At 33.2% G+C, this 60,948-nt stretch overlaps 7 protein-coding genes across 13 annotated transcripts in view; 3 read left to right on the plus strand and 4 right to left on the minus strand.

The window, feature by feature from the left end:
- LOC100785781 (acid phosphatase 1) overlaps positions 1-1,606 on the minus strand; it is a 2,900-nt gene extending 1,294 nt beyond the window's left edge. Inside the window, exon 1 of the mRNA XM_003521259.5 lies at positions 1,106-1,606. Coding sequence (XP_003521307.1) covers positions 1,106-1,548 — 443 coding nt within the window. The 5' untranslated portion in view covers positions 1,549-1,606. The remainder of the gene's footprint in view (positions 1-1,105) is intronic.
- An 8,535-nt stretch (positions 1,607-10,141) lies between these two features.
- LOC100786299 (60S ribosomal protein L23) lies at positions 10,142-11,431 on the minus strand. Its single transcript, XM_003521260.5, has 4 exons — positions 11,291-11,431; positions 10,911-11,195; positions 10,774-10,815; positions 10,142-10,400 (listed from the first exon to the last, which is right to left on the minus strand). The coding sequence occupies exons 1-4, from the start codon at positions 11,301-11,303 to the stop codon at positions 10,318-10,320; spliced, it is 423 nt and encodes a 140-aa protein (XP_003521308.1). The 5' UTR covers positions 11,304-11,431; the 3' UTR covers positions 10,142-10,317.
- Positions 11,432-13,586: 2,155 nt separating this feature from the next.
- LOC100788602 (probable inactive histone-lysine N-methyltransferase SUVR2) lies at positions 13,587-21,173 on the minus strand. 2 transcript variants are annotated; one of them, XM_006576894.3, is made up of 12 exons: positions 21,030-21,173; positions 20,703-20,804; positions 20,187-20,396; positions 20,055-20,087; positions 19,475-19,943; positions 18,690-18,859; positions 17,671-18,486; positions 17,242-17,504; positions 16,003-16,069; positions 15,832-15,882; positions 15,411-15,510; positions 13,587-13,918 (listed from the first exon to the last, which is right to left on the minus strand). In XM_006576894.3, exons 3-12 carry the CDS (start codon positions 20,367-20,369, stop codon positions 13,893-13,895), a joined length of 2,178 nt encoding a protein of 725 aa, XP_006576957.1. In that variant the 5' UTR covers positions 20,370-20,396; positions 20,703-20,804; positions 21,030-21,173; the 3' UTR covers positions 13,587-13,892. The 2 variants fall into 2 exon arrangements, with proteins under 2 accessions (XP_006576957.1, XP_006576958.1); XM_006576895.3 differs by lacking the exon at positions 21,030-21,173 and adding an exon at positions 20,884-21,006.
- Positions 21,174-23,338: 2,165 nt separating this feature from the next.
- LOC100786830 (plasmodesmata-located protein 1) lies at positions 23,339-25,576 on the plus strand. Its single transcript, XM_003521261.5, has 2 exons — positions 23,339-24,418; positions 25,263-25,576. The coding sequence occupies exons 1-2, from the start codon at positions 23,674-23,676 to the stop codon at positions 25,394-25,396; spliced, it is 879 nt and encodes a 292-aa protein (XP_003521309.1). The 5' UTR covers positions 23,339-23,673; the 3' UTR covers positions 25,397-25,576.
- A 6,782-nt stretch (positions 25,577-32,358) lies between these two features.
- LOC100787373 (pre-mRNA-processing factor 39) lies at positions 32,359-42,663 on the plus strand. Of its 2 annotated transcripts, none has more exons than XM_006576896.4 (14): positions 32,359-32,590; positions 32,867-33,345; positions 34,199-34,308; positions 35,134-35,363; positions 35,998-36,165; positions 36,293-36,656; positions 37,134-37,277; positions 38,432-38,584; positions 38,670-38,786; positions 39,102-39,182; positions 39,312-39,467; positions 40,678-40,974; positions 41,750-41,863; positions 42,409-42,663. In XM_006576896.4, exons 2-14 carry the CDS (start codon positions 32,889-32,891, stop codon positions 42,505-42,507), a joined length of 2,490 nt encoding a protein of 829 aa, XP_006576959.1. In that variant the 5' UTR covers positions 32,359-32,590; positions 32,867-32,888; the 3' UTR covers positions 42,508-42,663. The 2 variants fall into 2 exon arrangements, with proteins under 2 accessions (XP_006576959.1, XP_003521310.1); XM_003521262.5 differs by having other exon boundaries at positions 32,391-32,590; positions 34,202-34,308.
- A 6,117-nt stretch (positions 42,664-48,780) lies between these two features.
- On the plus strand, positions 48,781-55,168 carry LOC100787900 (nuclear transport factor 2). 2 transcript variants are annotated; one of them, XM_006576898.4, is made up of 9 exons: positions 48,781-49,555; positions 49,668-49,802; positions 50,445-50,751; positions 51,083-51,345; positions 51,767-51,965; positions 52,423-52,544; positions 52,639-52,704; positions 53,487-53,568; positions 54,571-55,168. In XM_006576898.4, exons 1-9 carry the CDS (start codon positions 49,517-49,519, stop codon positions 54,714-54,716), a joined length of 1,359 nt encoding a protein of 452 aa, XP_006576961.1. In that variant the 5' UTR covers positions 48,781-49,516; the 3' UTR covers positions 54,717-55,168. The 2 variants fall into 2 exon arrangements, with proteins under 2 accessions (XP_006576961.1, XP_003521311.1); XM_003521263.5 differs by having other exon boundaries at positions 48,883-49,555; positions 51,080-51,345.
- Positions 55,169-56,461: 1,293 nt separating this feature from the next.
- On the minus strand, positions 56,462-60,031 carry LOC100788436 (TPR transcription factor). 4 transcript variants are annotated; one of them, NM_001354914.1, is made up of 4 exons: positions 59,221-59,352; positions 58,140-58,977; positions 57,401-57,573; positions 56,462-57,142 (listed from the first exon to the last, which is right to left on the minus strand). In NM_001354914.1, the coding sequence occupies exons 2-4, from the start codon at positions 58,914-58,916 to the stop codon at positions 57,019-57,021; spliced, it is 1,074 nt and encodes a 357-aa protein (NP_001341843.1). In that variant the 5' UTR covers positions 58,917-58,977; positions 59,221-59,352; the 3' UTR covers positions 56,462-57,018. The 4 variants fall into 4 exon arrangements, with proteins under 4 accessions (NP_001341843.1, NP_001341842.1, XP_040869727.1 ...); NM_001354913.1 differs by having other exon boundaries at positions 58,140-58,996; XM_041013793.1 differs by lacking the exon at positions 59,221-59,352 and adding an exon at positions 59,965-60,031 and having other exon boundaries at positions 56,829-57,142.
- Positions 60,032-60,948: the final 917 nt, after the last annotated feature.

Genomic DNA, 60,948 nt, shown 5'->3' on the forward strand with positions numbered 1-60,948 from the left:
TAAACACAATCTCAACAATTAGTTGAATTTATTAAACGTTACAAAATATTTTTAGAACTCATTTCTTATTTAATGAATATTTTTTTTAATTAATAATAAAATGGAATCAAAAGTAGTATATTATTCATACTCTTGGTCTTCTTTTGTTTGTGGGTGGCAGCAGACACAATCATAAGTGATGCGTACAATTACAAATTTACAATGCTGTGATTAAGATAATGTTCTTCACGAGTCAAATGTAAGTTGATTGGTTATCCTATTGATCTAAAAAAGTTGATTGGCTGTCCCAGTTACATCATATTAGCTAGTCACCTAATTCACACCTTTTTCATTCTGTGAATAATAATCTTCACAAAGACGGGATTTTGGCTAAAATTCCTAAAACAACCATGAGAACTTTGGTCAGTGGAAATAAAAGAAGGTAGAGTGACTTACACATGTCACTAAATGACGCATCACAGATTGCACTTCCTAGCTAAAAGACAGAGCACAAAATAAACAAATTGAATCCACAAAATTGAATTCATTCCCTTAGATCTTAAGCATTAATGACATGAACCAGTTTTGCACCACTTGGACAAAAATAGCACCAACTAAATCTACTCAACAATCAACATGGCACAATCCTAAGTAACGGATTTGATAAAAATAGCCTAAACATTTTTTTCTTAAATAAAATTTAGGCAAGTATCCTACTAAACTCATTAGTATCAGAACATATCTCAAGTTTTATTAAGTGTTTACAAAGATCTTACATATTACTTATCAGATCTTCACATTAATAATAGGATTCAAACTCACATTCTTGTAGAATATAAATCTGATCTTTATTAACAATTGAATCAATATTTATTAACTTAAACATTATTATTTCAATTAGTAAACAACAATATAAGCTTTATCGTGAGATTACTCCAATATCTCCTTAGTGCATTGTGGACACCTAGTCATAGTCATCATGGTTACTAAAACCTATTTAATGTCTGAACGGTTCCTATGATTCTAGATTATAGAGTAACAAAAAAACCAAAAACTAATTGAATGTGTGTGCACTATATATATATATATATAATAAAAACAAAAAGGATTAGCATAAGGCACTTACCCAAAACCATGCTTCTTATAATAAGGAATTGTGGACAAAAGGGTCTCATCAATATCAAAAATCCAGGAATCTTTGCCATCATCTTTCAAAGTGCAGAATCCACTCATGTAGAGCCTAATCTCCTCCACTGCTCTAACAGAATCAGCCTTGTATTGAGATGAGGTCATGTACTTCTTCACATGGTCCACACATTCTTGAGGCACAACACTGAACCCTCTAATGTTGTTTAGTTCAACATTTATCCTCCAACTCTCGCAGTAGTTCTTCAAGTTGTCTCCAACAACAACCCCTTTTCCCAATCTTTGGTTCAATATGTTCCATTCCGGACGATTCACTACTTCATCACTTCTTCCCCATTTTGGATTCAATATGTTCCATTGTGGACTCACCAAGCCAATGAAGAGGCCTGCTATGATTAGTGAGAGTGCCAAACATTTGGCCATTTGCACAAAAACAGAGATAAAGAGGGAGAGGTATGGAAGAGTTCAGTGAAAAGGGAAAATGGGTGAAGAAATTACATATAGGCGTGAAATGGAGTGTGGGACATACCATGATGACCTTTCTCCTTCCTATACCGAAAATCATACTATTATTCCTATGTTTCCCAATTTAGCTAGGTGATATTCTTGTCCAACACATTAATACACAAAATTTTGTATGAAATATTCAAAATTTTAGTATAATACATTGCAATGTTAGAATTAAAAGGTTAATTTAGTGGTAGAGAGAAAAAAAAATCACGAGTTTAAATTTTTTTCCTTAATAAAGTATTAAGGTATTGTTTAAATAAAATGAAAAGAAATAAAATTGAGATAAAAGTTTTGAATCAAAGTAGAGTATAAAAATGAAATTCATATTAAATTTTAAAAAAATTTATCTCATTTTTCTCATCTTTAATGCACAATGAAATGTTCTCTAACAAACCAACAATTAAATTTGTTGATAAAAAAAATTATAAATCTTCTGTATCTATTTTTTATTCTTATAGGGAAATAAATGTCTTGTCAAATGAGTTTTTAAAGATGTGACTAATATTGTATCCATCAAATTGTAGGGAAAATAATACAAAAGGTGCTAATTAAATTGTGCTATGCATGTAATTTTAATTAGAGGAAAATGTAATATACAAAATGCATGTAAACCCGAAAAACAAATATGGAGAACATTACACTCTAGTAAATTACTAGTATATCTTCAACGTTTGGGGGGTCAAAATACTACTAGTAGTTACAGTTGGAAAATTGACAACTTAGGTTGTCCCCAACTTGTGGGTACGTTTTATTAGTTGGTTTTAATGAGCTAAAATTACAAAGCATTAACTTCAATAGCACTACATTAAATAACATGCATGTGAGCCTTATTATTTCGTTCCACTTTATTGGTTGTGTGAGTATATTATCTAATATATTGGCTAGTATGTCAATCCGTAGTTTGAGATAGGGAATTCTTTAAGAGCCGTATCCTCTTCAGTCTTCGGTATACTATTCTTAGACCGTTTGTGCGTTTGAGTCGTATCACACTATGACCTATATCAATGACATGTTACACCCCATGTTACAAAATACAAAAAATTAATATAACAATTATAATTTTAATGTTTTTATATGTAAATACAAGAGATGGGTATATTTTACTAATTAATTATATTTTTATACTCATTCTTTATATATAAGACTCAAAAATTAAGAAAAGTGATTAATTTAATTGATAACAATAAATATATCTTAAATTTATAACTTTTTTTTAAAATTACCACAGTAACTAATATTTCTCTCTCTTATAATGATTTATCAATATATTATCTTTTTACGAATGATATTTTTAGTTTAAAAATAAAAAAAAATATTATAGATTAAGTCTTATAAAAAAAATAAACATAATTATAAATTTAAATCTTATAAATTGAAACGATGGGAGTAATAAACTACTGTTATATTCGTTTTATATAAAATCCATTTTTCTTTATGCCCGCAACAGAGGATTCAATTTAAAAGCTATAGAACAAGTTCGAAGACGAATATCAATATTTCTTGAATGTTAGATATGCTTTACTTTTATATGGATTTTATTTTCTATATCCAAGGACAAATAGTAAATTTTCGTTGACAGAATATCTATACATTTTTTTAAAAGAATATCTATACATTATATATTAAAAAAATCAGGCATGTAACATACTTTATTGCACTTTAATAACTTTAATCATACCTTATTGCACCTCACTTGTTAGTAAAGATTTGAATTCTTGATCTGTCTGTTCATCAATAATCCAGGTTGGAAGAAAAACTTCTTTCGGCTAATGTTTACTCACTCCTAATAAGAATTTAGGTCCTTGATCATTGCCACACATCACGGTCTCCTTGTTTTAGACGTGAAATTTATCTCAAAAAAGAAAACGTGAAATTTTATCATTGATATACACATATCAAGGGCTACTTCATTAAGCTGTTTTCAAAATGTTTCACTTTTTCCTCCTCGGCATCATAAACAGTTATACACTTAATGTATTAGTATTAGTATTACGGTCAATTCTAAAGTGAAGTATCTAATTTAGTAGTACACCCATGAAACAATAAAAATAACCGTAGGATATATTAATAAAATGTTCAATGGCTGAGATTTAAGAAAGGGAACTGGATGAGCAGGTTTTTTAATACATTTGTTTTTCATTTTTCTGTTAATTTTTTTTCTTCTTTTTCTATTCCACTCCTCTTACCATTCCCATTCTTTTTCTTTTGTTGCTAATTTGCACCAGACCCAAATCTGAATTTTCAAATTTCATCACCATCATCCAAAATTTCAGACCAAATTCTAAAACTTAATCCATTCCAAATCTCAAATTTTGAACAAATTATACACTATCAATCTCAGAACAACAATAACATTACGATTCCAAGACTCCTTTGGGTACCATGAATTAGTCCAAGTCATATTCCAACAAACTGAATACCATAACCAAATCTTCTCAAACAGAAAAGAGAATCAATCTTTTCAGTTCACAACAGCAAGAAGTTTTCCTGTTACTTCTTTGAAAACAAACTAAATTCTTGGTTGTTATTCCAGATCTGTTTTTTTTTTCAGATCTGCACCGGCAAACCCTCCCTCCGCACTATTCTCTTGACGGAATAGATTGCAGATCATAAAAAATAGAAAGACGGAGATCACAGATCTAAAAAATAGGAGATTGCAGATCTAGAAAATAAAAGACTCCAATCGTAGATCTTGATCTTGGTTTGGGGTTGAGCCGGAGATGTCGAGTGTTGTCATCGTCGGTGAAGAAATCGTCGCCGTAGTCGGAGAAGAAGAAGCTTCTGTCTGGGGTTCCAGACCGGGAAAGGATGGGGAAGGAGCGACGACGACGGCGGCGAAGAACGTAGTTAGCGGTGGAGGAGGAAAGTTCAGGGAATGGATCTAGAAAACAATTCACGGAAAAAATAAAAGAGAAAGAGGAAAAAAAAGTAAAAACTTTTAATAATTATTATTTTTTAATCATTTTAATATAATTTTCATTTTGTTCATCCGGTTTGAAACCTCTCACTGCCGGTCATTTTACTTCCTCACCCGTGGGGTAGTAACTTCACGACTTCATATTAGACGCGACCTAGTATTACACATTCCGGTCTTGTTTCACAGGAATGCTCGGAAAGTTTGCATTGATTCTTTCAATGTAAGACTCTTTTAAATTATTTACTACATCATTTTTTTTTTTTTACAAAAGCAATATAAATTTATATTGTTGTTGAATCATATAATTTAGTGTTAGTATATTTTTAAGATAATTATTATAAAAATTAATAAATTTATTAACCATCATAATTTATAATTTTATAATATATAAAATTGTTTTACATTGTTATTATATATGTTTTTTTATATTTTTAGGTTATAAATAATATATTTAAAAACTTAAGTAGACACATAAATTAAATATAAAGAGGTTGTGAGAATATAGAGTTTTTAAAAATAAAATGGGATAGTTCGCTGTTAAAACTACAAGTAATCTATTTTTTTTAAAAAAAAAAATTACATGAGATAAGTCCTACTTTTTTAATAGGAGTTCCCATTTATGGAACTATTTTTTATATGGTTTACTAGGGGAAGAGATGCACTTTCCCTCTAAATTTTTAAAATAATTATAAAAGAAAAAAAGAAAAAAAAAAGAAGTTAAACATAATTAATAAAAAAATGGCAGAATAAAAATTTAATAATATTGAAGTAGTGGGAAGTTCATGTAAATTAGAAGAAAAATTAAAAAAAAAAACTTAAGAAGTGGTTTAAAAGTAAAACTGTCCAATGAAATATGAACATCAAATATAGAATATTTCATTTATTATTATTATAGGTATCGGTTGAAATTTTACAGTTATTTTTAACTGCTACAAAATAAATAAGAAAAACAAATTCATTCGTACTTACAACTTTATAAAAAAAATCATATTTATGAAAATGTGCAACTTATCTCATGGATAATTTTTTAAAAAAAAAACTATTACTACTATCAAGTAAACTATTATCTATACTCAAAAAAGAAAGTTAATGAAAATTATTAAATAGTCTTAAACCATCACTTATTTATGATATTAATCGATTTTTATGTGATACGTTTTAAAATTAACAAAGAAAAGAATTAATATTAGTTGACTATGTATTATATAAAGATTGATTGAGACCATAAATTTTAATACAGTAACACAAATCATTAATAAATTTTATATTACTAATTAAATTTCTTAATTCATTTTAATGTTACTTGCATAATATTATTATTGTCATTGACGATATTCCCCATCCGAATCCTGCCTGATTCTGTCTCATAAGATGTGTATAGGTCCTTTAATCTTTGGATTCCAATATATGTGCCCAGAGACATAGGGACATGCACAGATTTTAGCAATTGATTAAATCGCTAATTACGTTATTTGACAGAAGGATCAATAGTGGGGGCCCATAAAGGAAACAAATTAAGTTAAATAATGTACTCCATTTTACCAACTACGGGGAGCCTATTTACCTTTATTTTGTTGAAAAACGAATGAGGTATTGATCTTGGGTAGTCAATCTTTACTCTATTTTCTTAGCATTAAGTTTCTACATCATGCCTAAAAAGTAGATATGAAAACGAAAAATGAACTGCATAAAATAAAATAAATAAGCTACGAAACTATGAAAGTGGATAATCAAGAGGACAACTAAAACAAGTGGTCACTTGGAGTGAGAGACAAAACCAAAAAAAAGAAAAGAATGTAAAAATGATGACTAACACACTGAAAACAGTTCTATAATCACAATGGCATAAACTGAACAAGATTGTTTTAAAAAAACTGTACAAGATTAAAAATCATGTAACATATGCCTTATTCCAAATTCTGACTGCTGAACCAACGTTCATGATAAGAAAAGATCAAGTGACAAATGAGTGAAGCAAGTTTACAATTATGCAGTTTGCAAAGTAGTTTATCGTATGACTATAGAATGACAATGAACTGTAGGGAAACTTATTCATAATTCAGAACAGTTAAAATACAATTTACGTCTCTCAAGATTTAATTAAAAATGATTTTAATCCCTGTATTTTCAAAATAGTTAATTTGATTATTATATTTTTAAAATATGATGGATTTCGTCCATGAGTGTGTATTTGAAATGCAGTTGAATTCAACACTAATGGATTTTCAAATGAAAGTTACGACATAATTGCTTTGAAATTCTTACACTGAAACGTGTAATTTCTCCGTTCAATAATGTGATTTTAACGTTGATCCAAACAAAATATTACTTCATTTCAATTTGATAGGAGCGAAACTCACCATATATTTAAAAATATAATGATTAAAACCATCATTTTTAAAATATAAAGACTAAAACTAAATTTGAACAGGAACTTAAAATACATTTTACCCTTCTATGAGGCCAAAGGAGAAGGTTACAGAGAAAAGATATATCATCGCCATCATGCAAGATAATTAAGGAGGGATATGGAAATGGTCGTTTGAAGGACCATCACTGAAGTTAAGACAATAACTGTGAAAATCATAGCTGTATTGTGGACCTCTCTTGCGCCATCCCATGGTTTGCTTCCAGCCACGCTTCAACTTGCAAACTAGCTGTCTCAGAACGCTTGATGAAGGGCCATAGCCAAGTAAGCTCCTTCTTGGAACATTACCAAGTGTCACTAAAGGGCTAACTCTCATTTTTCCTACGAATATAAGCGTCAAGAACTGAGTGATTTGAGATATATATATATATATATATCAAACTATATGATATTTTCATTCTGCTGTGCTAGCTAGCTGGCTAGCTTGACACTTAAGGTCAAGTGAGATATGAGAACATGTGTTGCTATAAGAGAATAATGCATCATGAGGAATTGGACTGGATGAAAGCTTGTTATCAATTGTATACCGCACAAGGAGGGAACCAAGTATAGGATGTCAATTTTTTATTTGTAGGGCATGAAGAGAATTATTAATCATCATGAACAAATGCATCAAGTGATCATACTTTAGTTTGTTGCCTTTTCAAAGATTAATAATGGTCCCAGCTTGGAGTAGATTGAAAAAATGCCCTTTAGTGGTGTAACATCAATTGGGGTGCTCAAGCACTTTTTTGAGGAGTATTCTATACGAGTAAGCTACCTACTAGTGTGCATCATTTGTGATTTGCCGTGTTTTGCTCGAAGGATTGGCAAGGGCAAATACCCCTGGATGCTTTGTGATCCTTAGACACGACATATCTAAAAGTATGGAAACAATCAGATCATAAATCACTAGCTTTTTCTTCGTTTTATATAATGACGTAAATGAAAAAAAGATCACCAATAAGGGTAGGATTGAACTACCTCAAAACAAAGGTCTTGTCCATTGCCATTTGGGTTCAATTTCTGCTACTTATCCTTCGTGTTATATATATATATATATATATATATATATATATATATATATATATATATATATATCACTTAAAAGTTGGAGTTTGTGGCATAGAAGTCATGTCGGCAACCTTCCCTCTCAGAACCTTTTGATTACCAAAAGATAAATTAAGTCCCAGTGAATTGAAGGTTTCATTTGATGGACAGATCATGTCATGCTTACATGCCTTTAAAAAATTTGCATATTTTCACCAACAAAAAAGGTAGAATCCTACATGCAAATTTGTACACAAATTAAACCTACTTTGTCTAGTATCGTAACAAAGTGAAAGTATAAATAAGATGAAGTGTGTTGATGAATTTCTCTAGTATGTTTCCTTTCTCAAATTCACTGTTAACAATTACTCCTCCAAAGTTATCATCTTCCTATACATATGTCGTGATAATAAGTTTTATTTATGATAAATTCAACTTCTCTAAAATTGATAACAGCAATGACAATAATAGAAATAACAATAAATTTATCTTAAAACACTTTTAAGAAAAGAAAATTTAAATGAATTTATTCATAAGTTAAAATTAACTTCCTTTAAACTCATTACAAACTTATCATTCAATGTTCAACTTATCAATGTTTAACTTACTCTAAGTATGAGTCTTAACGATAACTTCACACATTTAGAATGACTTTAATGAATTTTACCATTGATTTTATTATTTCTAATAAACTTTAATCAATAAGAAAGTGCCTCCTTCTAAAAATAGACTAAAATATATTTTTTTCTCTATAAAATACTCAAAATTTATTTTTAGTCCCTATAAAATATAATTTATTATTTGTTGTTCATCCCGTGAAATAAAAATGTGTCTTTTCGTCCTGAACTTAGACTCGAATGAGTTCAAACCTACGTCCCATCTTTTATCTAAATTTTAAAATATAATTTATGGAAACCGTCATAAATTATATAAAAAAACTAAAAAAATCAAAAGATTATTTCAAGAAGTTAAAAATCATCACAAAGTGAAGAAAAAAAAATGCAATAGAACCCCTCTTCTCAGCAATGGATTAACCATGTAATCATCTATTGATAACATTGATATATCTCGGCAAAAAAATGAAGAATGAAGAATGTGTACTATGAAAAATACATTTCTTTCCTATGCAGAGTACCAATCTACAATTAAATTGTACTAAAAAGCAGTAAATAAAAAAAAGGGGGAGAGAAACAACAAAGAGAATGAGTTGGGAGACCAAAGCAAAATTGAGCATGAAGAATATGTAGAGTAATCCCCTATACACCATTGAATCCATAGTCAACAATGAGAAACCTAGAACATTGAACATTATGATTCCTTTTCCTCATTGTTTTCCAAAATAACCGCATGGAGCCGAAGAGCGAAAATAAGGGTGTTTTTGAATTATAGAAACTAAAAATAAACTTGTATTTTAGGAAAGTTTGTTAAAAAGGAATGTATCATTAGTATGTTATTTTGAGCATTTGATTTGAAAGGATTAAATAGCTTATGACGAAATTTGGGGATCGTACATTAGAGTGCATGAGTTTAGGTGCGAAAATGAAGATTATGATTGGTATAGACGGTCTTATACGAAACAAACGGATATTTCCTCTATAGATGGATTAAGATTCTAACTGAATATTCGCTTTGGAGAGGGTTAATATACAAAATGGGGACACAATTAAAGACCTACAACGATGCAGAATGGCTACTTTTAGTACTACAAGATAATTTATCACCTAGAACAAGATATTCAATAGAACAAGCCCAAGCGAGAAGTTATATTTCAATAGAGGAAAATATCAATTAGCCAAAAAAAACTATTGAATATCTTGATGAATATAATTAGCATTTGCAATCCTGAGCAATTTTGTCAGCAAAACACCAACCATAGTAGCAAGCATATAATACAAAGCCAAACCATGGCAGATGACATTTTCTGGTTGCTAAATAACACCAACCCAAGGATTCAGTAGGTTAAAATTATATGTTAAACTTTCACCAAGAACAATAAACCACATAAGCCAACCCAGTCAACCCCTGAACAACATTTTGCAAAACAAGGTGCCCTCAACCTCATTCAAATCCATGCACTCACAAATCACAATGAGTAAAGCAGACTATAAAAAAGAAATTAAGATCACAAGAAAAACCAAGAAAACACCTCTTATAACTATCAATTAATCTCATCAAAACACTTCTCACTGAGAAGTCAAGCAAAAACAAACTATATGTGCCAAATGCCAATATTGTCTGCAATTCAACCTAAAACAATATCTGAAACAACTTCAAGAAGCAGAAACATTACATAAACTAAAAACCCAGCTTAAACAATAGCATTTGCAGCACTTGCAATCCTGGGCCACAGATCAGCACACTCCTTCCCAATAGGACCAGTGATAGCAGAACCTACAATTAAAAATCTCACCAATCAAACACTAAACATTTCACAGAGGAAAAAAAATCAACAAGATCACACTCGGATTTCACACAAAGACCAATAATGCGGCATGTTCAAATAAACTTCTCTAACAAAAAAATTGAGCTACGCTTCTTGTATTTTCATTTATCTCCTCCAAAAATTTAAAATGCATTATAGCTTATAAAAAATGCTAATGCATCTAGCTTCTTATTTTCTTCTCATGTAAGTGCTTATATAAACAAAGTTTTATCTAAACAGAGCCTAATTAAAACACTTAAACAAACACTAAAAAAAATTTAAACAACCATATTCTAATTGCAATCATTGAAACCAAAAACACCAATAAGAGATATTCCATACCTTTCATTTCACCCTTGGGATTCACTATGACCCCAGCATTATCTGCCAAAACGCAAACAATAACAATTAGAAAACAGAAAAAAAAATTAACAAAGACAGAGATCAATAATAAGGAAACAGAAGAAAAAGTGAAATACCTTCGAAGTACATGTAAACACCGTCCTTTCGGCGCCACGGCTTGCGCTGACGGACGATGACGGCGGGGAGCACCTTTTTACGGAGATCAGGCTTTCCCTTCTTGACGGTGGCCATAACCATGTCACCCACGCAAGCTGACGGCAACCGGTTCAGCCTTCCCTTGATCCCCTTCACTGATATGATGTAGAGATTCTTCGCGCCGGTGTTGTCGGCGCAGTTCACCGTCGCCGCCACCGGCAGACCCAGTGACATGCGGAACTTGTTCCCTGCCGATCCTCCGCGACCTGAATCATAGAAGCTTAGTTAGTTAATTAACTAATGCGTTATAATGAACTGAACAAATTACAGGGAATTGAAGCATAGAGTGATGAAAACGAACCTCGCTTCGACATTGTTGCTACTCGGTGGAACTACACAAACCCTAGCTTTAGTTCTTTCGGGTGTATATATACATGATCGGTGCGACTCAGACTAGGGTTTAATCGTCGTGGGCCTGGGCTTCGCTCTTAGACAGGCCCATACTACCCAGGCCAGTTTCATACTTCAAAAATAGTATACACACAAGTGACATAAAAAATTCTAACCAAAAAACTAAGGGTATTAAAGGATTTTTTTTAATTTTACTTTTTTATTCTTGGTTAACAAACTAATTTCATTCATGGTGCATAGTTGTCATTGGTCTAAGAAAAATTTTCACATAATGAGAATCGAACACGGATTATCCTGCTAAATAAATTATTTTCTCACATGTAAACACAGTGAGACCTTATATTACTTTGTCGATTTTGAATTTCTTAATTTTATATTTTGAAAATAGTTTTCACTTTGTATATTTTTAAACAGTATGTTTATGACCTCAAAGAAAACATGTTTATTTTAACATCTTATTTCTTGTTAAACAATGTCAATTTGATTAGTTTGTCTATTTCAATAATTAATAAATTCATAATATAATTTTTATATGGATTTTTTTATAAAAAAAAAATGAATGGTAAAAAATGTCCATGTTTTTAATCAAAACTGATTTTATGAACAGAATAATGATGTAATGTATATTTATCAAAATGTTAAAGCATTCACTTGGTTCCTCTAGTTGTCTACATTTTAAGTTATAAATGAGAAAATTGTAAGTTTTGGTACCTACCATGGATAAAAGCTAAATTTTTGTGCTCATTGCTAACACTAGAGATAAAAAAAAAATTAAAAAAAAAAATAGTGGTGTAAAACAGCCATAAAAGCTTTCCAATGTTGACAAGCTATCATAAACAATTGTTCAAACTATCAATCTTACAATTTTCTCATATATGAATTAAAGCTTGTGATAAGGACAACTACATGGACCAAATAAATAGTTAACCTTAATGAAACAAAAGATGTGATGTAATTTTGTTTGTTAGATATTCACGAACGAATTTGATTACTTAGAGTCAAATATTTTAGTCTTTGTCATCTACTCATCATAAATACTAAATGGCATGTGCTTATTCTTTCTAGCATCTCTTTTAAGGAAAATATGGAGATTGGTGAGAACCAAAGAGGATGATGAGAAAAATGCTTTATCTCTACCAAGGTTTTCACATAAGGTCGTGATCATCTTATTTGTAGTTGGCATCTTATAATTGCTTGGCCATCCACTATGCCGATTTCAACCCAAAAATTCTCCAACAATAGCAATTGAATACTTGTGTGTTGTGCCTAAAGTCTTGGAATTGCTCTTGCCAAAGGGACCCTACGGATCCTCCTCTATGCCACTAATGGGAGCAATTGTGAACCATCACAAGTGGATGATAATTGATGTACAATAAAGCGGATTCAATAATGAAATGAAAATTGTGGAAGAGTTCAAAGGTATAGTGCATCATTTTCGTGTTTATTCCCTCCCATATATCAATTTTCCTCGCGATTCTTCTCGATTCAACTTGAATTTGGTTGTGAAAACGCAGGATGCAATCGAGTTTGAAGAATGAAAAAGAGAGAAGCAGCAGAAAATTATTTTTAGCTAGTATTGTAATTCATAATTTGTAGAATTTCGTATTTTATTTGTTACACTTTTGGAATTAGACCTCTGAAGTCTTTCTATATTCCAGAAACTTATGGAAATTTATTTGTTACATATTCTGGAAATAAAATTTCAAAATTAAATTTTCGAAAGTTTATTTGTTACAGATTTCAAAATTAAACTTTCATACGTCTATTTGTTACATATTTTAGAATTAAAGTATTAGAATCCATAATTAAAGTAGACTTCCAAAATCTGAAAATTTAATGCCAGAATGTATATAAAATTACAAATAGACTTTCGGAAATAAAAGTTGAAGAAAAATAGAGGTGTGAATAGCAAAATAAAGAGTACTAGATTAGAGGCAATGCCCTTAATTTAATGAACTGTTGCGTGTTAAATGAATAATAAACTTATTAGCATGATTTTTTCCAACGATAACAATTAAATTCACAAAGGTCCATGCTTTTATTTTTATTTGTTACCCACCATCACAAACAAAGATCCATGCTTTTAATATTTTGTTAACTAAATAACATTTTTGTTTGGGGTCTACGGTCAGCATCATGTTTGACAACTTGGGTCCATTTGTTTACAATAATAGCAAAATCGAACTTTTCCATTTTTTTCATCTTTCAACCAAAAAATAGAGAAAAAAATTAAGGAGAGAACGAGATAAATAAGTTTTCTTAACCATTAATGTGTCATGCATTCAGCACAACATAAACTCAGGCAAAATCATCCACAGGCATTTGACAGAACTGTTCGGAGTTATTAACACCTAGAGGTTATTTTCTTTCTTATTCTGTCCCATGACTGCCTTGTAGTTTTTAGAAGACTGTCAATAGTAACTTGTATCTAACCTCCAAGCAAAATAATGAAAGATACAATACAAAAGAGACCAACTCAGTAGGTTGAAACTAGTTACTATTGATCGATGGCATGCATCAGACCACAAAATTGGTTTAGCAGAGAATGACCATCATGAACTTGACGATCTCATGGATCCTGCAATAGAAAGAGTAAATGAATTAGGAACAACTTAAGTCAAAAAGAATATAGATGAAGCATATACACTACTTGGTAAGGGTGAAGAAAGAATGAGCAAACTTCCAAATTAGTCCCGAAAATTGTAAGGCTCAATCACACACACAGTAAACCTCCAATCTATTTTTCACACATGCACATAAAAGCAGACATGGAAGCAGCCACACACCGATATACAAGACAAACTAACAAAATTTGTAGTAGATGTCACAAGTCAAATTTGTAGTCATGTTTTGTATACAGAGAGCACTCAGATCAGTGACAGACATGATACCGTTTAAACAGAGTTGGCCACTTTACTGACTAATGAGTGTGTGGCAAAAACACTGAACCGAGCTCAAACATCAACTGTTCGGCTTGGTCTAAAGCTTGAATTTATTCCGAACGTCTGAATCCTCACCATCACTCAACCAGGCCAATAATTGTAATTTGTAAAGATCCTGATGCAAAATTCTTCCAGAATAGGAAATAGAGCAAAACCACCTCAATCAATATTATGATTATTATATATGCATTGTCACTACAATAAATTACCTGTAATGTGAATGAAGTGTCACCAATACTTTCTGAAATCAAACTAAATTATGATGCCTATAGGCCCTAGACTCATCAATCCACAGTCACCAAAATATAACTCACCCTTTCTAGCCCACAAGATAGATACTTTTGCATAGTAGGCAAACTGGAATGTATTTAGGATTCACAGAATACAGCACCAATGTGACTCTGACCTCTTCAGTATAAGCATAGGATTGTGAGTTTGTGACAAACAGTAATTGAATATAGAACATTACAAGAAGGAAGCATCCAGCAAGCAAAGTATAAACATGATCACGAATCTTCAATTTTTATGAGTATCATTTAATGCTATGGCAGTTTGGCATTAGGCCAAATCAGCCAAATGATTAAATAACCCCCCCAAATGAAGTATATGCTAGGCACAAACTCAAGACCAAAAGAATTTCTAAAACAAAGCAAGAGAAATTAATTGTAAAATATCAACTTCTGTAAGACCAGAGCCTTTCCAACTATCAATCACACATAATGATGAGTAGGTTATGTACCATAAAGCATAATGTTAATGGCAATCAAAGATCACCTTCAATTGACTATTACAACTTCCAGGTGATCTGTTTGTAATAATTCATTTTCTACAAACTATTGTTATGATTGCATATTAAATGACACCACTGATCAGGTATCGATGTGCTGAGAAAAAGAATAGTATCCATCAAATGGAAACAATGGCCAACTCAGAAGTGGATGCAGTTTATTTCATAACTATTAGAGAGTGAAAACTGAAATACACAATTCAAAACAAATTATGAAACGAAGTAAAGAAGGCACAGCATACAGATTGAATCATCCAAAAAGAAATAACAGGTCATATTTTTTTATGTTGAAAGTAAAACAAATTTATTTAAATTACACAAAAATGGAAGATTGGACTTACTATTTGATCGCTTAATATTCCTACAGAATTTACTGCCACATCTGCACTGGAACAGCTCAACAGGATGATCATCATGGTCATCAAAGTTGATGCCATAATCCTGCAGACACACTATGCACATAAACTTTTCTAGAGAAATAAATAAATAAATTCCTACACTAATTACACAATTTGAAGAAAGTGAACTACATAAAAATGAGAACCTATGATGCTTGGTGACAAAAGGTCTGCCAACCTAACTACTAAATTAGTAGCAAATAACAAATACAACCATGTTAACATGATTTACTCAAATTATCTCAACCTTTGTTGCAAATTTATGCCCTTTGATAAGAAAGACCAATTAATATGAACCATTAAAAAACTGCAACAATCAATGCAATATATTCACCAAACATATTACAGAACCAAACTCACGCACCCAAGTGAGCTCTTCCTGTGCTGCTATTTTTCTGGATGTGAAGAAGGCAAACTGCACATTTGAACACATTAAAAACATCAGTAAGCAATGTGTTCTATAGAGTCTATCTCACCAAATGCCAAAGGTAATTAAAAAGTGGAAATGAAATTAGTGGATTTGTTAGCTTCTCACATGATAGTAGTGATGAGTTGGGCCCTCAACTTCAACTGGGATCTCAATCAAGTTTGCATCCAAACATCTGCCAAAATGAAGCAGAAATATTAAAAATCTTCTGATTTACAATAGCTAGATAATGAGTCCAATGTCTGCATAGCCACTCGTGAAGTTAACATACCATAAACAGCAGATGGAAGGAACCTCAGTCTGCTCAAATGCAGCCATTAATTTCTTAATCTATACATAAAAAAATTGAACCACTTCTATCCTAGCTTCATCTTTAAGTACTTTTTCTCTATGCAATTAAAAAATATAAGCATATAACAATCACATTTTCCTTCTCTAAGGATAATTAAACTAGAAGCTCGCTTGTCAAAAAGTAAAATCTAAGGGAAATACACTTGAACAATTATTCTCTTGATTTCTTCCACAATAAAATTATTTACTTTTACATACATACATACATATATATATATATATATATATATATATATATATATATATATATATATATCAAAATTGAAGGCATTTTCCCTAGCCGCCGCCCCCCCCCCCCCCTCACATATCTTGTTTAAATCGAATCATTTCTTGCTTATATTTTGTCTTCTTATATAAGGCATGTGTTTATTATTTTCTATGACGCACCTAATTTCGAATAACAACCAGACAAACGAATTTTGGTCGTCTTCTTCAATCTTATACTATTTCCCATATCATAAAACACACAAAAGCAAAGTATGTGAATGACAAAATAGTTATAAAAAAACTGTATTGATGAACCCAGTGATTTTATTATTTTCACTATTTTATATACAAATTTTTAAAAATGAAAACAATATGGCCTTTGCATACTAAAATGTGAAAATTAAAAATGAAAAAGAAAATATTTTCTTAAACCAAACAAACTCTAAAAAAAATCACTCATCACAAAATTAATTCTATTGACTACAGAATTGATTTTAACAACCTAAAGTCTAAAACAAGTCATTACAATCACTGTAAAAACCAGATTTGGTTGAGGCAAACAACTGTTTGTATCAAAGCAAGCTACAAATTACTAATATTAATTTCAACAAACCACAAATTATAACACAGTAATATCTACTAGCTTTTTTATTAAGAAATCATTAACAAAAGCTAACATAATTTGTGTGTAATTTAAACATGAAATAGAAAAAATAACAAAAGTCTCTAGGAATAAAACTTTTATAAATAACCGCAAGACACCTGGTGAAACATGAGAAACTTTAATACCTGTGATTAATAAATCTAGCAGCATTTCCATACGATGCCGCATATAAGCAAAGAGCTTCTCTATCCTTCACAATTCCTGAACCCCAATCTGCATCCAATAAAATTGGGTATGTATATTTCCCATTTTTGGGATATTTCAAGCGCCTCTCATGCAACTCCTTGATGGTTAAAATTTCCCCAACAAACTCACATACAAATGCGCCTTTTTGAAGATCTTCTAAGGTACGAAGACCCCACCCTTTTCTGTCTGAAGTCAAAAACACCTGAGCAGTAGATAAAATGGAAGGCATATCTAAATAAACTTCTATCAAGGAAAAAATCCATTTGAGAATATATACAATGTAAATATGTAATATTGTCACCCCATTAATTTCAACATCAAAGAAAATACACTTCTGTAGTAGTGGAAAAGATTAATTAAACAATCACCTGCAACTTGCAAGTTATTCCACGCTGGACAACCCGATTACCACAATGTTTCCCACAGCCGCATTTGCTCCAGCACTCTTTAATAAACTTTCTCTTTAAATGTCCTTTACATGGTTCTAAACAATCATCATTCTTTGATCTTTCAAGAGGACAGGCTTTGCAATAGAAATAATTTTGAGGATCACGGTTGAGGGCAATACACTCATCCAAGAACTCTTCCTTTAGTAGGCCTTTTGCAGTGTAAGCAAATTCACCCCCAGTTTTATTTGTACAAGAACATGATTTAGATGACAATACACAATTGCCCATACAAGTTGAACAACAATCCTCATTCCCAATACGAGATAGAGAAATATTAACATAAGCCTCTCGGAACACAAGGTTTCGGGGTATGTAGTGACAGGGTGGTGGGAAATCATTAGTAGTGTTATTCACCCATGAAATTTTCACTCTTTCTTCTCCCTTTGTTAGGTCATTAACATCATGAACTGCCCTTACATCATCATTAGTAAGCTGATGTTTTGGAACAACCACTAAAGTACGTGAATTTGGGATTATAGGATGCTCCAGCTCCTTTCCACTATCACTTTGTAAGAAACCATTCATTCCAACCTTCTTGGGAGCTGGTACAGCATTATCCAGATCACTCGAGCAGGGTATAGAACTAGGAACTTGAAGTTCAGCCATGGCAGAAGACTCAACACTGATTGATCCATTTGCAATGACCGAATCTTTGTTTCCTCTGACAATAGGTGAGTCATTGGTCTCAGATTCCTTTGAAACATCATCAGTTTGTGTTATCTTTACAGATTGTTCCTGTGAGTTATTATTTGAATCAGTAGCAAATTCCAACACGCAGTCACACATATTTCTCAACAATTTCAGTACAGAAATAATGGTCAGAATGGTTCTATATAATTGATCACATTTGTCCTCCATTAGTTTTACAATTTGATCATGACAAAGCAAATGAAAATCCAGTTCCCAAGAACTGAGCTGCAGCTCGGAGAAATTTTTACCTCACCCATAGACGACAAAGCTACATCTACATTAGAAGTTGCTTCTTCATTTGAGGAAGGAAAAACATATTCATGTTCAACGTTTTCATCTCTGCACTGTGATACCACAGTGTCATGGCAATCTTTCTTTCCAGCTGCACCCATTAGAGAGTCTCCTCCACTTGATGGTTCTTTTGAGCGAAAATAAATCAAAATAAAACTCATCAACAGAGTTTAATGTGGGGTTAGAAACAGAATAACAAAAACAAATAAATGGCACAGAAGTAACATTTCTTTGGTTTAAGTCTAAAATACAAGGCCAATTCTGAATCTCTGATTCCAGGAACCAGGGATCTCCCACATACAGAAGCAACAGCAAACAGAGATGATCATATGACAGATTTTCAGGGAAAGCAAAAGTTGTACTGTATGCAATTACAGACTTGCTTGTTGCATGTACAAAATGGAAGCACATCGTGGGATCTGGTGAAATGCCAGCATTCCAGGAAGGGGAAATTAATCAGGTTCTATTCAACTAAAATTATTTCACAGCTCAACCAAAACTGCGCATTAACATCTTTTCTTCTTTTGAGGTATGTTGGAATTAAAGACTTTTCCTATATTTTCCTTAGAATAACTCACCCACTCCACAGCATTACATTACCAACAAAATACAGTATTTATCATTGGATTCATTAAAAGTGGACCAAGAAAGTAAAAGTCAACACCAAGATGTCACAACAACAACAACAACAAAATGGACAGAAAGCAAGAAGCTTCTCAACAAGGCATAGTGAGTTGAATACCAGGAGGAATCACTGCAAGGGGAATCTCATAATCTGGTATACCATCAACAGGCTCATCCTTGGGCTTGATCAAAATAAATGGATGAGGCATTTTGTTATTTGCCAACAGAGCAGCTCCTGCTTCAACTGTTGGCTCTGCAAGGGACCTTCTCGCTCTGGGAGTAAGTTGAGGTGATATAGGTTTCTTTCCCTTGTCGACAACAGCATCTTGTGGGGGAACATGACGAGCACCAATCCTTGCATTTCCATCAGATAATGCAGCCATGCTTTGAGGCTGCCGTCTGGAACTACTCTCGGGCACTGCCCCATCTTCTAATTTAGGCGCTTTCAACGGAAATGCAGCTGAGCTGGGGCCACTGCTAGTCAGAGGGCGCAAAGATTGACCCTCTTGGCCTCTCAAACGCAACCTCTTCAAAGGTCGCACAGGCTCCCCATGCGTATGAGCTTCTTCATCGTCCACAACTCCGTTCTGAATGTTTGAAAAGCCAGAACACAAATTCAGCAGCCATAGGCTTAAGAGCAAGAAAAATAAATGCAGACAAACTCAGCAACATAGAATAACAAGTGTTAGTAAATTAACCTTGTTTTTATTATTCTGGTCTGGCTCATTCACCTGTTAAACAGTACCAGGAAATTGATCAGAGCCTTGTAAATAATAGATTAAATAAACCAGAATGTGGATAATGGATAAGCAAACGGTTCCGAAATACACCTTATTCTCTTCCTCCTCAAATATTGCATCAGCCAGGGCCCTATAACTCTCTTCTTCAATGAGTGCCCAGTTCTTATCATACAATTTAAGCAGTTTCTTCAACACTGGTTTCACTTTTGATTCATGAATCCCGAGATTCGCCATTGCCGTAAAGGCCGCCACCACTCTTGGATTGGGCGCCATTTATGATCAGCCAACAGTTACTTTCCGCTACAGGCTCCCAAGTGCAAAACACAATTAAATTTCAAAGATAAGAAAAAATACACTTACTACGGAGATATAAGGTTGATTTGGTGATAAAAGATGAAGGGAGGAAAGTATAGGTTGCGGGTTCAAATCCTCTCTCTAACAAAAACTAGCAACTAACATTTGCCGATCAGAAAAAATATATACAAAAATAATATTATAGAATGATTAAGCTAAAGTTGTCAACAATGTTTGGGTATTAACTTATAAAACACAAAGGATAGAAATGGAGAAGATCTTAGTAGCGGAAACTTAATTAACAATCCATACCAAGAAAAGCCGAGATTAACGGTCAAAGGAAATGAGAACGAAAGTCAAAGCGACAAATGGAACACACACGATACATTGCATGGAGAAACGGAAACCTTAAACCTGCGAGAAACATTGAAAAAAAAAACGCGGTCAGAAATGTTGAGGAGAACGAAAATGGTTTTTGCTCATGGAAGTTAACCTGCATTTCTGAACGGTGAAATTTGATTTTTTTTTTTTTATTGTGGGTGTGGGAGGGAAGGTGTTTTGGGGGTGAATGGAGAATAGGGCAGAATTAAGAGTGTTAAAAAGAAAGAAAAGAGTGAGAGTAACGTGGTTTCACTTTACCTGCGATTTCACATGCACTTGGAATGGTTGTGATTTTGGCTTGCTAGGTTTTACAGTGAGGAGTGAATGAAACTGAACAGAGGCAAGGACCGTAGAAGGACTCGCTTCTAACGGTACTACACCCTCACCTGGAAAGCGCTTTCTTCACGTTTTAATGAAAATCAATTTGGTCAGAAAAAGAAAAGAAAAAATTAAATAGGTGGAAAATATTGATTGTTTGATTTAATAGGCATGAACTTTTACCGTGCAAAATAATTTATAATATTACACCCAACATAAATAATTGTTAATATAAATTTTAAGATAATTATTATAATTTATTGCTTATTTAATATTTATTATTAAGAAAAAATCAGCCTCCATAAATTAAGGTTGTATTTGATTTGCATTTTTATTTTTTGAAAACTGTTTTCATTTTAAAAAATTAGAATTCTTAAAACATGTTTGATTTGGTTTCTTGAAAATTGATTTAGGCATTTTATCTATTCAATAAGAATGTATGCTCTAAAAAATTGTTTATGCTTTTCAACAAATAACTTATTAGCAACAAAAACCTTTTTAAACTTAGCACACAAGACTGTGTTGTCACCACCCCTAATCGCGAGCGTTGCACCTCACCACCAACAAGCAGTTGAGGACGCCACAAAATCTACTTAGAAGGGAACAAAATCGTTGAAACCCCAACATAACCATTAACTAGACTAATTTAGGTTGCAATAGGGTTTTGGTGTGACAGGTGACGATGCACGACGTTTTGATAGTGGAGGTTGGGTCGCTGACGTCTGGGCTGATGATTGTGGAGGACATGGCATTGCAATCGGTTTGGATTATGGTTTAGTGTTTGGAGGTGTGGGTGGTGGCTGTTTGAGGCATTGATGATAGAGTTTGGAAGTAGGTGGTAGTGCGTTGTGGACTGATGATAATTTCAGAAGATAAACATTGAAGGAGAATAAGGTTTAAAAATGTTTTAATTGAAAATATTTTCAAAATTTAAAACAAACACATTTTTAAATACATTATTTATTTTTTATTGATAATGAAAACAAAAAATAAACAAACTAAACATCCCGTAAGTTTCTCGATCCATCTCTCGTCGAAACTCTTAAATCAAAATCTAATAAAATTTAGTTTGACATCCTATAGTCCTATAGTTGGCACATAAAGTCTCATACGTGGCATATTTTTTGGGTTAAATCACGAGCACCATCTTCTTCTTCTCCTTTTTTTCCTCATTTTGAGCTTGGACTTGTAAGTATTGATATCATTTTCATGCAATATTTCCTTTTATAATTTTTTACCTTCTTAGCCCAATCAGGCTCTTCTTTTACTTTCCTTAGTTTATATGAGCATTCTTGTACTTGATATACGATTAAACGTGTTAAAATAAATATGTCAAAAAAAAATTACCAAAAAAATATTTATTGAACTTAAACATGATATTATTTATTAATGATTTACTCTACAATTAAAATCAACATTTTATTTTCATAACAATGACTTCCATTCCAATAATTAAAATTTATAGCAACTATCCAGTAGAAACTTTTACACATAGTTTATTTATGTTGAAACAAAATGAGAGGAATAAAATAGAATAGAATAAAACATATTGCAGGACCCCGAGAATAAAACCTAAATATTTTTTAATAGCACAAGAGTTTAAAAAACAATCAAATTTACATTAATAAAAAGGTAATCGAGTAATTTTGTAAATTTCGAGGTTAAATTTAACTTTAGTTAATATAAATATTTTTGTTTTATATATATAGTCTTTATTTTCATTCTCTTTTTCATCTATTTAAATAAATATATTTTTCATTTTTTATTTCTATTTATTCAAATACTATCACATGAATTTTATTTTATTTATTTTTTATTTTTATCCTCCCAATTTTTTTTCTTATTTGTTTATAATAATCTATTTTAATTTTTCATGTAAAACAAAGTAAACAACATTCATTAACAGACAGTAATTCCAATACCGACGATACCGTGTCTAAATTTTCAATTTTTTTTCTCCCCAAATGCCAAAGCTCCTTACAATAGAGGGGGTCCCACGCGTTTAAAAACCTCCCGGGCCCCACCGGTACCACACACAGCAACACGGCCCACCCTCTGACTGAAAAAATCATTCTTCTGTTTGTTTATTTATTCACTTATCTAATACGGTGCATTCATTTAGTGTGTGTTCACAGGAAGAAAAAAAACGAACTATTTAGTGGTGAAATTTGTTTTTTATTTTTGTCATGTGTGTAACAATTTTTTGGACCTACGTAACGGATATTAAGAGTAAGATATTAATATGTGATCTGATCCCGAGTTGGAAATCAAGATATTCCTTAATCACTTAGTGACTTAGCAGCAAAAGAAGAAGAACCACATCATGAAATCGCATTCCCTTTTAGACTCCAAACAAAGTTCCCTAATCAAGCCCCAATAATTTAACCTCACCTTCATTAACAAGCCTTCAGTTCATAAATCAAAACTCCCCCATCATAAATTAATTCCTCTCTTTCCTTGTCAGTAGAGATTAACCAAGCACATTTAATTCACCGATTGAATTAAAGTGACAACTGGTTGCGCTCACTTGCTTACATATAAAACAAGAAGAAGAAGAAGAAGAACGCGAAAACCAACCTCCCAAATGGGTATACTGAAATCAAAACACCACAAGCACACGCTCCTCTTTTTTCTTAGTATTTCGTTTCCTCTGTTTCTTCTTACACCTATTACTACCTCAGACAACACAAACTTGATCTACAAAGGTTGCGCCGACCAGAAGATGCAAGGCCAATACTCCCAGAACCTTAAACCGCTCTTGGATTCACTAGTGTCGGCGTCGGCGCAAAAGGGCTTCGCCGCGACTACACAAAACGCGCTCACGGGCGCGTACCAATGCAGAGGGGACCTCTCCAACTCCGAATGCTACAACTGCGTCAGCAAGATTCCAAACATGCTGGGGCGCCTCTGCGGCGGTGATGACGTGGCGGCGGCGCGGGTGCAGCTGAGCGGGTGCTACCTGCGGTACGAGGTGGTCGGGTTCAAGGTGGTCCCGGCCACGCAGCTGCTGTACAAGGTGTGCGGGGCCCGCAAGGTGGTCGACGGCGGAGGGTTCGAGGCGAGGAGGGACGCGGCGTTTGGGATGGCGGAGAACGGCGTGCAGAACAGCGGAAATTTGTTCTACACGGGGAGTTACCAGAGCCTCTATGTGTTGGGGCAGTGCGAGGGTAGTTTGGGAAATGCGGATTGTGGGGGTTGTATCAAGAGTGCTGCGGAACAGGCTGGGGATCAGTGTGCTGACTCCATCTCCGCGCAGGTTTATCTCCAGAGTTGTTTTCTTAGTTATAGCTTTTACCCCAATGGTGTTCCCACCTTGTCATCTTCCTCAGGTGAGTCACTCAGATAACAGATTAATTATTTCCAATTTTGTCCCCATGTCACAATGAGTGTTCAAAAATGGAAATCAACTCAATAGTTAATTTTCCTGCTGTACAAACATCAATAATGAATAATTTATTCATTTAAGAACAAAAATACTTTATTTTATTTTTCTCAACTGAAATCTAAAAATCTTTTCTCAAAAATTCAAGAATTGTTGATATAAATGGGAACTCTTTGTCTCTTATTATTAATCAAAGTGATTTAAGATTCAATTCTAATCTTATACATTACATAATAAATAGTATTTGAAGGAAAATATTATGTGTTTACTCATATTTCCTAACAAATAGTAATTCCTACTTTGGACGGGAACTATTTTATAGTAATACACAATATTCTGAAAAGAAAAACTGAAATCTTAATATACATTAAAATGGCAAAACTTATATGAAAGTGCTTTTAGTATTATTGTATAATCAGAATTGGAGATTTACTTTATTAGTCTGTATTAAAGTTGAATAGAAATTTTTATTTAGTGAATTATCAAGGTAAAGTTTCATAATTAATTGAAAATTAGTACTAAAAATATTAACAGAAATGCATGAAAGTTTTGATAAAAATAAAATGCATTGTGTTGAGGATACGAAATGATGATATTATATATTTTTGTGAGATTGACTTTAAACATTGGGCAAAAGTGACACAAGGAGGATTTAATAAGTGGGATTGTGAAAGGGATTTGCAGGATCTGGGTAGGTGGGTGTGTACTCTTTGTCTATTGTGGTTGCTTTCTTTAGTTAGAGTTGAATTTAATAAAAGATTGAATATTTTTGTGTTTGGTTTTTGGATCAGGAGGAGGAGGGGGGCATCCACACACGGAGAGGACAGTGGCACTTGCGGTGGGAGGGGTGGCGGCTCTGGGATTCTTGATTGTTTGTTTGTTATTTCTCAAGTCGGTGTTGAAGAGAAGAGGTGGGAAGCGTTGAAAAAGTTTATTATTTTATTTGATTTGGATTGCGTGTGTATATACCCCTCTCTCAGGATCCACAGATGATCAGTTTTTAACATCTTAGGTGAATATACCTTTGCCTTAATTTGTATAGTTTCTGATCGAAAGGGATCATTATTATTATTATTATTATTATAGGGAAATATTCTTATGATGAGTAGTGAATCCGATTTGTGGTATGGTATGGTATGAAATGGATTGGGGAGAAAGTGAAGGGTGCTATAGATCTATGTCCCCACTATAATATGACTTTAGCAAAGAGATAACACTTTTTTTTTCCCTTCTAAAATGCACTTGAGTTGTTGCTTTTACTTGCCCGTTGCCTTTCCATGCATATCCTCTGCTCTCCCTAATCCCGCGTCATTTGTATCTCATGGGAAGCATAACAAGATAAAATTGAAGGTGAAAAGTAAAAACTCATAGGTATCTATATGTTGTATGATTGTTATCAATTACTGGCCACGCTTCCATAGACAGATTCTTACTGCTCTTCCTTTATTATTCCGGATGTTTATATACATTTTTTATATTCAAATAAGAAAATAAGCACTACCCTTCGTAGGCTTATAATCTACCCTATGGTTAGGCCATGTTAGACTTGATGGTTAAATGACTTAGGTTAACTTATTTCAACAACCAGTTTAATTACAAGGCTATATTTCAAGTAAACCAACTTGTTTAAGCATGGTTAGCCAAATTATTTAAATAAATATAAATAATATAATATTTTTTATATCATTATTATATTATTTTTGGACTACCTATAATTTTAAGTTCACTGACCTATATACATTTAGAGATATGTTTATAAAGTAATAAATGTATGAATCAACTTACACAAAATTATTTTAACAACCAATAATTTTAAATTCTAACTTTTTAGTATACAATTGCATTAAATATTCCAAGAGAAATATATAAAAAAAATAATTATAAGCTTGGTTTATTTAATAAGAACGTTAAATTTAATTATTAGAATAATATAATTCAATATGTACACAGAGTTATTGAAGAAAATATTTTTTTTCAATAAATTGATCCCTTCTCTAAATGATTAAGTTAAACTTGAACCTTAAAATTGAAAAATTAAACTATAACCTCATAAAAATTGACTTAACAGTTAACACAGTTAATTTCCACCTTAAATAATGTGGGTGTTTTATAAGCTATTAACAAAAAATAGGGATAGGGTAAACACAAATGTCTGAAAGGAAATTAATGTATTGTGCAGGCTATAATAAGCTATTTGTCTAAAAAGAGCTATAATAAGTTAACTGAAATAGAAATGAATGCTGAAATTTATAAAGCTTAAAGACAAAAACTTTCACACCAGCATTTATCATTGGAATTCTCTTTGCGTCATTCTCTGGAAGCTGTATATAGACTGTATAGAATGTTACAGAAATGCAATATATTTTCTTAGTTATTAAGAAATGAGAAGTGCTCTTAAAAGGAGTAACCAGACTACATATTGGACCATTAGATCATTGTGCTTTTTTATGCACTTAAAAAAAAAAGTGATAAAAAACATGAGACATAAAAGTGGGAAAAAGGTAGAAAGGTGAAACAAAAAAAATTCCAAATCAGCATTAATTATTAAAGACGTGATGTCCACTAGAAACTAGCGATAGATGTCATTCTTTATGTTTATGGCAGACTTCCTAAAATAAGCACAGGAATTTAAAAAGAAAGAAGGTTAGGGGGAAAATATCTATCAGCCACCCTCAAATAAAATTAGCAATGGTAATGGAAACGTGGCTAAATAGAGAAAGTAGTGGTCAAGGTTTTGCGTTGTGTGCTAATGATTAATGCAGAGGGAAGTCTACATCAGGGGGGCAACTCATTAACGAGACAGGTATAACCTGGTTTAGTTGTAAGAGTGATGGCTAGCCAGTAAGACTCCTTCTAAATCTTCTATTTCATACTCTTATAAGTAATGATATATAAATTATCATTTATTTTGAATTTTTTTTCAATTATATCATAAATTTTTTTAAGGAGGACATAACATTGTTTGTCAGGTAAACAACACAAAAAAGAAACTTATGCCGGAGATAGACACCAAATGAATTTGTCCATTATTATTATTATATTCTCACATCTCTTTTCTTTCGTGTTTTTTTTTCACACCCTTTACTGTTTTTATTTATTTATAAAAATATCTTTTTGACAGAAACAAATTTTTGTTGCATTATTTTGTTTTTAAAATTAAATACAAAAAAACATATTTTTGTTGTATTGTTTTTTATACAATATAGAAACTTATTTTTGATGTTTATTGATACATAATTGTGTTTGATGAATCACTCTAATAACAAAATTATTTTCACTAGTTTATATAAAGTTAGTTTGACCGATTACTACTATATATATGCATGCTGGATGACAACTCGGATTAGGGTTTAATCGCAGTGGGTCTGGGCTTCAACCTTAGACCAGCCCATTACTATTACTTTTGTTATTGGTAGTACTCACGGTCAATGGTTTTTAGTGATATTTCCAAATGACCTTTTGGACAAAAACACAACAAAATTATATTTGTATTGTATTTTATTTCTTCACCCTCATTTACGTAAAAAAAAACACTTTTTTTTTACACTTGAAAATTTACAAAATGGAATTGTATTCCCAAAACTACACACAAGTGACAAAAAATGTTTCTGACAAAAAAATAAGGGTAGTTAAAGAAAAAAAACATTTTTTTTTAATTTTACTAGTTTTCATTTTTCTGGTTTTAAAAAGTATGTTTTATGACCTTAAAAAAACATGTTTATTTTAATATCTTATTTCCTATTTTCTAGAAAATGAAACAATAAGTAGTTTATCTTTTTCAGTTATAAATAAATTCATAATATAATTTTTACAAATTTCTTAAAAGATGAATGACAAAAAAATATGCATGTTTTTGCTAATGAATAATTTATGAATGAAAAATGATTTTATAAACAAAATAATGATATAATGTTTATTTATAAAAATGTTAAACTATTCACTTGGTTTATACAGTTGTCTCCATTTTAAGTTTTAATTCCTATATTAAAAACTGATAAGTTTTAGTGCCTAGCGTGTATAAAAGCAAAGTTTTGGTTCTCATTGCTAACATTAAAGAAAAAAAATAGTGGTGTTAAACCGCCATAAAAGCTTTCTAATGAAGATAAACTGTCATAAAAAATTGTTAAAACTATAAATCTAATTCTCATTTTTTTTACCTCGAAACAAAAAAAAAAAACAATAAAATTCATTAATGAAGTTCATTACGTAGAGTCAATTATTTTAGTCTCTGTCATCTACTCATCTTAAATCCTGAATGATACGTGCCTTATTCTTTCTAGCATCTCTTTAGGGAAAATATGCAGATTGGTGAGAACAAAGACGAGGGTGAGAAAAATGTTTTATCTCTACGAAGGTCTTCAGAATAAGCATGATTTTTTCCCACCATCACAATTCACAAAGGTCCATGTTTTTTTTCCCAACCATCACTGACAGATCCATGGTTAATTTTTGGCCAAATCAGCCATATGATCAAATAACCCGCAAATGAAGTATATGCTAGGCACAAACTCAGAAGGCCAAAAGAATTTCTTTCACAAAGCAAGAGAAATTAAATGTAAACTATCAACTTCAGTATGACCAGAACCTTTGCAACCATTGATCATGCATAATGATGAGTAGGTTATGTACCATAAAGCGTAATGTTAATGACAATCAAAGATCACCTTCAATTGACTATTACCACTTCCAGGTGATCTGTTTGTAATAAATAATAATTCATTTTTTACAAACTATTGTTATGATTACATACAATGACACCACTGATCAGGTATTGGCGTGCTGAAACAAGAATACCATCCATCAAATAGAAACACTGGCCAACTCAGGAGTGGATGCAGTTTATTCATAACTATTAGAGAGAGTGAAAACTGAAATACACAATTCAAAACAAATTATGAAACGAAGTAAAGAAGGCACATCATAGGGATTGAACTTACTATTTGATCGCTTAATATTCCTACAGAATTTACTGCCACATCTGTACTGGAACTGCACAACAGGCAGATCATCAGGGTAATCTAAGTTGATGCCATAATCATGCAAAAACACTATCACATAATTTCTATAGAAAATAATAATAAATTCCTACACTAATTACACAATTTGAAGAAAGCTGATAGGCAGAGAACCATAAGGCCCAAAAGGAGCATCAACCCACCAAGGCATCAATAGATTTTGTTATAGGTTGAGGAGCTGGCTAAGAGATGTTGTCTGCCATTTACCATTCTGTTATGCTTTTCCATTTCCTTTCGATTATGCTTTTTTGTTATTCTTTTACATTTCCGTTAATGCCCTGTACAGAGCACTCCATATGCTGTTATAAATACTTATGAATCATGTAAGGAGATAAGAAAAATACAGAAAATTCTCTCTTCTCACCTTTGTGCTTGGGAGGCCCTTAGTCCTCGAACTCTAGGTATTTTGTTTTTTATTCCTAGCATAAGTGAACTACATAAAAATGAGAACCTATGATATTTGCTGATAAGAAAATACGGATTGGTCTACCCCTCACTCTCTCACAACATTACGGGGTTTCTTGGGTTTCATAGAGTTCTATCGTCACTTTGTTAGACACTATGTGCGCCTCACCTCTCCTTTCACAGATCTATTACATGACTCAAATTTTATTTGGAACCAAGAGTCCGAATTAGCTTTTACAACTTTAAAGAAAACTATGGCTACAACACCAGTTTTAGAGTTGTCCCAGTTTGCTCTTCCTTTTCATGAGGAAACGGATGCCTTTGCCATGGCCATAGGTGCAATCCTATCCCAACAAGGCCACCCGATTGCATATTTCAGTAAGATGCTTTGTCACAAGGTGCGGGTGGCATTTGAGTATGCCAGGGAAATGCTCGCCATAACCGATGCTATAAAAAATGGTGTCATTACTTGATTGAGAACAAATACAAAATCTTCACAAACCAATAGAGTTTGGAACACTTACTTTCCCAGGGCTTTCAGACTCCTGAACAGCACTGCTAAACCACTGTACTACAAGGATTCGACTATGATATCCCGCTCCATGCCCAATGACCTTTTACCCTTGGAAATATCTTTATTCTTTGTTACCTAGTATTCTTTGATAGAACCTTATTCTATCATCCTCCTCCTTCTCCTCGTTCTTTTCTTGCAATGCCACAACCATGATTTACACCGCCAAGAACGAGACACTTTCAAGCAGTTAATCTGATAGATTTGGACGAGTCTGGCTTCAGCAAAGATGAACAGGTTACTAAACGTAGGCCTCTTGACTTCATGCGTGGATAAGCAAAAGAAGATCCCAAGCCTAAGTCTGAGCCTAAAGATGAAGCCAGTGATGCTTCACATGATTCAGAGGTTGAGCTTCCTCTTGATCAAGAGGAGGATGCTCCTCTTACTCTCTAATTTGTTACATTCTTTCCTTCGCTTATTCCTCTATATTCCTTACATTCTTTCCTTCATTTGTTCCTCTCTGTTCCTTACATTCCTTCATTGGTTCGTTTGTTTCTCTCTGCTCCTTACATTCCTTCGTTTGTTTGTTTGTTCTTCTCTTTTCCTTACATTCCTTCCTCAGTTCGTTTGTTCGGTTCTCTCTTTTCTGTACATTACTTCGTTCATTCATTTTTCTATGTTCCTTACATTCCTTTAGTCTTCTTTATTCCTTACATTCCTTCCTTCATTACTCTCTGTTCCACATTCATTTGTTTCTCTTTGTTCCTTACACTCATTCATTACTTTTGATTTATGCTCTATTAATAACACTAAGCCACTATTAATACCATTTTTTTGGTTTTGAAGGGTTGTGTCATATCTTGAACCTGAGATAGACATCGTTGTTAATACCATTTTTTGGTTTTAAAGTGTTTTGCCATGTCTAAAACCTGAGACAAACACCAATGTTAATACCATGGTTGCTTTGTAATAATATTTTAATAACACTGCTACTGTTATTGATAGGAATGGAGGTAGTAAAACATTTTAGACACTAACATTAACTAACAGCTAGATGCATATGTGAGTTTGTGTTGCTTCATCACCCCATGAGTTGCAAAGTAAGATTAACTAATTAACAATGTGATAGAATTGAATGTGACACAAGTTATAATAATGCACAATAAATGACATTGAGCTAGCACAATTTATAACATCTTTTGAAGCATTGTAGGGTGAAGTGTTTGTTTTAGTGCTACACCATTGACAAACTTTTTTGGCCTACAACAATCGGTTTTTAACTTGTTATATTTATAGAATGACCCCAATTGATATTTTTTAATTTCAAGAGGGATCAACTTACACAAAGTAACTCTTTTAGAGTTACACTCCATGATTGTCATTCATTTTTTTGGAATCTAATGATTGTAAAGAGTCATTAATCTTATTTGCTAGATTCTAAGAAAATAGATGACAAGTTTGATAAAATTACTTAAATAACTTTAATTATATATAAGTTAAGTTACTCTAATATAATTTTATTATAAATTATGGGGCACAATACATAACTCATATGTATCTCTTGCTGCCGCGATCTCACTTTTGATTTTGACATACACTCGACTAATGGCATCGGTGTTGGTGGATGTGGATGGGATATGCGCAATGAATTTGTTCATGGATTAGGTTCACGCGGCCTTGTGATGCCCATAACTGGACTAGTGTAGCACGATGGTGCTCAGATCTGGATTGGATTGGCATGATAGTGGAGTAGTTTGGTGTGACAAAATGGTTATGAACGAAGAAAAGGGAAGGGGAGAGGGTGTGGGGAAGGATAATTGGGTAATTTCCAATATATTAGTAGTGCCAATAGCAAATTTAGGTAATGCCAATATCAGCTCCTATCCAAGAGCCACTTGTCGCGGCCCATTGCAGCAGCATCAGCATGATTGCCACGGACAGTTCAGATCGCATCATTATCCATCACGAACGGCATCTGATCTAACCGCAGCATCATGCGCCATGGAGCCGCCAACTTCTCCGGTATATAAAAACGGCACTCATGTTTTTATTGCCCTACTTCGCTAATTCCATCCAATTCCAATTCTCGATTTACCACCAAAAACAGCCACCCGAGGTTTCAATTTCGCTAAGAAACAAAGAGAGGTTCTATCTCTTCTCTGCGACGACGCCGTTTCTCTCGCTTGAGGTACTTGCACCGTTACCACACTCTCGATTAGGGTTTGTCGTTTGAAACCCTAGGGGTTTTTAGTTTATTAGAAGAAATTATCGCTGAATATATTTGTGATGACGCCGGCATTAGATTATCTGGTGCGGTTGATCTTACATTACGAATTATTGTTGCTATAAATTGATACTCTAATCATTGTGTTTTCCTACCACTTGGGCAATCAAGAATCTAGTTTTCGATTGAGGTTTTCCGTTAAACGCTGTCGCTAATTGCTTTTTTTTTTTTTTAATGAAGGTAAAGACCTTTTTGTTCAAGCATGGGAGATAGCGAAGCGGTGGTTACGGAAGCATCTGCTGCTGAGGCATATGCTTCGGCTGGTTATGCTGAGACCGGGTCGAATCCTGCTCCCGAGGCAGGTGCTACTGTTGATCAATCTGCTGGAGAAGCTGCTCAGGCCAGTTCAACTTATGGTTATGGTTATTCTAATGTTGGTGACGTGAATTCGTATGCTGGGGATCCGAATTCCATCCTACAGCAAGCTCAATTCAGTGCAACTGGTGAGTCCAAGCCAGCTGGTGGAGCGGCTGATTCTAACGAGGCCTCTGCTGGGGTTGGAAGCACAGCTGCTGACTCTACTATGGTATCTGACTACAATTCATCTGTAAATGGTGGTGTTGCCGGTGCAGTGACAAATACTTCTGGACTTGAAAACGGGAATGCGTTGGAGAATGCTGATGGGTCGGCTGATGAGAAACAGCAAGCAGATGGTTATGGTGTGCCTTTTTCTTTTACCTTTTTACTTTCAATGGAATTATCATGTTTTAAATTTTATTTTTGGACAATAAATTCAGCAGTGGAAGTCAAGGTTAGGGGCAGAACTTGTAGGTGCATAATCTACCGTCAAGACCTAAGGCTTAAGTGGTTTATTAACTAGCAAATATCTAATGCCAGACCTTGCAGCTATTTCTTTTTATGATTTTTCTATTCAAGTTTTATATCATTATTGATAGTTAGTGTTTTTTCATCACTGTTCATATAAGAGAAAAAGAAACGAGTTTTAATTATCTACAAGAAGAAACTTTACTTTTGAAAGTGGAGTTTAAAGTTGTAAACAACTGGTCTAGTTTACATGTTCCTGTCAACAGAATAGTTTATTACCAGCATATCAGGACTAATAGAGTAGATGTGCAATGCTATTTTGGTATTTCTGTTCACTTTAATTTCAAGTGGCTTGATATTTAGCCAAGCTTAATATGGTTCTCAATCTTTGATAAAATGAATAACCTTTGTGTGTAAATAAATAAGTTTGCGCATTTAAAAATTGATTTCATTTTAACGGTTGACTAATGCAAGGAGTACAACTTTGATTTTTTAATTTGGATACCATATGTTTTGAGTCAATTCTGTATCACTATTCTTTCCTTCAGTTATTGCAAGGATTAAAATTGATGCTGAAACTGTTCTGTTGAAGGATGAATTTTATATTACTAATCCAATGCTTAATGTATATGTACGAGTCTTTCAAAAATTCTGTTTTGTAATGCTTTTGCTATTGTTCACGAACATGCTGCTATTAAACCAAATTATGGCCATACCCTATTCATTTTCATTTTTTATTACCATTAGCAGCTGCCTTGTCTGCTGAAGAAGATCGACTGTGGAATATAGTGAGAGCTAATTCTTTAGATTTCACTGCCTGGACTTCCTTGATTGAAGAGACAGAGAAGGCAGCAGAGGTATGCTATGTTGACTTGAATTATATGTTGGGTTGCACCATTATTTACACATTTCACCTGTGAATTAGTTGAAGCTTTTGACTTGTCTATTTTGTTGGCGTTGTTAACTTCAAAGTTCTTTGATGCAATGTCTTATTGGAATATGTTAGGTTTGTTGTAGCCATATTAGATTCCCACTGGGTTGCATATAGGGGATGGGGTTGCTCTTTTTGTTCGGGTAGAGACACTGTTGGGTGTGGGGAGTGTTACCGTTATGTATCATGTGTCAGCTATTACTTGCTAAACATTTTTCTGGAACTTTTTTTGGTTCAAGATGTTGGCTTCGGCCAAATACTTGTGATATTTCCTTTTTGAGAATTCTGAGATATTTTTGTTACTCATTACCGGATAACAGTTAGGATGAGACTGTATTATAATAAGGTTGCCTGTAAATAAATGACTGATTCACAGTGCTTTCATATTTTTTAAATATATGATTTAATATGCATGCCATTATGTTAAAACTGTATCTCTGTTTCTTTTGTATTCTTAATAATAAGTGTCTATATTGAATACATTTTTTTTGGGTGATTTCTCTGGTATTTGATTTTTTGCAATGGACAATCAAACAACCATGTTTTGCAATTTATTAGATTCATTTTAAGATGTTCTTTTAGTTGTTGGACCAATTGACATCCTTCCCCCACCTCCCCCTCTTTTGTCCACCTCATTTTGTGGATGTTTAATATTCTTGCAATTGTATGTTCAGTTGACAACTTATTGTTATATATTTAGTGTCTTGTTTTCTGATACTTGTGAAACTCATTAATGATTTTTTCATTGAAGGACAATATTTTGAAGATTCGAAGAGTCTATGATGCTTTTCTAGCAGAATTTCCCTTGTGCTATGGTTATTGGAAGAAATATGCTGACCATGAGGCACGCCTTGGCTCTATTGATAAAGTTGTCGAAGTCTACGAGCGTGCGGTTCAAGGGGTTACATATTCAGTGGACATGTGGTTGCATTATTGCATATTTGCTATAACCACATATGGGGATCCAGACACTGTTCGTAGGTAATGGAAGTTTAGTTGTTTGTCTTCCTTTTATTATTATTATTTTTTTTGCATTGGTAGGTTTTGATTTGATATTCCATTCACTAGGATCAGCTGTTTCTTGCCTGCTTTCTAACATAATTTCAGAATGCGTGCAACAGTGATATCTCCCTTGTATGGCGGAAAAGCTTTGATGGGATTGCATGCCAGAATGTTTTCTATTCTGATGTTTAAATCCTATGTTTTAAGTCCACTATTTGTGGTAGTTTGAAAATTTTAGGATCATTTTCTCCAATATACTTTTTTCATTTAATTTCAAAGTACATAGTTTTCTAGGTTTTTTTTTTCTTGTTGGAATGGTAGCTCTTTATCTTTGACACTCTGAGGTGCATCAATTTTGCAAATTGCTGCTGAGAAGATCTCGTCTGGTTAAGGGCTAAGATGGCCTCTATGACTGCTCCATTTCTCAGACATAGTATGATTTATTGCAGGAAGGTAAATGCAGCGTTTGGATGTCTTACATGATGTTACGAGTGATTTGTTTGTTCTCCTTGAACACTAGTGCTGCTGTCTCCCATACCTGGACGTGCATCAGTAAATAGATGCTTGAAATCAAGTAACATATTAACCAGGACTGCTTGTTCATTTGTTTCAGGCTTTTTGAACGAGGATTAGCTTATGTTGGAACAGATTATCTTTCTTTTCCCCTCTGGGATAAATACATTGAATATGAGTATATGCAGCAGGACTGGGCCCGCCTTGCCGTGATCTACACCAGAATATTAGAGAACCCAAATCAACAATTAGATCGGTATTTCAGCAGGTGATTTCCTGTTTTATAGACCCCTCCATTTTATTTTTAGAAAAAAAAACTGTTGTGTATAGTTTGCACATTCTTTCTCCTTTTTTGGGTGTTTAATTTTACTTCCTTGGTGGTAACGGCATTGCAGCTTCAAAGAGTTAGCTGGAAATCGACCTTTATCAGAGTTACGAACTGCTGATGAAGCTGCTGCAGTGGCAGGAGTTGCTTCAGAGGCTACTGGCCAAGCTACTGAGGGAGAGGTTCATCCTGATGGTGCAGAGCGTTCTCCTAAATCTGTAAGTGCTGGCTTAACAGAAGCAGAAGAGTTGGAGAAGTATATCGCCATTAGAGAAGAGATGTATAAGAAAGCTAAAGAGTTCGATTCTAAGATCATTGGTTTTGAAACAGCTATCAGGAGGCCCTACTTTCATGTACGGCCCCTCAATGTTGGAGAGCTTGAGAATTGGCATAACTATCTGGACTTTATAGAAAGGGAGGGTGACTTGAGCAAGGTAACATATGGTTTCTTATAAGAGTGCATTATGTTCCTAGTTTTTCCTGTTATAGATTGACTTACAGTAAGTAATATCTGTTGTATCATATGTTTTATTGGCTAATCCGTTGGATGAAGCAACTTTTTAATCGGGAAATTGAACTGAGACTAAAGCATGGGCCTTCAATTTGGTTTCTTGAGGATAAGTACTTCAAACCCTAATTTGTCTGTGGACATTCTAGGTTCGTCATGCGTTTGTAAAAGTTTATTCTTTTTAAAGTGTGAATGTTATGCATGCAGGTGTCTTCTTATCTTCCTAATCATCTGTCGCAGGCTAGGAGGGTCCCTCCTTTCATATTTGAGGGGCCTCTCTGTCCCGCTAAGGAGTATTTCTTGATGCTTTGTATTTTCCTTTTATGTTTTATATTATTGATTTTTCTTGTGTCTGCATCATCAATGACAATTTTACGACATCGTCTTGTCTTTTGTGATTTAGATTGTCAAGTTGTATGAGAGATGTGTCATTGCATGTGCCAATTATCCTGAGTATTGGATACGCTATGTTTTGTGTATGGAAGCCAGTGGAAGCATGGATCTTGCAAATAATGTTCTTGCTCGGGCAACCCAAGTCTTTGTTAAGGTAATTTCATTAAGTTCCAGTCATACGAATGCATTTGTCATATTCATCTCTTAAGTTTTTAAGCTTTGAAGTGAGATGAGAAGGTAATGTATCTAATGGACTCCTGTACATGGCCACTTGTTGATGTTGGTTTTTACACGAATAAAGTAGTTGGCTTTTACTAGCAATAGTTCTTGAAACACGAACTTGTGTCATGATACACTCAAAGTCAAACATGTGTGTCTTATTCAAGCAAAAATAGTTGGTTATAATTGATGCTTCAGAATAAGGGATTTTATTTATCTTTATAGAACTTTTGTCCCAATGAAATAGATTATGGTTGCAGCCTGTTTCAAAAGGAGTTGTATACTTATGGTTGGTTTCTATGCTTGTGACTCACAAGCAAGGAAACCTTTGTGACTTCTGGGACCAGTTGTCACTTCTAACCATTTTTGTGAAAAATGATGATGTTCCTTGAATGTATTTTGATTAGAAATAGAAAAGTAGTATTTTAAGGCTGTACACTTTTTTTTTCATCTTCTATATTTTGCTGTTTTATCTATTTGTGAGAAATGATTCTTTGAAGATACATTGTGGGCAATTTGTGGATATTTACCTGTCTTCTCTTTTCCCTTAATGACCTGCCTAAGGTGAGAAAAATGAATCTTTTGTGTATAGCTTTATTGAAATCCCGTTCTTTAGGTGAAGGCTCAGTAATGGTGATTTAGTATTATTTGTTATGTTCTAGCTTGCTTCAGTTTGAAGTATGGATTTTAAAATGTATGGACCCATTTTACCTTATGTTTGAAATTGGACTTTTGAAGAATTGGGTTGGGAATAATTTAGTTCCTCACACTTGGTCTTTAGAGGTTTTGGCACTATGTTTAAAGTCATGTTTCCTAAAAATTCAACTTGTTAGGTCATATGTGGATGCCCAATAGTGTTTTTATATATCCATATTTTTTTTGTCCGTCAGGTAGTGACTTCATGGCTTCCATTTTTTGGTCTTTTTCTTGATTTAGACAATGTAATGTTCTGTAATGATTTCTAATTATAAGCTTAATTAGCATGTTATCAAATTGTACAGATTACAGTCATAACTCACTTGTATTGTTCCAGAAAAGAATTTCCTTTAGTTTTTCTGCAATTTAGTCATTTTGTTTGTCATAATGCAGAGACAACCAGAGATACATATTTTTTGTGCTCGGTTCAAGGAGCAGACTGGAGATATAGATGGTGCTAGAGCTGCATATCAACTTGTGCATACTGAAACTTCTCCTGGTCTTCTTGAAGCAATTATCAAACATGCCAATATGGAATACCGACTGGTATGCTGGCTTGTGAAAGTGTTTTTATAGATTGTGACTTAATTTTAGTATTTGTTTACAAGCTTTCCATTGATTGATATTGCAGGAAAAAATGGAGGATGCCTTCTCTTTGTATGAACAGGCCATTGCCATTGAGAAAGGGAAAGAACATTCACAAACATTGCCGATGTTGTTTGCTCAATATTCTCGATTTGTATATTTGGTATGTTCCATAACATATTTACATTGTTGTTTGCTCACTCAGTATTCGTGATTTGTATATTTGGTATGTCCTGTAGCATCACATGCAATCTGTTCTTTATTTAAAGCTTTCAATGGGTTAGACATGCATTTTTTTTTTAATTCTTAACATGTTTGCATTTTGTTAAACCATACTGATAGTTGTGCTTTTTATGCATCTCATACATGCCCATTATTTAACAGTTTTTCTAGTTTTACACCTCTGGTAATATAGCTCAATTGTGTGGAGATGGTCTTGTCTTGTTCCTCAAATCATTCTGTCTTGTTTGGTCATTAGGCTTCTGGGAATGCAGAGAAGGCAAGGCAGATTCTAGTTGAGGGGCTTGAGAATGTTTTGTTGTCAAAGCCACTACTTGAGGTCTGTCTTCACTATTACTTTCCTTGTCCTGCTAAATTCACTCATATTATGTAGTTGGTGATTCTTCTCTTTGTATTTCTAAGTGTTCTTCATCTCTAATGAGATTCTTTAATTCAATGTTACATGCAGGCTATATTGCATTTTGAGGCTATTCAACCCTTGCCAAAGCGCGTTGATATTGACTTTCTGGAGTCATGGGTTGTCAAATTCATAATGCCTAACTCAGAGAGTCCTGGTGTAGCAAGTGCAACAGAGCGTGAGGAACTTTCTAGTATTTTTCTGGAGGTAATTCCTTGTCAGAATGGTGTTCTGGCATGTGTTCTAAAGGAGTTTCCTTAAGAAATGTGTTTAATTTTTGACTATTTTGACAAGAGTGTTTATTTTTTGTTTATTTTTAATAATAGTGTATTTATTATTAATAATTAATAATTGTTCCATGCAAACTCTAAATGGTTTTGCTGGATAATTGAGTTGTCTGAGTGTCCTGTGGGTTGATTGATCATTGTGACTGATTCTGCCATGTGAGACAAGACAAGGTTTCGTTGTTACTGAGTGATGCAAGACTCTCACTTTGAACACACAAACCACATTACTTTATCAAACAAGTATCTAAGTATTTTTTTTCAACGGTTTGCCTTTAATTATTAACCTTTGAGGTTGTAGCAGGTATGATTAAGTATAGGTGACTAAAGTGGATAATGATATGTAATTTGAATAACTTGTGTTTGTATGCAGGCATGTGTGTGCATTTGTGTCTTAGGAGTGTGGGTATGCACATATGTGGGCATCTGCATGCGTTTGTGCCTGTATTTGTAATATTGATCATCTATGTAAGGTTGAATGACAAGGATTAGCTCTTTTGACACTAACCTCGTTTGTAGAACTAATCATATTGGAGAACTGATATGTGTCTTGCTGTAATTAGGAGTACTAACAAAGTTTTGATATTGGAAATTTTAAGCTGGCCATGGATCATTTACATATTTGGCTATGATATATGCCAGGAATATGGAATTTCAGATAAGTCGAGGGAAAATAAAGATTTGTTATGAAAATTGAAAAATGATGATCAAAATGGAAGGTGGATCTTGTTCGCAGGGAAAATGTAGGAGTGACTGGTGGAAATTTAGCGGTGATAATATTTATGTTTCACTTCCCTGAATTTAACTTTTGTCTCTATAAACAGTTTTGAAATGGTAATTGATTTATAATTATAATAATACAACAGCAGATACCATTGGCGATTTGATACATATATGTTCTATTGTCTGGCTTCTTTATAACTATATCTAAAATGAATACATTTTCTTTTGTATGGTACAACTATTTGATGGTCTTCTGTTATTATTTTCAAAGAATTTGTTATATTTAATTTTTCCTGAGTTTCTGTTTACGATTCTTGAAAGGCCTGCCTTCTCTTTTTTGTATTTTACATTCTGAACTATAATGTGAGTATTATTAATTTATAGGAACTCTTTTTTTTTCTTCTTTCCAGTTTTTAAATCTCTTTGGTGATGTTCAATCTATCAAGAGGGCTGAAGATAGGCATGCCAAATTGTTTTTGCCACACAGAAGCATGTCAGAGTTGAAAAAACGTCATGCTGAGGATTTCTTAGCTTCAGACAAAACAAAAGCGCCGAGATCTTATTCTGCTCAATCACCTGCCCAATCTGGGATGGGTGCATATCCAAATGCACAGAACCAGTGGTCTAATTATGGAGTTCAACCTCAAACTTGGCCTCCAGTTACACAAGCACAAGGGCAACAATGGACTGCTGGCTACACCCAACAGGTAGAGTATCCTTTTCTTTGCGTTAATCTGGTTTATATGTGTGATCCACTGATGTTGGAGTTTTTTTTTTGAGCCATGTAGTCTGTCAAAGGCTTAATGTTTACCACTTCTGTGTGTTATACTTGTTATTCAGAAATTATGCAATATTATCTGCTTGTATTATTAGAAATGGATATAGACATGTAAAATGCAACACAACCCTGTCCATTAAGATGCAGCATATTCGCATTGTTGAAGTAGAATCTTTGCCTCTTAAATAAATAAATACTGTTGCAACTTAACTTGATATGCCTTGTACCTGTAAATAATTGCTTCATGCATCTTTATCTACTTGAAATGGATATAGACATGTAAAATGCAACACAACCCTGTCCATTAAGATGCAGCATATTCGCATTGTTGAAGTAGAATCTTTGCCTCTTAAATAAATAAATACTGTTGCAATTTAACTTGATATGCCTTGTACCTGTAAATAATTGCTTCATGCATCTTTATCTACTTGAAAACCATGTCCGGAATGCACTTACGCTATGCTTGATACTTTTCATGTACTGGAATGATATATATATGTATTCTGGAGTTAACATTTGTGTTCTGCTGCTTGTTATGCGTTTGTGCATCTATTAAATCAAGAGTTAGGTGTTACATGCTTCATTTTTAGTGGTTCTTTACGTGAAACTTCTTTATTATATTGTGTTGTCATTTTATCCGCACTTGTTTTAGCTGGTTGATCAGGTCATATATGATTGAACCGATTTATTCTGATTTGATACAGGCTTCCTACGGGGCTTATGCTGGATATGGGGGCAACTATGCGAATTCTCAATTGCCTACATCAGTTCCACAAAGTACTGCATACGGAGCCTATCCTCCTGCATATCCTGCACAGGTGCACAGCAGTTTTTCTATTTAGTTTTAGTTATTATTTGGCCCCTAATATGTATTTGGGTTAGTGGATACAGTTCTGTTGTCATGTTTGTCATTTTTTAAGGCAATCAAATCGTCAATATGGGGACTTTTTATTGTGATTTTGTTATATTGAAGAAGGGAAAGTGAAAAAATAAGGGAAATATGAGAGTTCCATAGGGAAAAAAGATGTAGTGTGTTTGCTTTGCCATCCAAAGGCTGGTAGCATGAATTCCAAAGCGCCTGAACTGACAAGTTATACAGGGTTGCTGTGGCCAAACTGAGTTTGAGGGGGTATGAACGGTATCCCAAACATGCACGCAGTTGTTTTATTAGCAAACCAGTGGGCACCTTTCGTGAGTTGAGTCGCAGCAGTTTAACTGCACGAACTCTCATTTCAACAATACTTCTCTGTTGATCTGACTTACTTAACGTCGTGACTTTCTTAATTTTTTGTTTATATATATTATGATAAACATAAACAATTGCAAATTTCGTCTAATGTTGATTCTTTTGTCTGAATTTCAGCCGGCGGTTCCTCAACAAAACTATGCACAACCTGTGGCTGCAGCCCCTGCACAGCAACCTGCTGCGGTTCCTCAAGCTTATTACGGGAGTTATTATTGAGCTGACAAAATGAGATGGCCACTGTTTTCCCTTCCTGTAATGTTTTTTTTTTTCCTTCATATTATAGGTAATTTGATGATATTAGGGAATCTGGAGTATAGGTGTAGTGTAAACTTTCAAGTTATACTACTGAAGATAGAAAATCATTTTGACTAATTCGCAATTGTATTTTAGCTATTTTGATGTACATTTTTTTTTTGTTATTTTCTTTTCACCGGTTAGTGCACGTCTTTTTTTAATGTGGAACTAAGTAATAGTTTGTTTTTCAAAATTACCTTTGCATAATCGCATATTCAAAGTGTTCGTATTTTTTTTGGTGAATATTCAAAGAGTTCATATTTCACTCGGTCTCTAGTTTTTTAAACGAGTCTATGCATGAAACATTTTTTATTAAATATTTCTCTAGTTTTGGTTTTCCGTTAGGATTGTCTGATTATTATGATTATTTTTGTTCTGTAGTCTTTAAATATTATGGTTCTTTTAAGACTAAATTGCTATTTTAGTTCTCTATAATTACTAATTTACTATTTTAGTTCTTTTTTCTCATGATTTTGGTTCTCTGCTTTAGAAACTTCGTAATTTTTGTTAAATACTCAATTTATGTTTTTTTTCTTTGTTTTTGATTCAATTGAAGACCTAAAATACTTAAGCTGTTATAAAAAAATAATTAATTAAAATATAAAAAGTATAAGAAATATTGCAAAAATTTTGACTGGATCAGTCGGCTAGATTATCTTTTTATGTCGGTCGAGCAAAATGGAGTTAATGGACCAGTTAATTTTACATCTTGGTATATGTAATTTAACATGCACACACAAAAAAAAAAAAACGAAAAGAAGATATTTTGTCTACAACATAATTCTCTTTTCTAAATTTGTCCAAACAACGTTCACAGTACTTGCTATTTATAAACTGCACACTTGACACTTAACTTCAAAGAGGATATAGTTTTATTTTTAAAATAAAGATAAAGAGGATATAGTTTTATTTTTAAAATAAAGAAATTTTCAGCATAAAAATGGTGAAATAAAATTTATTATATTTTATGTTAATTAATTAATATTATGTTTGTTTTAATTAATGTTTGTCTTTTTATTTTTTAAGTATTTATTATAATTTATGCTTGCAACAATAAAAAAATATGAAGATTAAATTATATTTTATTCTTAAATGAAATGAAATTTGGTATCCAACAAATTAGTTCATTGAAAATTTATTATATCTTGGTTTAATATATTCAACAATCATGTTGATAATTATTTTTATGATATTTTTGTTTTTCTGTATTATATAAGTTCTTTTATCAATGATAACGACAAAAATTTTCATTTTTATTGAAATTTGAATTTTCATCTTTCAGAGATAATTTAACAGCACATCACGACAAAAATAATTATTTACTTTTTTAAAAAAATTATTTATCAATGTAGGTTGGTCAAAAAACTATTTATCAACCTGAGTATTTTTGTCATGTAGGATATTTGTGCTTTTCAATAGACATCATCGTGAATAGGATTTTCTCTTTAAAGTATTTTTTTTTAACTAGATTGAACACAAGACATCATCCTTGCTCCACTTAGGAGGTGCCACTTTCTATGACTTTTTTTTATGATTTTTCCTGTTTAAATTGTTTTTTTTAATAAGTTGAACAGGAGGCAACGACTTGGTCTGCTCCACCTAGGAGACACCATCCTAGAAGACTTTTTCAGTTTAAATTGTTTTTTTAAATAAATTTACAGCCTAAAAAAGTAAATTTCCTAAAAATATTTACTACAAAACTAAAAATTATTTAAATACAATTGTTCAAATAAGAAAATTGTAATTACAATCTAAAAATTGTTTAAATACAATTGTACATAAAAAATATCTTTTAGGTTATCGAAAAAAAACATTTTTAGGATTTAAAGTATATAGTAATTTGTTATAATATGTAGTAAGTTGATTTTTTATGTACAATTCTATTTAGACAATTTTTAGATTTTATTTACAATTTTCGTATTTGAACAATTATATTTAAATAATTTTTAGATTGCAGTAAACTTTTTTAGGAAATCTATTTTTTTAGGCTGTAAATTTATTTAAAAAATAATTTAAACTGGAGAAGTCTTTAACAGTGGCATCTCCTATATGGAGTAGATCAAGATGACACCTTCTGTTTAATTTATTTATTTTAAATAATTTAAACAGTAAAAATCTTTCAGGATGTGGCTTTCTGGGTGGAACAGACCAGGATAATGCCTCGTGTTCAATTTATTTTAAAAAATAATTTAAACGGGAAAAATCTTTTAGGATGACGCTTCCTGTTCAAAAAATTTATTAAAAATAGACACTTTAAAGAGAAGAAATCATTCAGGGTGACATCTTCTCAAGGTGCATTTTTTATTGGCCCTAAAGGTGTTTTACGGGGTAAAACTTACCCATATTGATACATAAATTTTTGACCAACCTATAAAATAATAAATAAATTTTTTTAAAAATATATTGATAAATTAGCCTACACTTACCCATCGAATGAAACATAATTAGAACAATCCAAGTATCTATCTATCTAATGAGAAGTGAATAACGAACCGGGAAGAAAGAGACAAAAAAAAGATAGATATAAGTACCTTAGGCACAGTCTGCAGTGCAGATCTTTCCTCAGTGAAAGCAGGTCTATTGGTCTAATGCAGGAATAAATAAGGTTTGGGCATTACTATTCATAAATAATGTTTGGCCAACACTATTCATAAATAACATTTATAATCTGTCTTTAATTTAAAAATGTTAAATTTTAATATAAAAGCAGGAACATCATAAATATCCGAATCTAAACTTATTTCTTTTTAATGAATATTTTAACTCTTAGTTATACATATTTTTTATAACTAAAATAAAATCAACAATTCAAATTGGACATTTTATTATAAATGTTATGTTACATTTAATTAAAAAAACAAAATCACATAAAAATGTTATTAAATATATAATCCGAACCATTAATTTTAAGTTAACAGTGTTTTCATTTTTTTCCAATAACTAAAAATTGACATAATAAACTTTCTTTTTAGGGAAAAAAAAGTTGAAACTTGACCCCATTTTTAGAATAAATAGGTGGAGAGAAGCGAGATATCAAGAAAAAAATAAGAGAAAAGAAAAAGAAAGTAGAAGACATCATAAGTTAGTTATGTGATAGGAAAAGGAAAAAAAAAAGAGTAGAAGATGTCATAAGTTAGCTATATGATAGGAAAAGAAAATAGAGATAAAAAGTTGAGTTTGGAAAGAATACATAAGAATAAATGAATACAAGTTGATAATTACCTTTTTTTTTGTATTTAAATTTATTTGATTCACAGAAAAATAAATTATTTGATTTTGGATCTCTTGAATTTGAACCTATCTTATTGGGGTGAATCATTATTAATCTAATTGCTAAAATTGGTTATTGGGCTCTAATTAATGTTACAAATAATTGTTGAAGGCTTTAACGATTGGAGATTAAGGTAAGAGACACGATGACATTAAGATATTTTACTCTCCCATGATGTAAAAATAAGTTCCTTGATTCTTGGGAAATAAAAAGAACACACACTTGAATGGACTTATCTCATTGGAGTGAGTCGTTACCAATCTAATTGCTAAAATAAGTTATTGAACTTGGTTTGTAATTAATGTTACTGACAATTGTCAAAGGTTTTAATGATTGGAGATCAAGTAAAAGACACTATCACATTAAGATACCTTTTTCTCCCACGATGCAAGATGCAAGAATCTACTCCTTGGTTCTTGAGAAATAACTAAAACACACACTTGAATTGACTTATCTCATTGGGGTGAATCGATATTAGTTTAATTGCTAAAATTTGTTATTGAACTTGATTTGTAATTAATGTTATTGATAATTGTCAGAGGTTTTAATGATTGGAAATCAAAATAAGACTTAATTGCAAAAAGAGTCCTCTTATTTCATTAAATTGGTCTCCCTATTTTTGAATTCACTGTCGGAATCTTCCTATTTTTCAAAATTCACTATTTGAGTCCCCGTAGGAAAAATTAAACGTTAACCGTTAGCTTATTTCACATCTTATTTTGTTTTGTTCGTTTAAGCCAACAAGAGAACTGACGGTGAGGAATTTTTCATAGGAGATGGAGGCGTGGCATGTATGCCTTTGCAGCAGTAGCATGATATTGAGAGATTTCCGAATGCAACGTTGGAGAAGGCACTATGTGGAGGCAAGAGTGGGAACGAGTTTGGTTCTGGGTTGCTCAAGGTAGCTAGCAAGAGGAAGAAGAAGGTGAAGAAGAAAGTGGCGCCTACGACGAAGAAGGTGGTAAAGAGTAAATTGACAATGGACGGAGTAAGCAGCATGGGTGGGAATGATGTTGAGAGTGGGGAAGTGTGTGCGGTGAGATGGATGAAGTGGAAGAGGGTGAGCTAGGGACCTTGGGGTGTGAGCTGGAGAATGAAGAGTTTGTATTGGAGAAGTTGATCATGCTGACGCGGAGAAGTGAAATTGAGAATGAAAAGATTGTCAGTGAAAGATGGAAGAAATGAGAGAGTTTGCTTCAGGAAAATGGAGAAAGGAGGATGATGCAGAGAAAAGGGAGATAATTCTCAAGAAGGGTCAAAAACGAGAAACTGAAAAATGAGAATATGGGTTGTGGAGAGATGAAATGAAGGATGATATTGAGAAGGGAGAATTCATTCCAAGTAGGTGGCATGACATAGGGGAGACATGGGGAGGGATGATTATGGCTATGCCAGGTAGGGATAAAGGGTGGAAAAATGAATGGGAGGGTACACTACTTAAATGACCAATTATATGCGGACATGTGATAATCAATGTTCTAAGTTAACAATCAACGTTCAATTTTTTCTCTGGAAACTCAAATAGTGAATTTTGAAAAAATAAGGAGACTCCGATAATAAATGAAAAAATAAAGAGATTGATTTAGTGAAATAGGAAAAATAGGGAAACATTTTTTACTATTGACATACTTTCCTATCCCACAACATAAGAATCTACTTGATTCTTGGGAAATAAATATAACACACTTAAGCAAACTAATTGAACACACTAACCATAAATTTTGTTTGGCTTCAATAAAACAAATGAAGTAAATGAAAATAGAAAAAAAATAAACGAAGAAGAAAAAATGGAATTTTGGATTGTTTGGTTTGAAAGAAATAAATGAAAACAAATAATATCATGAGATTGTTTGATTTAAATGAAAAGAGAGGAAAACATTGTCAAAACCACGCAATACAACTCATTAGATGGTTGAGGATGCAACCTGTCCAGATTGTAAGTGGTACAACTCCAGAGTCATTAGTTCATGCAAACCGTAATTGTACAAAGGCTGCTGAAGTTTTGAAGTCTTGGAAATAGCTTGAGCTCTTGTACAAGGCATTAATAGAGCAACAAATGTGAAGATAAGTTTGGGTAAAAAAACCACGGTTGGTTTGATATACGAAGCTAAGTGGATTCCTCTTGATTCGAGTTTAATTAAATTAAACTGTGATGTAACTTTCAGAGTGTTGGAGATCAAGGAAGATATATGGCAGGTTATGGTACTGACCTTTCATGTAGCTCATTGATTTTGGAGGAACTTTGGGCCATTGATTATGGTTTAAAGGCATGCACACAACCATTGGTTTACAAAAGTAGTTATAGAGTCAGAATCTCAGGTAGTTGTTAGTTTGGTCAATAAGCTGCAACATTCGGATAATACGTGGGAAAATGGCTGATCTTGATTTCTGCATTATCCAGCATGTGCCAAGGGAAGTGAATTGTGCAACTCACGCTTTTGCTCAACATGCCTTACACTCTTTTTGTAGTGATACTTATTTCATGTCTATTCCAAATTTTGCTAATTCTGATGTAGTGAATGATGTTATGCATCTTACGAACCCTTGAGGATTTGAATAAGTTTTCTGGTTGTTGGGCAATTAGCCCACAACAGTGCAACAAGACAAAAAAAACTCATTACAAAGCAACATAATTGATCATCAAATTTAAAAGAAGTAGCACAATCGATTATCAAGATCTAAAGTCAATTATCAAATGTGAAAAATGCAACACAAAGGATTATCATGATACCTGTGTGCCACTATATTACTCTTCAGTCGAGCTTAAGCGAAATCTATAATTTTTTTAAACTTATTTCTTCTTTATTTTACTTATACCAAACAACTACGTGCCTGTTTGAAGATCCGTTCGTCGGAAATGAACGGACTTTCGCCAAATCAGTACCTTTTTATCTTTTAAAGCAAACAGACGTTTTTGGAGGTGTAAGAGCAATTTTCCAAACACGGTTTACATTTTTCATCATCTTTTCTACGTCCACATTCTCCTCTCATTTTCTTACCTATTTTTTATCCCACTGAACTGAGTGAAAAGATGTGCAGAAAAATCGATCTCAAAACCTCCTATGAGGGTGAGTCTTCTCTTACTCTAAGTAGAACATAGAACATGAACATTTCCAAATCCAAGTACTACCATTCTTCATAGAAATCACTTGTAAATTGTAATAGGTGCCCTGAAATCCAACCCGTCCATTAAACATTCACTTGAAAACAATCTGACCCGTTGACACTCCACAACCTTTATCCTAGATACCCAATCCGAGGGTTACGGTTTCGTGCCACACTCACCGATGGATTATATAAAAAAGAATCACACATAACTCTACTCACTCTCTCTCTCTCTCTGTGATTCCTTCAGTCACTTCCCTCATTTTTTAACATTCCCCTCGGCGCTGCGCACCTTTCTCGATCTCCGATCTATAAACCCCACAACACCCTCCTTCCTTCTTTCTCAACCTTACACTCTCTCTCTCTCTCTCAAAATAAATCTCGTTTCTCTCTCCTCTCGTTGGGCCTCTTCAACGGGCTTCCCGGCCCAACGCTACAACCTTTTTTTCTGCTCTTTCGATTTTTTAGGGTTTTCGCGCGCTCCCCCTTTCTTCTTCTCCTGGATCTGCTAGGAGAAGTGCTGCATGCTCTGAACTTCCTTCCATACTCTTAGAGATGGCGTCTTCGTATCCCGGTTCCGTTAGTGCCGCGCAGGTTTTTGTTTTTTTGTTTTCGTTTTTTCTCGTCGCTCTTTTTTTTTTTTTTGGTTCATTTTTTATTCTTTGATCTGTGTGAAGTGAATGAATGAGCTTTTCTTTGGTTTCAGGTTGGTTCCTACTTCGTGGGACAGTACTACCAGATTCTTCGCCAGCAACCGAATCTTGTTCACCAGTTTTACTCCGATTCCAGCAGCATGATTCGCGTCGACGGAGATTCAGTTGAAACCGCGCACGATGTGTTGGTATGCTTTACGCATCGTTCAACTCTCTTATTTATTATGATGTTTGATATGATATTTGTGTGCTCCGTGTTCTGTTTATTTTTTTCTGGTGGTTGTGACCCTTGCTAACTATGCTGCTTGTAAAGTTCTATTCCATGGTTATTACAGCGTTAGCGAGGCACTGACGAATAGATATTAGTTTTAGGTTGGCTTGCTTTTTAGATTTATTGGCTGGTGCGAATGCGCACAGATGCTATTAGTTTTTTATGCTCTCAATTGGTGCTTAATTGTCTTTTCAGCTTTTGATTAGAAAGCTTCTATTTGTCTGTTACTCCGAATCGAGTTCTATTTTGGCGGTTTTTATTCCGGGCCGTTTCAACCATGAAAACATTTTCTGTTTCAGTTTTTTAAAAGAATTGTATAGGAAATAATGAAAACAGAATAAAAACATAAAACAATAAAAATTTGTTTCCATTGTTCATGTACAAAGTCTTGAAAACAGGAAACAAAGTGAAAGGAAGGTAACATTTTTTGTAAGTTAAAGTGTCTCAAAATAAACAGACTCTTATATTTGGTATTTCTTGTTGTGTTATTTTTCTGCCTTCTTTGTTTTTGGTAAAAATGCTGGCTGACAGCTGACCGGGTTAGATTTCTCTCATGCAGCAAATTCATTCAATTGTATCGTTACTGAATTTTACTACGATTGAAATCAAGACAATTAATTCTCTTGACTCTTGGGATGGAGGTGTGCTTGTGATGGTCTCAGGTTTTGTGAAGATAAAGGATATCAGTGGGAAGCGGAAGTTTGTTCAAACTTTCTTTCTTGCTCCTCAGGAGAAGGGTTACTTTGTAATGAATGATATGTTTCATTACATTGATGATGAAGTAACGTACCCAAATCTGGTACCAGTGGCATCTGAAACCATTGACACACAACCACATCTTTCTGCTTCACTTGCTGAGCCACCAGGTAAATTAATTGCTGAATTATGTTTTCATGACATTTGTTTTTGACTAGTTTAACTGGAAATATTTTTGCTGCAGTTTGGTATTCTAACATCTGGTTAGGAGATTCATGATCTGTGCATCCAATGGCCTCCTATTTAATAAAATATTTTTTAAGTAGTAGGGCATAGCTGGATAGTTTATAGGTTTCCTGGCGACTCAGTCCTTCTTGTTCACTCCAATCTAAAATTAAATTTCATGTATATAAAGCATCAGTTAAATGGTGTGCATGTCTTGCAGCAATTTTCATTGCAAAAAATATTGTTTTTCTGAGTCCTGAGTCTCTGATTTAGCAGTTTCAGACTACGGTTTGGAGGAAGAAGCCAGGGAATATGTCAACTCAGTTCATATAGATGATGATCCAGTGGACGAGTATAGTCTTCCTGAGCACCAGCAGCAGCTACAAGAAGAACTTGAAACCGAAATTGTGGAGGAGGAAACTCCCGTACAGGAGGCATCTCCACCAATTCATAGCATTGCACACACTGTCCAAGAACCCCCTGTTGCTCTTGTGGAAGAGTCCTTTGAGGAGCCTCCTAAGAAAACATATGCATCTATTGTATGTAATACTTTCTATACATGTTCTTTTTTTTTTGGCAGACTACCTTTTTTTGTGTGTAGTTATGTACTATCCATAAAAAAGGTACCACATGACTGGAGTAACCAATATTCACTTTCAAATCAAAACAATCTTTTAGTTAGTTTTTCATATTTCCATAATTCTAATTTCCTGAAATCATCTGCAGAGATTAAAGTTGTCAAGAAATACAGTTTTCTTATTTGGCTGAAGTTATTGCTTTGGAAGTTTCTCTTTCTTTACTCTAGCCTCTCTTTAATGTAGTATTAGGCATCTAATATTGGAAAAATGTTAATTTATATTCCTTTGCTGTATGTTGGACTTAAAACTAAATAAAGAGCATTTATCTTTTTTAACTTTTGGTGTTTTGTCTTAATTTAATCGTGTTTCAATGAACTTGCAGTTACGAGTTTCCAAAGGGCAGCCAGTGTTGTCAGCTGCTCCACAGTATGCTCCACAACATTCTTTTAAAAGTGCCCCACCTCCTTCAGAGTTGAACCATGTAGCACAGCCTGCTGTTCAGCAGTCAAGCTCTGCATCTATGTATGTTCCTGAGTCAGGGATTGAGGCCGCAGAAGAAGGCTATGGACTAGAAGAAGAAGGTTTAGTTTATGTTCCTGATATTATAACCCTTTTCTTGGCATATTTGGCGTCTTCATGTTTTTGAATACTTATGTCATTTATGCTAATGATGTGTGGGAGTTTTTTTATTTGTTCATTCTCAGTGAGGTCTTGCTGCACTTTTTACCTAATGAGTGAGAATTTTCTTTTTTTTTTTTTTATACAATTCTACCTGTAGAAAGATTTCTCAGGCCAAATTTCTTTTGGCAGCGACTTTAGAGGTGGTTAGGAGGGGCATAAACCTTTTGATCCAAACTATTAGTAATGAAATCTTACCATTCTTTTTATGGTAAAATAGTTGCTTTGTTCTAGCGTTTTGGAAGCTGCATTTCTTTAAAATTGTTGTGTTTCTCACATCATTTAATATTTGAACTTTATATTGTCTTAGAATTTTTAGAATTAAAATATCAAGTTGATTTCTGATCTTAATTTTTCCAGATGAAGTAACATCTGTCTATGTTAGAAACTTGCCCGCTAATGTTACTGAAGCAGAGATTGACCAGGAATTTAAGAATTTTGGCAGAATTAAGCCTGATGGAATATTCATTAGGGTCCGAAAGGTAGCTCCTCTCTTTGGATTACACTGAATGCTCATATATCCATCTATGCCAAAAAAAAAGAGAAAAAAACTAAAGTAGAAATTGATGTGTACAGGAAATTGGAGTCTGCTATGCATTTGTAGAATTTGAAGACATTGTTGGTGTTCAAAATGCACTTCAGGTTTATAGTTATTCTATTTATTGTTTTGTTTTTTGTGTTAAACCTAATATTTATTTGATTATCTAATCAATGATTACCTTAATTAACAGAGAAACTAATTGAACATGTCTGAATCATTTATTGCTGATTTGCTTTACTCTGCTATCTGTTATGGTTACAGAAAATCTATAACATCAATTTCCCTGTTGGTTAAAGGTTACAGAAAATCTATAACATCAATTTCCCTGTTGGTTAAAGCAAGAACTTCTCCTTGTTCCTTTGGTTTTTTATTGTCATTATCAGATGTTTTATATGGCTATGGATTTTTATGTTTCCTGGTTCAATTCAATGGTTTATTTATTATGTTTAAGAAAAACTATGGATGTAGTTTCCTTAGTTGAATTTGTAGTGCAAGTGTTACTTGCAGCTAATTTAAAACTTTAGAAGATAAAATGAAGTTTTAAAACACCACACCTGATATTGCTTTGGATTTGATTTGATCTTCTAATGTTCCAGAGTAGGAGTTTGAAACTGGTTGTTGATGATGCTAAAATCAGAGAGAGAAAAATGTCCTTAATGAGCTTGTTGATATTGAAATGAACTAAAGTGCAACTCTTATTCATCTCTCAGGAAAGGGGTGTAATTTTTAAATTTAGAGCAGAGGGCAGTGTGGTTTGAGTTAACCAAGAAACAAATATCTATAGCTGCTTCATGCAACTGTTTTGTTATCCAGATTGGCCATATTATTTTTTTAACATGATTCTTTGGTTCACATCTGTCTTCATTTTTTTTCTTTATTGTAGGCTTCTCCAATCCAATTGGCTGGAAGACAAGTATACATAGAGGAGCGGAGGCCAAACAGTGTCGGTGCAGCTCGGGGAGGAAGTAATGTTTTACTTCTTTTTATCTCTTACTCTTTCAAAAGTTTTAGCTTCTCAAGTTCTGTGGGTTTTACCTAATGGTTAATAAGAAATCTTTTGGAAGGTGTTTGTTGCTTGCTGCAATTGCTGGTGTTGGAGTGCACCTAACAAACAATTGTGCAATAAAATTAGGGATCAGAGTGATGGCTGTACATGCTAGGGCATCTGTTGTTGTGGCAGAACTTGGTATTTTGTACTGAAATGCCCATGTATATCTATTAGGTATTAGGTTAAACCCTAAAGTATTAAGTTCTAAATGACATGGCAATATGATGAAAGAGGGATCCAATAGGTCATTGGAGGAGTGATGGGGCCAACATGGAAATGAATTGAAGATAATATGGTTATAATCACAAGGCATAAATTCTGCAACTCTCCCATAAGCCTCACTTCTATGTGAGTTTTATTTAACTACGTTTTAGATTAGCACAATCATCATATATGTAAGTGCCACTATCCAAATAAGGATATGCAATCCTTTTAATAGTACATTTTTTATTGGTACTACAGTTTTAACTCAGGGTGGATGACCAAAATAATACTTTAGTAGTATTCAAAATTTAATGTTAAGAGTTACTCAAGTGCATTAAAAATGAAATGGTCTGATCGGTTTTGTTATGGGATGGGATTCTTTTGGCCTTTCTTGTATTCTGTGGCTCTATGCCTTTTCTTTTTATTTAAGGGAGCTTACAAGGTAGATTACAAAGAGACTTTATTGTGGGCTAGTTCGTTTTGTAGTTTGTACATGTTCCACTCTTGCTTTTGTATAAGAAAATAGTATAGTTATCATCCTCTCTGTACTTGTTCTGCTTGTTCCCTTTTAATAAAACATATTCTGTGTAGTATATAAATAAATTTATTTGGAATTGGTGATACTTTTAGTATTTTTTCTTTTTGTTTTCTGTTAAAAATAGAAAATGATTTTTGTAATATTGACATCCATTTCCTTTTATTTTTGGGTGATCAGGAAGGGGAAGAGGCAGAGGCAGTTATCAAGCAGATGCTCCGAGAGGGCGTTTTGGTGGTAGGAGCATGGGAAGGGGAGGTAATCAGGATAGTTCAGACTACACCAGACTAAGAGGCGATGGTTATCTTCAGCGTGGTTCCCGATGAGGAAAATGTGGCATAAACGCATGCACTAAGATGCCATTCAAGGGTTTATACAATTAGCGAAGTCTGTGCTTGGCGTGGGTATTTTTACTACAGAACATTTTCTTCTGTGGTTTCACATAAAGTAGTCTTACGTTTTGGGTGCGTCTTTTTCAAGTAAAAGCCATTGAGACTTAAACTAGTTTGTTTTTCATAGATCAATTGGTTCCCCCTTGAATGTTATTTATTATGCCATTCAGGTGGGAAGTTTTGGTTGTTTGTATTGTACCATGTTTGGATTGTGGGGGCCTTTTAATGAGAGAAGGGGTGTTGAAAGTAACAAAGTGGTTTAGACATCAATAGAGGCTGTGCTTCATTATCAGAGATGTTGCTGTGCATTGTTGTGTGCATCAGCTCGTTGCCTTTGACTTGTTTTTGATAGTACCATGAGAATCTTATAATTTCTTTCTTTCTAATTTTTGGCATTGTTGGCATGAAGATAACCAAATCTTATTAATGATTAATTTTACTTGAAAACAACTCCAATGATGAGAATGCTTCCCTAGATTTGTCTGTTAAACTTGGAACACCCAATCATTACAAAAGAATCTTGCTAGAGTTGAGTACGCGGTCATTGTTATTTTCATGAACATGATATTCGAATTTTAATTCAATCATGCGCATGGATAATGCTACTATGTGTGGAAATTATTTTATAATATCTAAGCTGTATTAAATAATATAGAATATTTAAACATTTATTTTTTAGAAATGGATTTCGTGTTTTTTTTTTTTTGTTTAGACAAGATTTGATTTAACATTAGTATTAGTATTTTGTGTTAGTAATTTTTCCAAGTACTTAACAATTTGAAATAAAAGTTCTCATTCTTTCTGCACAAAAATGTATCTTTCGGTTATTTTAAATTATTTTTCTTTTATTTTTACTTTTTTTTTTTATCAATTCAAACTAACCAAATCCTATGAGGATTTTTAAATTTTATTATAAATTCAAATATATTTTCAAAAGTAGATTTATAAGTTTTAATTATATAAAATGTTTATTCTTGTGTACTGCAAAAGTTAAAATAGTAGTTGTAATTTATAAATACTTTTCTTCCATTTTATTTATCTTATCACGTAAAATTTTATAATTTATAATTATTAATAAAGATAATTACCCCTTTTATATACATATTTTTTGTTCTTAAATTACTCTTTAATATATATAATTATTTTTATTAGTTTTATAAACCTTTATAATATAACGTTGTCATTATTTTTTTTTCAACTGTTTTTTAAATTTTAAAAATACAGATGTGTCTCTTTTAACTAGTATTCTATAAATAAAATCTCCATATTATTTCAACAGGTAATTAGTAAAAGTTCATAGGGCGCATGTCATCTCGTAGTGTGATTTCACTCAACACAATCCGGTTTTTCCTCACTTTTAGAAATCAGTGTTATGGTTTAGAGTTTAGATTGGGGTGTTTCTTCACAACAAACGCAAGTAAAATATCGTATTACCTATTCAACATTAATATTCAATCCTTCCTAATCCTTCTATAGTCAAGTCAAGACTCAAGTCCCTTAATAACATGACAATATTCTCCATGGCCATACTGCACGCCATCGCTGTGATCCCCATCACATAAATCGGTCCCTAATTCTCCTGAGTTATGAACAAGATTGATGATATTTGGACATCCATAATTTACAAACACTACATCTCTCATTTCTCTATATTTTTTTTGTCTCACATCATATCACCAATCTTAATTATTTGTCCCTTTTCTCTTCCTATCTCTTTCGAGGCAGTCTACATCCTTTTGGGTGTCCAAGAATTATTTTCCTATGAAAAAAGAGAACAGAATACCCAGTCAAATTTCCGTTCACACTTAGGTCTTCTAGAACCTTTTCTCGAGCGTTGTGTATCTTTCAAGCTGGCTTTTGGAGCATGTTTTGATTACTTTCCGTCTCATGTGTCATTGTCCTGTTATCTGTAATAATGTAATGACGTAACATGTTGGTTCTTCCCTGTAGGCCATTTTCTTTTTCTAATCTCGTTTTTCCTTTTTAAATTGCAGTGCCTTTGATGCAACAAACCAAAACATTCAAGTACTAGTAGTCCCAAATACATGTTATCAATCAGTAGACGTTGATTAATTAAAAGGGTTGCACACAAACTCGTCGCTTGTCTTAGTGCTACTACACATGGGTAATGAGTTTGTGAATTCAGTTATTTATAAACATTGGCTTCAACATAAGAACTTCATTACATCACAAGACACTCGCTTGTATTTGTACGTATAAAAACTTCATCACCAATTCAAGCACCTGCAGTAGCCACAGCTCCTTGATGAGAATGTGGCGGTAAACTTTGTGGTTCATTGATACCATCCTCGTCTTCCTCTGTGTCCCAAAGGAAACTAGCATATGCTGCTTGTACATGGCTGTTTTCATAAAACCATAAGCTATTGTAACTACATTCAATCCCAATATACTAAATTAATGTAGGTAAACTAACATGACACGACAACTTGGTCTAAAAACTACCATAACAAACTTCTTTTGGTCCATAGGAATTGAAAACAGGTACTAGGAAACATACAACAACTCACGCACCCACCCTGCTTAGCAAGCTGAACTAGACTGCTTGATAGTAATATATCATAAACTGAATGTTATGAAGCACATGACATGCAGCATACCTGTCTTCAGGAGAGGCTTGGACTGCTCTTTCAAAATAGCTGGAGGCACGTTCTTGGTTGTGATGTAGTTCCCAAACTAACTTCCCATACTGTGATAGAACCTCTCCATCATTTGGGTCTGCAAGTATGGCACGGGAATAATACTCCTCTGCTCCTTCACGGTCTTGTTTGCACTGTCCAAACAACAAAAATCATCACCAAAAACATTCTCTAATAAAAACAACTCCAAGTGTTGGTGTTTCTAAACGATTATGATGATTTGTTTTAGGTTATTCTGAAAATAGATTTGTTCTATACTAAACATCAACAATTGATTTAATGTTAGGAATTACAAAATAAATTAATTGAAATTAAACACTAGATGCATGCACCTCTACTTTTTTTCATTTTTACTCAGTATAAATTAACTGTTTGTTCTAACATTAACCAAATCCTCTGAAAAAAGTTGTAATAGTAGCATAGTATGACCTAACAAATTGGCTACCATGATGAGTTTTTAAACAAGGACAAACTTAGATACAATTCTTTAGATGTAGTTTGTGTTGTTCTTCAATCAAAATTGAAGTTTCACCATGACAATCTGCATAATAAAGATTTACATTAAAGGATTATGCAGATTAACAAGATAGAACTCTAATTATGATTAGAGAATGACACAAATAGCACTTAAAGAATTGCATCTATGTTTTTTCCGTCAAACAATTAGAGAGTTGGTTTCAAACTAGGATATAGAACTAACCTGATACAAAAAATTGGCATAATTCCTCAGAAACAAAGGATCCCCAGGATTTTCCCTAACCATTTTCTTGTAATATTCTTCCACTCCATGCCTTTCTCCATCATTTCCTCCAGAACCCAAGGGATTATGATCACCACCACCTCCACCACCACCTCTACAACCACCTATGCCATCACCACAGCACTCTACACCAAGTCCCTTTGCAAGATACATTTCTTTACCACTACTAACCTCTTCCTGGTCACCAAAACTCACCCTACAAACTCCATCCTTCACCCTCACTTCTTCACTGAATATTACACCCTTCCCACCATTCAGCACACTGAACCCATCTTCACTCTCACTTTCCATTTCTTCATCTTCCTCTTCTTCACTCAAGCCATTGTGCTTGGCAGTAGAGAAAGAAGGAATGGTCTCCAGCACCAAGCTCCTGTGTCTAGCTGAAAACCTCTTGGAAGGGTCTGAAAACTCAAACCTTTCTTCATTGTTGCAAGAAAAGAAGGCCAAGTCTTGCAAGTTCCCATCAGATTGGACTCTTCTGATCAAGCCTTTGTTTTGCCTTTCAAGCTCACCAATTGAGGGAGAGATTGGAGAAGAACCACATGCAGAGGACCCAGTTTGGTGGAAAGTAAGTTTGTGATAATGTTGTGGGACAGTGGTTGGTGGAAAGTGTTTCAGTGCATGACAGGTTTCTGAGTGAATATTGTTGTTAGGGCTATCTGTGAAGGAAGAGAGGAGGGATCCAAGAACTGGTGTTGAAGAGCTTCTTAGCATCATGTTTTCTGATTCAAGATAACAACTTCTGTGTGTCTGTCCCTTGCTTTTTGATTATAAATCACTGGGAAAATAGAACAAAACTGCAAATTACCTACTTCAGGAAAATAAGAAAAAAACTAGAAAAAGAGAAAGACATATTGGTTTTTGAAACAGAAAACAAATTGACATGGCTACAAGGAAAAGTAATGATGCTGATTGCTGATTGCTGATTGCTGATTGCTGATTGCTGAGTAGAATCAGTAAATTTAACACAAAAGAAATGTTTGGGGTTGGTAAAGGAAGACAGAGAAGAAAAGAACAATACCCTTTTGTGATGCTGAAGAGTTCTTGATGACCCTATAAATCCTATGTAATTTCAGATGATCATTGGAAGGGAGACTTTTGTAGCAGCAGACATCAAATCAAAACAAACAATGCAATTTATAAGCTGGACCCTTTATATAATATAGAGTGTGAACATGAGTGGTTTAACCTTCTCTGTCTAATATATTAATTAAGAAACAAAAAAAAAAATGGTTTAGTTTTCACCCTAAAAAAAAAGTTTATTTGGGTAGTGATTGTGTGGTGGATATGGCATTTGGATCACATTTGATATGATACAATTCAACTAGAAGCAAGCAAAATATCTATCAACTTGAAGAGATTATATCGTTTGGTTTGGTATTGCGGACGGTGCATATGGAAGTTGGAAAGTACTTGGGAAAAAGACAACCTTGTTTTGTTTTCAATGTAGTAATTAAAATGAGACCATTATTATAGTACTTTCTGGGTCCATTATAATTGTTATATTGAAAAAATTATCTTAAAATAATTATTATTTTTGTTTTTTTATATAATATTAATTTTTTTATTTATATCTCTTATAATATCAACTATGAATAACAAAATTTATAAATAAATTAATAATATATAAATTAAATTTATAAATTTATTATTTTTTAATATATTTAAAACAATTATTTGATAAAAAAAGAGAGTATTACAAATAAGAAGAAAACAGAAAAAGTAAAAGAAGCAATATTGAAGCAAGTAGTACAAGCATACCAACCTTTCACATGGAGGGCATATCCCTCCAAGCGATTGGGATTTGGGATCCTTAGCTGGCACACGAAAATGTAATGAAGTTTATGGAACTTCGATTCACGTTTTAATTGACTCAAACATGAAACATGTCCTCTTCTTGTCCGTACACGTGGCTCTTAACGCGCTTCTCGGACTATTCTATATTTCTAGTAGTATTTTATTTTATTACTGAATTGCATTCCACACCAATCGAACTTCCCAGATAATTCTACTGGGAATTTCGTGTAACAAGTTCCGTATAAAATTCAATTGTAGAAGCAAAATCAAAACGTACTTTCTCATATTTGGAAACTTCTATACAACCGTTCTTGTAAATTAGTCTTCTTTTTTTTTTTTGTCAGTTTCAACATTTATAAAAGAAATAACTTCATTTTCTTTTATATTTTTTTACAATAGTTTTATTTATATTCTTTTGCAATACTTTTTACAATTTTTTTTCTCTTTCAATTACATTGCTCCGTTTTATTTAACATTTTTCTATCTTCTCTTCTTATCTCTCCTTTGTGTTATAAGAAATGTTGTATAAATTTAAAATTCCAATTCAATTTTCGGCAGAAAAAACTTCATTATTGTATGTGCTTGAAGACTAGTTGTAAAATGGAGGTGGGTGAGATGGTAAGTGTGTGGATGTTGTATTTGAAGAATTTTAATCACACTATTAAGATTGTTGACTACTATTCTTAGAAAGTTGATACAAGAGTTTTTTTCTGTCTTAAAACTTTATATTTATAATAATAAAATTATTTGTGGTATAAAAGGAAAAAGACTAAGAAAAAATAAAAGAGAAATAAAATTATTAATGTAATTGAAAAAATACTATGAAAATGCTGTAAAAATATTTATTAATAATATAATTTATTTTGTATTTGGTCTCACATTTTGTATGATTTTTTTTTTGTTTTAAACGTGATTTTCAAAAACTAATAGTAGTATATAACTTTTTATGTTA

Source organism: Glycine max, chromosome 3, assembly GCF_000004515.6.
Source record: "Glycine max cultivar Williams 82 chromosome 3, Glycine_max_v4.0, whole genome shotgun sequence".
Lineage (NCBI taxonomy): Eukaryota > Viridiplantae > Streptophyta > Magnoliopsida > Fabales > Fabaceae > Glycine > Glycine max.

Excerpts from the sequence above, each read along its gene's own strand:
- LOC100788602 (XM_006576894.3), bottom strand. The coding sequence starts at position 20,369 with ATGGCGCCCAATCCAAGAGTGGTGGCGGCCTTTACGGCAATGGCGAAT. Across the intron at positions 17,505-17,670 it reads GAATAACTTGCAAGTTGCAG|GTGTTTTTGACTTCAGACAG; the intron begins GTGATTGTTTAA and ends TCTACTGCTCAG. Across the intron at positions 15,883-16,002 it reads CAACTCATCACTACTATCAT|TTTGCCTTCTTCACATCCAG; the intron begins GTGAGAAGCTAA and ends TCAAATGTGCAG.
- LOC100786830 (XM_003521261.5), top strand. The coding sequence starts at position 23,674 with ATGGGTATACTGAAATCAAAACACCACAAGCACACGCTCCTCTTTTTT. Across the intron at positions 24,419-25,262 it reads CACCTTGTCATCTTCCTCAG|GAGGAGGAGGGGGGCATCCA; the intron begins GTGAGTCACTCA and ends TTTTTGGATCAG.
- LOC100786299 (XM_003521260.5), bottom strand. Across the intron at positions 10,816-10,910 it reads TGTTTACATGTACTTCGAAG|ATAATGCTGGGGTCATAGTG; the intron begins GTATTTCACTTT and ends GCGTTTTGGCAG. Across the intron at positions 10,401-10,773 it reads TCCCAAGGGTGAAATGAAAG|GTTCTGCTATCACTGGTCCT; the intron begins GTATGGAATATC and ends TTTTAATTGTAG.
- LOC100787900 (XM_003521263.5), top strand. The coding sequence starts at position 49,517 with ATGGCGTCTTCGTATCCCGGTTCCGTTAGTGCCGCGCAG. Across the intron at positions 49,556-49,667 it reads GTTCCGTTAGTGCCGCGCAG|GTTGGTTCCTACTTCGTGGG; the intron begins GTTTTTGTTTTT and ends CTTTGGTTTCAG. Across the intron at positions 52,545-52,638 it reads TATTCATTAGGGTCCGAAAG|GAAATTGGAGTCTGCTATGC; the intron begins GTAGCTCCTCTC and ends TGATGTGTACAG.
- LOC100787373 (XM_006576896.4), top strand. The coding sequence starts at position 32,889 with ATGGGAGATAGCGAAGCGGTGGTTACGGAAGCATCTGCTGCTGAGGCA. Across the intron at positions 36,166-36,292 it reads TTAGATCGGTATTTCAGCAG|CTTCAAAGAGTTAGCTGGAA; the intron begins GTGATTTCCTGT and ends ACGGCATTGCAG. Across the intron at positions 36,657-37,133 it reads GGGAGGGTGACTTGAGCAAG|ATTGTCAAGTTGTATGAGAG; the intron begins GTAACATATGGT and ends TTTGTGATTTAG.
- LOC100788436 (NM_001354914.1), bottom strand. The coding sequence starts at position 58,916 with ATGATGCTAAGAAGCTCTTCAACACCAGTTCTTGGATCCCTCCTCTCT. Across the intron at positions 57,574-58,139 it reads ATGCCAATTTTTTGTATCAG|TGCAAACAAGACCGTGAAGG; the intron begins GTTAGTTCTATA and ends TTGTTTGGACAG. Across the intron at positions 57,143-57,400 it reads CAAGCCTCTCCTGAAGACAG|CCATGTACAAGCAGCATATG; the intron begins GTATGCTGCATG and ends TTATGAAAACAG.